This window comes from Schistocerca cancellata, chromosome 2, assembly GCF_023864275.1.
Source record: "Schistocerca cancellata isolate TAMUIC-IGC-003103 chromosome 2, iqSchCanc2.1, whole genome shotgun sequence".
NCBI classification, from domain to species: domain Eukaryota; kingdom Metazoa; phylum Arthropoda; class Insecta; order Orthoptera; family Acrididae; genus Schistocerca; species Schistocerca cancellata.
The window spans coordinates 655,081,964-655,154,052 of NC_064627.1; positions in this window are offsets into that span (position 1 = coordinate 655,081,964).

Genomic DNA, 72,089 nt, shown 5'->3' on the forward strand with positions numbered 1-72,089 from the left:
GCCGTGTCATCCTCACTGTATGCGTCAATGGATGCGGATACGGAGGGGCATGTGGTCGGCACAGCGCTCATCCGACCGTTGTCAATTTTCGTGACCGGTGTCGCTAATTCTCAGTCCAGTAGTTCCTCTATGGATCTCACAAGGACTGTGTGCACCCCACTTGCAAATTGCATTTGGCAGACCCGGACGGGCCGGCCCCGGTGGCCGAGCGGTTCTAGGCGCTGCAGTCCGGAACCGCGAGCGAATGCTACGGTCGCAGGTTCAAATTCTGCCTTGGGCGTGGATGGGCGTGATGTCCTTAGGTTAGTTAGATTTAAGTAGTTCTAAGTATAGGGGACTAATGACCTCCATGTTAAGTCCCATAATGCTCAGAGCCATTTGGGCCAAGACCCGGACGGTGTGCCATCCAAGTGTTAGACAAGTCCGCCAGCGCTTAACTTCGCTGCTATGACGGGTACCAGTGTTTCCACTATACGTATAAGCACATGAGAAATATATCGAAATCCACTGGCTGCTATTATGATACGTGGAGTTCAAACACATTACAGGCATGATACAGGACACATTGTTGTGCACCATGATCTATACTTCAAAAGTATGTATTTGTCAGACCGGTATTTGGGCATATCGCCCACCATCTGTGGCATGTACTGTGCACGTCTACATCAAACGACGTGTCTATCAAGTACACCACCAGTTACATGCTTTCCTATTATGACAGTAGTGTCATATACGTGTACCACACAAATCTACATAAATCTACACCATTTTAACCACGATAAAGATTTCTGTCTGTGTTTGACCGATGCGTCTTCATAAAAGTCAAAAAAATTACGAAAAGTAAATGTGCAACCCATTTTTTTAATTCAACCTCCGCTTCAACGACGAAAAAAGCACAGTTCTTCAGAAAATGTATCAAGTGACAGAAACACCTTAAGTAAATTGTATGCTGTTTACTATATTTAACCGCGCAGTCTGAGGCGCCTGGCCACGGTTCGTGCGGCTCCCCCCGTAGGAGGTTCGAGTATTCCCTTGGGCATGGGTCTGTGGGTCGTCCTTAGTGTAAGTTAGTTTAAGTAGTGTGTAAGCCTAGGGACCGATGACCTCAGCAGTTCGTGCCATGGAACTTACCACAAATTTCCAATTGTTTTGCTATTTTTACTATTTTTAATCTAAAAGAACTAAAATGTAGAGACATTATGTAAACAGTACATATTTCCAGAATGACCACAAAAGAGATTCACTAATAAAAGCAAAACGAATCTCGCGAAAAATACTCTTTTACCTGCAGTAGCTTAACACGGGCAACTCAATAATTTATTATAACAGCTGCTACGAAAGATGGCCATGCGAGCAGACATAACATTACTTGCATTTTATTTTTATAAGATATGTAACGTAGTAATTTAGAATGATCATGATATGTAAACCATCATGCAAGGGACATTCATGATCATCATCAACAGTAGAAGCAGCAACGCCTTCACTTTCAGGGATTAAGTATGACAACTGTTCTGTCTTCGTAGGTCAGCCTTATTCATGCCACCTTTTCTTCTGGCTTATAGTGGTAATTACTGATCCGACATTCTTTCCACACGATTCTTTCATGTAGCTTAATATTTGTCAAATATATCGTTAATTGGTTCAACTTTTAACCCTTCTCCAAAATCTACACTTTTATTTCATCTAATGTTGTACGTCCTTTTACAGATATTAGGAATCTTATTTCAGATGCTTGAATCTTATTTCTCTGTCGTTTGATAATTAAGTGACCAAGTCTTACTGCCTTAGAGAAATACAAGCATGGGCATCGTTCTTTAATTTATTTGTAGTGTCTTTGTTCTTTTCTTAAAATTTCGTTTACGGGTGCCACAAGTCTTTCATCTACATATTGGTCTTCTAAATAACTCATTTGATTTCCAAGATAGTGAAGATCTTTTGCTTGTTTTATAATCATGTCGTTATTGACAATTTTTAAATTCATAAGCTCGAGTATCTGTCATTACTTTTTCCCTCATCAATTAGGATTTATTTTGTAAACAAGTCACATAAGTCGCTAACAACTGACATCGGACAGGTTTATGCACTGTTGCTAACCTACATTTGGATGCCATTCACAAAGTATCAAAAATATTTCATATCTGCGTGGCCTACCAAACATCAGTTAACTGCCAAGTGACGCTTAGCGTTTACCCAAAACGTATGTAAAAACATATCTCTACTCACCAGTTTAGGGGATTTCCACAAGCCTGTCTGCCATCATGGCAAAATAAGTGCAAATTTATAAATTTTCAACCACTGAAATTTCATTTACAGAAGATTGTAAGAGCATAAGTCACGAGAAAAACCTGGCTTGTAAGAAAATTCTTGAGAAGTCGTATACGCATTTAGCGGTACGAAATTATCAAGATAAAAGTAAAGTAGAGAGGAAACAGCATCGGAAGAAGAAAAGCGAATGGGAAAGAAAGCAGACTGAAGAATTGGAGACAAATGGAAAAACAAATTATTTCAGAAAATTCTATCAGCGAATTAACAGTGAAAGAAGAATATTGAAGGCGCATTATTAATACATGTAAAAGTACAAATGGGGAATTACTAACTGAAGAGCATGAGATATTGGAACGTTAGATAGAATATGTTAGTGAACTGTTGGATGCTTCAGAGCCCCCTATTGAAAAGATCTCAATCCGGCCAGAAGAAGATGAATAGGCCATAGTCCCTCCCCTCTCTCAAGGAAAAGTAGACAAAGCAATTGCCCGACTGAAGAATAATAAAGCACGAGGGACGGATACTATAACATAAGAACTATTTAAAGCCGGAGGAATTGAATTAAATCACAGGGTATACGAGATTTTGCGCCGTATCTGGGAAAAGGAATAGTTACCAGAAGATTGGAATGTAGGGATAGTGCGTTTGATACACAAGAAAGGAGATATATTCAAATGCGACATCTACGGAGGCGTAACACTCCTAAATATTAATATAAGGTATTGTCACATATCTTGCGCAGTAGACTGTCATCCATATCAGAAATCTATGAAAGTTATCAATGTGGATTCAGTCCAGGAAAATCAACTGTGAACGAGATTTTTTTTTTTTTTCCTCTCGGGCCAATAGTACGAAAGACCAACGGATTTAATGTTCGTGTGCACCATATTTCCATTGATTTCAATTCGGCATATGACATAGTAAATCCGGCTAAACTTTATTAGGGAATGCTGGAATTTCGTGTGCCTGATAAGATGGCACGTTTGAGAGTGGTCACCCTAAGGCATCCCCAGTGTACTGTGCGAGTGCAGTCTAGCTATCACCCCAGTATCCCACACGAGCTGGGCTACGGCAAGAGAATGGGCTTTCCTGCCTGCACTTCTATTTTCCGCTCGAAAAAGTGGTGCGTGAATCGGGTATCCAGACAAGAAGTACTAAGGCCGTACAACTGTTGGGATTTGCAGATGATTTGGGACTAATGAGTAGAACATTTCAAGGTCTGCAAAGTGCCTGCCTAGCTCTAAAACTGATAGCAGAGAAGATGGGCTTGAAGATTAATGAAGGAAACACCAAGTATAAGGATAATCGTACTAATCAAGCCTTACAGCTCACAGTAACCCTTGATGGGAATACTTTTGAGCGACTGGAATGTTCCACTTATCTGGGCGCTAAGACAGAAGAAAACGGCAACACTTCGACTGAAATTATGGCCCGCGTAAGTGCTTCTAATCGATGTTATTTTTGAATGCTGCGACATTTTAAATCCAAGCCTGTGTCACGAGAGACTAAGTGCCGACTCTACAAAACTCTGATACGCCTAGTACTTACGTAAGGTTCAGAAACATGGACGATTACAAAGCAGGGTGAAAGTAGACTGAGATCACACGAAAGAAATATACTGAGAAGAATCTTTGGACCTGTGTATGATAATGAGAGTTGGAGGAGGCGAAGAAATGACGTGCTTTATGATTGCTATAAGAAGGATGACGTGGTCTTGCTCATAAAGTGTTGTAGATTGAGATGGGCTGGACATGTACGAGGGTGGTTTTTTAAGTAAGGGCCGTTTTTATTTTTAAAAAAAGATACAAATACTTTTGTAAAAAAAAACTTATTTTCTGATTCTACACACTTTTACTTATTTTTCTACATAGTTGCCTTGTTTATTTAAGCACTTGTCATACCGTACAACTAAGTTTTTAATTCCGTCTTCAAAGAATTCGGCCGCCTGCTCCGACAGCCAAGAGTTCACGGCCGCTTTCACTTCATCGTCGTCATTGAAGCGCTGCCCGCCAAGATGGTATTTCAGGTACCGGAAAAGGTGAAAATCGCTAGGAGCAAGGTCGGGGCTGTATGGTGCATGGTCCAAAACTTCCCAGCCAAAAGAATCAATCAAATCGCGAATCTTTTCAGAGGTGTGAGGCCTAGCGTTATCGTGCAGGAGCAAAACTCCTTTTGTCAGCATGCCGCGCCTTTTGTTTTGAATTGCTCTGCGGAGCTTCTTTAGAGTTGCACTAGCAAAACACCGCACCGGTCCCAGAACACAGTTGCCATAATCTCGCGCTTTGACAGCGTCTGTTTGGCTTTGACCTTGACGAGTGAGGTTGTGTGTCGCCATTCCATCGATTGTCGCTTGCTTTCGGGAGTGATACGGGATACCCATGTTTCATCTCCAGTGACAATTTGACTCAACATGTCATCCCCTTCTTCCTCGTAACGAATCAAAAAGTCCAATGAAGTGGTAAATCTCTTCCCTTTGTGGTCCTCTGTGAGGAGTCTGGATACCCACCGAGAACACAGTTTCTTAAAGTTTAGGTTTCCAGACACAATTTTGTACAAAACCGATCTTGAAAGATGTGGAAATTCCAAAGAAAGAGTGGAAATTGTGAATCTTCTGTCCTCACGAATCTTTGTTTCGACTGCAGCCACCAAATCATCAGTGATCACAGAGGGCCGGCCTGAGCGTTCTTCGTCATGGACGTTTTGACGGCCATTTTTAAACTCTCTAACCCATTGATGCACTTTACCTTCACTCATTGCATTCAAGCCATAAACTTCTGTTAACTGACGATGAATTTCTGCAGCTGATAGGCTTCTCGCGGTCAAAAAACGTATCACTGACCGTATCTCACACGCGGCGGGCGATTCAATAATCGTAAACATTATAAAGTAGCACAGCGATGCGTACACGTCAGCTACAGAGCTGCAACTTGCATCAGTGTGAACGGGAAGGATGCCGGCAACTGGTGCGGTGGCTTGTTGCGGCGTCTGCGCGAACTACGGGACTATACGCGCGATCGGCACTTACTTAAAAAAACAACCCTCGTAATACGACTCGATGAGACAGACCCTGCAAGGAAAGCCTGCTGCAGTGAACCTGGACGAAGAAGAGCAAGAGGACGTCCGAGGATGAGATGGAGTGATGAGGATGGAGAAGACGCTGCCCGAGTACGTTGCCGTAACTGGAGGTGTGCTGCGAAGTCCAGAGTGGAATGACGGAAAATTATCGAGGAGGCCAAGTGCCATCCTGGGATTTAGTACCAATGGAAGAAAAAGAAGAAGAAGTGTATTAATGTGGCAGCAACCATACTCGGGTCCACTATCATTTTCACAAGCCTGTCTGCCAGTATAACAAAATAGTTGCAAATTTACGAAATTCATAACCAGTGAAATTTTATGTACAGTATTTCTCATTTAACAGGAATTTTTTCGCTTGTTTCAAATCTTCTCTTATATATTGCTAGTCTGTAACTTTTGCGAAGCTATAAAGGACTTAATGTTCTGATCTCTATCTGAGCAATATTAATATTAATTCTGCTGTCGTGTCTCGATTACAGACTTATCTTTTGTCTTCTAGCATCAGCTGAATATGTGTTACTTTTAAAAATAGTATTCTAATCGACTTTGAATGCTTCACAACAGCTTCCTTTGTTAGAATGTGATACAATCTTGGTGATAGCCAAATGATTTGGCTCCCCATAACTCCTATAATCCTTTTATCGTCTTAAGGTACTACAGACACTCTACTCATTGTAACAGTATATGGGTTAACTCATTAGAGTGGTTATGGTTAAAGTATTAGAGTGGTTTCAACATTCAGTATATGGATTTCTTACATGAATCCTGAAATACAGTTTCGGAAGGCTTGTACGATATTTGGAATCAGCAAGCACAACAGCAATATTGTGCTGGTATCATAAATGTGTCTGATGTATAAAGAGTAAAATGGAATTTTGGTTAACTTCAAAAGATTTTGTTGTTTGGTGTCGCAAATGACTTTATCAAATTGTATCACAACCTCAGCCTACCCCACTGGTTTACTTAGATTTCATCGGCTATTTTTATCTTTATCTTGTTTATGCTTTTGTGATACAGTAACGACTAAAAGATGAATTGGGTGCTCTCCGCTTTCTGTTGTGCTGCCGGCGGCTCTGAATAATGGCGAGGGCTCGCCGGGCCAGGAGCCACTTCCGGAGCCCAGCGGTCGTCCCTTCAAAGGGCCAGAGCTCACGGCGCCAGAATAGCTTTCGTAGGGGCGGCCCTTTCTGTCGGCGGTCACCGCGGCCGGCAGCCGGCAGCCGCCAGCCGGCTGGTAATGTAATCCGAGAGGGCGCACCACCTGACGCAGCTCCCAGACCGCTGCAGGTCCGAGCCGTGCCGTGCCCTTCACCAAAAGAACCGTGACGACCGCGCACAAGAGCTGGACAGTTATACGTCCTCCGGATTAGCCGCTGCCCTGTGGAGGGGAGTGCGCGGCGTTCTTCACTTCCGAAGGGGTTAGCCTCTATCTAAAGAAGTGACTCCTGCAACACTCTGAATTAAACATGAGTTGTAGTCGATTCGCGTTACGCGTGCTTCTCGCTAAGGCGATACAATGCTGAAGCAGGCCTCCTTGGTGGAGCGCAGCAAGTTAAGTGATTCACACAGCAGTGGCAGCTATACAACACCTACGTGATTCTACTGAATTTGCCAGGTGCAATAATTGAGTACTGGTGGTATCTCAGTAAAGCTTTTATTTTTTGTGTAAAAAATTTAAAAAAAAACATGGCTTTTAGACTGAATAAACTGGTAAACCTGCTTAACATAGTGTAGGGCCCCCACCAGCACACAGAAGTGCTGCAACACGACGTGCCATGGACTCGACTAGTGTCTGAAGTAGTGCTGGAGGGAACAGAAACCATGAACCCTGCAGACCGGTCCATAAATCCGTAAGAGTACGAGGGGGTGGAGATCTCTTCTGAACAGCATGTTGCAAGGCATCAAAGATATGCTCAATAATGTCTATGTCTGGGAGTTTGGTGGCCAGTGGAAGTGTTTAAACTCAGAAGAGTGTTCCTGGAGCCATTATGTAGCCGTTCTGGACGTGTGCGGTGTTGCATTATCCTGTTGGAACTGTCGAAGTCCGTCGAAATGCACAATGGACTTGAATGGGTGCACGTGATCAGACAGGATGTTTAAGTACGTGTCTCCTGTCAGAGTCCTATTTAGACGTATCAGGGGTCCAATATCACTTCAACTGCACACGCCCCACGCCATTACAAAGCCTCCACCAACTTGAGCAGTCCGTTGCCTCCATATCTGTACACGTCAATCCGCTCGACACAATTTGTGAAGAGAGATTCGTCCGACCAGGCAACATGTTTCCAGTCATATTTTCCTGGAACGCTTTTGGATCTTGCGGGGTGATGTGCCCTCTGGAACAGATCTGGTGTTTACACAGTGAATTCCCGAAATCGGGAGAAAGCTATTTCTTGCGTTCAACGAAGTTTTTTTTTTTTTTTTTTTTTTAAAGATATCATATCCGCCGTTGGCTGTAGAAGTTATTCATTTCACAATAGCACTTTCGGACTTAGGAGCATTATCAGGTAGTACTGCAAAACCTAAAAGAATGCGAAACAAGAAACACACGGTGTGTATACATAATTCCACAAACGATTCTTGTAGAGAAAAATAAATATAAAAATGGTGAAAATAACAATTTGTTTCAGCACATACCGGACTTGAAAATCTCCGACATGTATACAAGTAATCGTGTGAATACAGTGGAAATGGAATAACATCAAACAAGGACGACGCTCTGGACGTAGTGAAATGATGTAAATTACGTCAGCTATTATCAATGTTAACATCTTTCACATAAATCGCTATGAATCGATATTCTAAAACACTGATTACATGTGAAGTGACGCCTTTGGTGCGAAAATGTATGCAGAAGTCCTACTTTCCGTACACTTATCAAAGATGGTGTATTCCAGCGATAACAATAGTAAGCTTCATATTATAATATTATTTTACATTTATTGACAACATACAGCTTTCTGTGTGATGTTACTGTCGTAAATAAAAGGGGACAGGGTAGGAAAATTTATTTATAACAGACTGGAGTAAAAATACAAAGGCTATGTTACAAGTCTTACACTTGCTTGGGTGCTGATATAGAACATGGCAACAGTATCTTACATATTTGTTTAACGGTGTATTGAAGTCATTTATTACATTAAGAGATTCCGAGAGTGTGTTCCCGTAGCGTGGGTTTCGCGTTAAACTATTCCCGTTTCTAGGCACCCGTTGCCGCTTTGTGAGTGTGCGGACGCTCTATTAGGCAGAGCTCGCGAATTAGGGGTGGAGTCAAACAGCTAGCTGGACAGTGATGTTTGGTGAACAAGACGGACTTGGGAATGTTTTCAGTGAAACTAATAAATTATACTCGTTTCTGCGGAAATCTGAGTGTGGTGTTTTTGTATCACTCTTTACCTATGGATTTAGAAGTGTATTCCTATATCGATTTTGTGGAGATCATCAAGAAAAGCTGCTAGGAGTGGAGGTGATGTATGGACTGCTAGCGATGTACATCTTCCCGTCCACTGGTCGGATCTCGGAGTCTTTCTGGATGTGGTTAGATAGCTTCAGGGCTCTTAATAATTGAATTTGAAGTTGTGAGAAGTTTAATCCTGCCTAAGCGGGAGTGGCGCCACTTATTTAGAGTAATTTTACATGTATAGCAATGCAGACAAGTAATCTGGGTCCGCTCTTAAAGGTTTCCGACTAAACCCGCGGGGCTGTACGTCGGGTAATTTGCCTGACGCGCCGCACTTCGCCAAGGGTGTGATGAATTTTGTGTGTGGTTTTGTGCGACATCGCGGAACTTTCGAGGAACGGCCGAAAGGGGTGTTTCACTACGTCTTCACCGAGCGAGGTGGCGCAGTGGTTAGCACACTGGACTCGCATTCAGGAGGACGACGGTTCAATCCCGTCTCCGGCCATCCTGATTTAGGTTTTCCGTGATTTCCCTAAATCGCTTCAGGCAAATGCCGGGATGGTTCCTTTGAAAGGGCACGGCCGATTTCCTTCCCCATCCTTCCCTCACCCGAGCTTGCGCTCCGTCTCTAATGACCTCGTTGTCGACGGGACGTTAAACATTAATATCCTCCTCCTCACTATGTCTTCATTCTCCATATAAGACAATGTTAGGCAGCTCTGAGAGAAGTTTGTGATATCCCTTGCATAGGAAGGATAGGAAGGAGAAATGTCTACCCGCACCATATTGCTGCTCGCGTTGATGGGGATCCCTGTCAGGTCGGATTTAAGGAAGACACCTAAGCGATTCAAAGTAGAGCCGCTAAACTTGTTACCGGTAGGTTCGACCAGTCTTCTGACTTGTTATATTCGGCCCGCCACGAATTCCTCTTCTGTGCCAACCTCTTCATCTCACAGTAGCACTTGCAACCAACGCCCGCAATTATTTGCTTCTCCTTATCAGTGTTTACCACAAATTCGTTTCCTCTCCCATTCTGTGCAGAACCACCTCATTCCTTACCTTATCAGTCCACCTAATTTTCAACATTCATCTGTAGCACCATATCTCACATACTTGGATTGTCTTCTGGTCCGGTTTTCCCACAAACCATATTTCACTACCATACAGTGCTGTGCTCCAAACGTACATCATCAGAAACTTCTTCCTCAATTTAAAGCCTATGTTTGATACTAGTAGACTCCTCTTGGCCATTAATGCTCTTTTTTCCATTGCTAGTCTGCTTTTGATGTCCTCCTTCCTCCGTCCGTCATTCGTTATTTTACTGCCTAGGTAGCAGAATTCCTTACCTTCATCTACTTTGTGCCCGTCAGTAGTGATGACAAATTCCTCGCAGTTCATTTCTGCTGCTTCTCATGACTTCCGCCTTTCATCGATTTACTCTCAATCCACATTCTGTACTCATTAGAGTGTTCATTCCATACAGCAGATCACGTCATTCTTCGTCACTTTCACTCAGGATAGCAATGTCATCAGCGAATCGTATCACTGATATCCTTTCACCGTGAATTTTAATTCCACTCCTGAACCCTTCCTTCATTTATACCATTGCTTCTTTGATGTGCAGATTGAACTGTAGGGGCGAAAGACTACAACGCTGTCTTACACCCTTTTTAATCGGAGCACTTCGTTCTTGGCCCTCCACTCTTCCCTCTTCGCTCTTGTAGATATATTACCCGTCTCTCCCTATAACTCACCCCTATCTTTCTCAGAATTTCGAACATCTTGCACCATTTTACATTGTCAAACGCTTTTTCCAGGTGGACAAATCTTATGAACGTATCTTGATTTTTCTTTAGTCTTGCTTCCATTATCATTGCCTCTCTCGTGCCTTTACCTTTCCTAAAGCCAAACTGATAGTCATCTAGCACGTCCGCAATTTTCTTTTCGTGTAGAAGATCGTATTCCTCACGCTTTGTTTTCGAGTGGAATAGGAAAGGAAACACCTTGTAGAGGTACAAGGTACTATCCGCCATACAGTGTACACTGGCTTGCAGAGTATGTATGTTGGGGTAGATGTTGCACCGTGCCTAGTACTGAGGCAGTGTGGTAGACACTACATGGAACGGTCTCACGTATTATGGAAAATGTTCATCTAATAGGACGTTGGTACCTCCACTGTTTATCAGAGCACCTTAAATTGTTCCACAAAGAATGACTTGTAGCCCGGAAGTACTTATCACACGGTTGGTATCAGTGATACGAAAAAGTGAATGGAAGTAGTTCTGCTACCACTTCTTCTTTACTCGAAACCCGCCACTAGAGAGCGCCGTCTACGGATCTTGAAAATGATGGATGGATACGCAGACTGCGCAGTGTGGGAAACACGACCGCGACGCAAGCAAGACGCAGTGAGAGGTGAGCGCGGTAAGAAATGACGCCCCCGCCGCAACCGCAGCGAGAGCCTCCTGGATCGATACGGCCGCCACGCCACCGTAGCTCGTACAATGACACCTGCAGCAGCGCAGGAAGCGTCCTGCGTGCCGAGCTCCGGTGACCGTCTCGCGCAAGGTAAGCGCTGCAAGGAGAGGCGCGCCAACATCTCCAGCCGCCTGGCAGTCACAAACTTTATAGCTGGTATGCGTACAGTGCTGCTACCTCGAAACTACAGCACACTGTAATTGCTTTTTGTTTGTTATAACCATTATTTTACGTCATTTGGTTACTCTTTGAAGCCGGCCGGTTTTCTTTTTTTTTTTTTTTTTTTTTTTTTGAAAGAGGTAAAAGTTACCAGGTCATATATTTCACTTAGAGAACATTACCTGTCAATCAAATTTATTCACTCAAAAACTAAAACTAAACCAAACTTTGCCCGAACAGGCTTCAGAAGGCCCAAAGGTACCGAGCGACCACCGTATCATCCTCAGCCGATAGGCGTCACTGGACGGGGACATGGATTGGCATGTCGTCAGCACACCGCTCTCCCAGCCGATGTCTGTTTTCGTAACCGGAGCCGCTGCTTCTCTGACATGAAACTTATTCATAGTTCCGAATATGGACAACCGTCAGCTGTGTAATCGAATGACGACAATTAAAATTTATGCCGGACTGGGACTCGAACCCGGTTTTCCCGTTTTTAAAATTTTTTTTAATCGTTGTGTTTGGTCGTTGCGGACGTCACATGACATCCGGTCAAGTTCGTTTGTTGATCCTTCCACTAAGTTTTTTTTAAATTTTTTTTTTTATTACAGAGGCCAACCAGCTCTCTGACCGAACACGTTTGAGCTACAGTGCCGGCGATGTGCGATCGCCTTACCATTAGGTTATCCGAGCACGACTCACGGTCAGACACAAACTTCCACATGTTGTCAACCATGTACCGTCAACTTGCATCGTATTTCTGAACAAAACAGGCACTGCAATATTGTATCGCACTCAATCTAGTAGCTCCTCAACTGACCTCACAAGGGCTGACTGCAACCCGCTTGGTAACAGCACTCGGCAGACCCGGACGGCCACTCATCCAAGCGCTAGCCAATCCCGACAGCGCTTAACTTCGATGATCTAACGGGAACCGGTGTTACACAGGCGGCAGGGTTGTCGACCATATCATCAACGTACATATTAGAAATTAAGATCCTTCCTAACTGCACTTCCCTTCAAAATGAAATATTTCTTCTTATTTTCCCTGCTCCTAGCAACTACAGCGATAACCTCCACAAAACGATCACAGTACTGGTAAAGAATAATGAAAGAGTCACACAAAAACAACCACACAAATTTCTACAGAAATAAATGTAGTTAACAGGCTTCAGTTAAAACTAATCAGGCTCGCTTCGTTCATGGAACACACATCCAGGTAAGTCAAGGCCCCACTCTTTTGTACGAAAACTTGTCCGCTAACTGGGCCGCAACAGGCCAGAAAAAAAACAACGTCCAATTAGGCATTATTCCAAGCCTGTGATCAGGATACGCTCTCGCAAACTCTTTCCGAGCTTTCAGTACTGGCCGAAAAGACAATATCCATCTGCGGCCCCGGCGGGTTTGCCCGTGCGGTTCTAGGCGCGTCGGTCTCGAACCGCGTGACCGCTACGGTCGCAAGTTCGAATCCTGCCTCGGGCATGGATGTGTGTGATGTCCTTAGGTTAGTTAGATTTAAGTAGTTCTAAGTTCTAGGGGACTGATGACCACAGATGTTGAGTCCCATAGTGCTCAGAGCCATTTGAAGCAGCCATCTGCGGCAATCAGTCAATACCGATTTGGTGTACACGGTTATACTTTCGGGGATACAAAAGGTGACTGCGCCAAAACTACAATGAAGAGCCCTCGTGTGGACAGTTGAGGAGCTACTTGATTGAGAAGTGCGATACAATACTGCAGTGGCCGGCCGAAGTGGCCGTGCGGTTAAAAGCGCTGCAATCTGGAACCGCAAGACCGTTACGGTCGCAGGTTCGAATCCTGCCTCGGGCATGGATGTTTGTGATGTCCTTAGGTTAGTTAGGTTTAACTAGTTCTAAGTTCTAGGAGACTAATGACCTCAGAAGTTGAGTCCCATAGTGCTCAGAGCCATTTGAACCATTTTTTACTGCAGTGGCTGTTTTGTTCCGAAATACGACGCAAGTTGACGACATATGGTTGACAACATACGGAAGTTTGTGTTTGGCCGTGAGCCTAATGGTAAGGCGACCGCTCATAACAAGATGGAAAACCGGGTTCGAGTGGCAGGCCTGCAAAAATTAGGTACACACGCCTAATATCGTGTAGGGCCCCCGCGAGAATCAAGAAGTGCCGCACCACGACGTGACATGGACTCCACGAAAGTCTGAACTAGTGCTGGAGAGAAATGACAGCATGAATCCTGCAGGGATGTCCATAAATCCGTAAGAGGACGAGGGGGTGGAGACCTCTTCTGAACGGGACGTTGCAAGACATCCTACACTTGCTCAATAATGTTCATGTCTGAGGAGTCTGGTGGCCAGCGGAAGTGTTTAAACTTAGAAGATCCACTCTCTAGTAATTCTCGACGTGTGGGGTGTCGGATTGACCTGCTCGAATTGCCCAAGTCCGTCGTGATCCACAATGGACATGACTGGATGCAGGTGATCAGACAGCATCCTCACGTACATATCACCTGTCAGAGTCGTATCTAGACGTATCAGGGGTACCGTATCCCACTCGCACCAGTGGCACTACCCTGTAAAGCGCTGTTTCGTACCAGGATTTTCGTTATTTTTTTCCCCGACGTATGTTAGAAAATACCTGTTGCCCTAGGAAAGTCATAAGCCCTCAGGTTAGAGTCAAAGGCCTTGAGCACAGCCCAACTAGAACGATCTCAGGGAATTCAGCCCACCATCTGCGGGTTGAACGAAGGCCTCTGTCCCTCAGATATTGCACATCACTTCTAGCATCCACAGCAACGAGCAGGACATGCACACACACGATGCCAGGAAATTAAAAGGACAATATTCGCCGGCCGGGGTGGCCGAGCGGTTCTAGGCGCTACAGCGTGGAACCGCGCAACCGCTACGGTCGCAGGTTCGAATCCTGCCTCGGGCATGGATGTGTGTGATGTCCTTAGGTTAGTTAGGTTTAAGTAGTTCTAAGTTCTAGGGGACTGACGACCTCAGATGTTAGGTCCCATAGCGCTCAGAGCCATTTGAACCATTTTCGACAATATTCTCTCGATCTTCCAATCGCGCCAAGCTCTTAAAAACCCACGAGCTCTCGGCCAAGTACACATCGGCAATTGTCAAGTGGTGACTTGTCAGTGGCCGAGGAGTACTTGGCCGAAACACGTGAGTTCTTAACAACTTGGCTAAACTGAAAAATCGCCATAATATTATCCGTATATACGGTCATAAAACCACATATACAATATTATATGTTACTCTATTACTGCAAAGGGATTTCCATTTTTCATAAGTTGTTCTCCGGTGACTAAGTTGCTAGGACGATATGTCTAAAGTCTCGGTTTCGATCCCCAGTCAATGAAGACTGTTCAAGCTGGTGGAGGCTCTGTAATGGTGGGGGGCGTGTGCAGTTGGAGTGGTTTGGGACCTCTGATGTGTCCAGATAGACTCTGCAGAGACGCGTACGTAAGGTTCCAGTCTGATCACCTACGTCCATTCATGTCCACTGTGCATTCCGAAGGACTTGGGCAGTTCCAGCAGCACAATCCGACGCCCCACACATCCAGAATTGTTGCAGGAACACTCTTCTGAGTTTAAACACCTCCGCTGGCCATCAAACTCCCAGACATGAACATTATTGAGCATACCTTGGATGGCTTGCAACGTGCTGTTTAGGAAAGACCTCCACTCCCTCGTACTCTATGGATTTATGGACAGCCCAGCACAATTCATGGTGTCATTTTCCTCCAGCACTACTTCAGACATTAGCCGAGTACATGCCACGTCGTGTTGCGGCACTTCTGGATTTTCTAAGGGGCCCTGCACGATATTAGGCAGGTGTACAAGTTTCTTTGAGTCTTCAGTGTAAATATCGCACATAAATGGGTGCGAGAGAGAGTTTTATCTGCTTCAGTTACTTAGTTACTTGTCCCGATGTATTCACAATAAACCTTGTGATGTGGAACCTGTCAGTAGCGAGGTGTACTGTGGTGTTGAATCATCGGGTTGGGAACAGTGTAACCTTGTTGATGGTTGGGCGTACATTTGGACACGAATGGTTAGCGACCCCCTCGCAGTAACTGGATACTTGGCCGGCAGGTGAGTGCGCGGCGTGACAGCAGGGGGGGGGGGGGGGGCGCCGGTACCGCCGCCGTCGGCGCTTGCAGTCTCCAGAGGCCGGGCGCGGACGCGGCTCGTTAAGGTGTCGGCCCGCGCCGCAGCCCGGATGTGGCAGCTCCCTTAATCAGCCACTTAGGAGGGCTTTTAACGCTAATTGTCGATTACGGGGCAGGAGGCAGTGGGCGTGGCGGGCGCACAGCGACCACGGCAGCCGGTGGCTTCGGCGGCGCGTCCTACAGAGGGAGATGGTGGACTCTGTGAAAGCAGACGTGGCCGCGCAGCTCTTGGCACCCGGCTCCAGTCGCGGTTCAGTGACAAGCTCCTGTCTACTGCGGTTTGTACCCTCGCGAGATTGGGAAAAATCCGGATCACAGAGACAGCCAACGGCTGACCGCAAAGTCGACACTGCAGTCAGCAGCGGGGTCAGCATTACAGAGCCGCAACTGCCCTCTTCTCTAGTAACACCGTTACTATTAGCGGCGGCGTAAGAGGGAAGCAAAGACTCTATACTTTACAGATTAAAACTGTGTGCCCGACCGAGACTCGAACTCGAGACCTTAGCCTTTTGCGGTCAAGTGCTCTACCAACCGACCCACCCAAGCACGACTCGTCCTCAGAGCTTCAATTCCGCCAGTACCTTGTCTCCTACCTTCCAAACGTCGCAGCAGCTCTCTTGCATACTTTGCAGCACTAGCTCTCTTACAAGAAAGGATACTGTGGAGACATAGCCTAGCCACAGCCTGGGGGATGTTTGAAGAATGTGATTTTCACTCATATCATGTGATTTTCGCTCATATCATCAGCGCACACTCCGCTGCAGAGTGGAAAATTTCATTCTGGACTCTATATTTTATTCGAAAGTGCTTTAGAATTGGCATAGGACTGACACTTCGGCAACAGCACCTGGAGGCGCGGAGCAGGGTTCCCTCACTCCGCAAGCGACACCTTGCGTAATCTTACATTTCATTCAGCTAACTCAAACCCGTGAACTGTTCATTGCACAAGGAAGGAATTGACATCAACGTGTTCCGTAAGAGATTTGCTATGGTTTTCTTTTTATTTACGGTAGTTTTAATTTGATGTTCAGAAAAGGTTACGAACAATTTTTCCCTGCTGACGTCAGAGAATTTTTCTGCTGAAGTTGCGTGTACACACAAGATTTGATTTTGTGTAAGCTAGGCCTTGATCAAACCCAAGCTACTTTTCTGCCCAGATATGTTTCGATGAAGTTACAGCATCATCAGTTTCTTTTTAATTTTCTCTCTAATGAACAGAAAGAAAAACTGCGTTTTACTATATGCGCATACAGAAGTTCAATTTTTAAATGGATTATTCACAAATTTGAAAACAGACAAAAATTTGTATATATACCTTGTTACCACATACTCTTTCTTCTTATCATTAAAGTTTTTTTTTCAGTTTGTCATTTGCAACTAAAAAAAATATAGAAAATTCTATTACCTCGAAAATTTACCATTGGGCTGTTGTCACTGACATTATTCTGTTCTGTGTAATATATATATATATATATATATATATATATATATATATATATATATATATATATATATATATATATATATAAACTAGATGGCTATAAACTGCATGTGTTCTTGGTGAGAGTTAGGTGTACATATTGTGCCAAGGTAATATTTTCATCTGTATCACATCAGAACGTGATGACAGAGCTCTAGTTGGAGCTACTCTGCGTTTAGTGTGACGCGTAATGCTTCTCTCTCTCGCGTCGAGAGCTAAATGGTGAGGAATAATCGCTGGGTTTATAATTAACCTCATAGTAGGGTTTATGATTAGCCACGCAGTTATGTCTTCTCTCTCCACCACTAGCGTATGGACAAGGAATGCCTACAGTGAGCGATCACAATAGCTCTGAGCACTTTGGGACTTAACTTCTGAGGTCATCAGTCCCATAGAACTTAGAACTACTTAAACCTTTCTAACGTAAGGACATCACACACATCCATGCCCGAGGCAGGATTCGAACCTGCGACCGTAGCGGTCGCGCGGTTCCATACTGAAGCGCCTAGAACCGCTCGGCCATAGTGGCCGGCAGGGAGTGATCAGGTTCTGGAGAACTGTAAGTAAATACGAGTATTTGGAGTGCCATAAGAGAGTCCTGTTTTCTCAAAGGCAGTCAACAATTTACTAAATGACGAATGATCCCTTTAGCAATATAATGATAAGTATGATGTACTGCGCTCTCAACATATGAATCTTTTTCTAGTAATCCGCATATTTACGCAATATTCTTCCGAAGAGTTTTCACATTCGGTTTTTTTGACACTTTCTCTTCTGTCTTACATTTCCATCAAATTTTTACCATTTTGTTTTCATTTATATTCAAATCTGCAGTAGTATGTTTCGATCCCATTGTTAACGGGAAACGGGCGAACTTGAAAACAAATCAAATCAGAGTGAGCAACGGACGATCACACAGAACAGGAAGCTGTGTGCATCTGAAGCGTAGAGTACTACCAACCGCAGGTGGGTGCTGCATATAAAGGCCTCTTGAGATTGACTGAATGCGTGCTGTGCTTCCGCTTCCTCCCCAACTTTCTGTGTAGGTGTCAACAGCAAAGTAATTTTGAACGGAGTGTACATCTTCAAACCTGTTTCACACCGGCAGGACCGCGAGAAGGCGGAAATAGTAATAGAACGTAGGCAACTGGCCATAGACTGTAGACATTACGTATATTCCACGGCAACAAACCCCGGCAGCTCATCTGCGATGAAGCCTTAATCCAGATCCCCTGCTATTCGGAATTCTTTATTTTCTCTTACTATCTCTTAGTTAAACTTTTTTCAATTTTTCTTATTTTATTTATTTAGCGTATGGCTAATACAGACATATCATGAAATTAAATTACATATACATATGTAGATATTGACACACAAGAAATTTAAGTTTGTCTTTACAGCTGAATATCCAGTCCTTCAATCCAGCGCACTGCATCTGGAGCTGCTAGCAGGAAGTCCTCTTTTGCGCCGTGATAGGCTCGAGTCCTGCATTCACTGACAATGTGGTGAACAGTCTGGTATGGAGCCCTGCAGTCACAGGCTGGATCAGGCAGCTTCTTACACTTAAAGAGAGCATCTCTGCATCGGCCACGGCCGGTGCGGATTCCGTTGAGAGTAGTCCAAGTCTTGCGTGGTAGGTCGAATCCACTTGGAAAGTTAGCACCTGAGAAGATGTTACGCAGGTGCACATCTGTCACTGCTTCCCACCGACCTTTCCAATCTTCAAGAGGTTTGAAATCCTTAGCAACCATGTTAGCAGCATCGCACAGAGTTGGATGGCGCTATTTCAGTCTCTTACGATTTAAAAGTGGCAGGTCGCTATGCACGGGTAGGTTAGAATTCCTGGAGATCTTGTGGAATTCTCTCATATGAGCAGTACATCTGCGTAAATCTGGAGGCATTATACCGGTTAACAGTGGAAGCCAATAAACTGGAGGTAACGTTGCACACGTCCGTAGGTTTAACCTTAAAATACCCTACACGTGCCTCCTGGGTGGTGCTAATTGAGCAACAGTGATTACAGGCAGCCAGACTATCCATAGGGTCTCCTGGCAATGACATATCAACTAAATAGCAATTTTTCTTATAATTTATATACACTCTAAGACAAGAAAATGAAGCACCACGAAACAATAATCCGAATTTAATGAAAATCGGTAGATGTGATGTACATGTACAGACAAACAAATGATTAAAATTTCAGAAAATTTCGATGATTTATTGAATAGAAAGAGCTTCACAAATTGAGAAAGTCAGCAGTAGGTTGGCCCCCCTCTGGCCTTCTCCGAGCATTTATTAAGCTTGACACTGATCGATGGAGTTGTTGAATATCCTGAGGGATATCGTGCCCAATCCTGTCCAACAGGCGCATTACATCGTCAAAATCCTCAGCTGGTTGGAGGACTGTGTTCATAATGATCCAAACGTTTTGAGTGGGAAGAGATCCGGCGACCTTGTTGGCCAAGGTAGGGTTTGGCAAACACGAAGACAAGCACTGTGTGGTGAGCATTATCTTGCTGAAACGTTAAGTCCAGAATGGCTTGCGATGAAGGGAAACAAAAGGCGGTGTAGAATATCTTCGACATACCGCTCTGCTAAGACTGCCTTGGATGAACAACTAAAGGGGTTTGCTATGAAATGAAATGGTATTCCAGGCCACCACTCACGTTTGTCGGGTCGTTTGGTGGGCGGCAGTCAGGTTAGTCTCTCAGCACTGTTCGGGGCGTCTCCAGACACATCACCGCTAGTCACTGGCGCTCAGTTCGAAGCGGGGCTCATCACTGAAGACAATTCTGCTCCAGACAATGAGATTCCAGGCCGAAGACTTGTCGATTCAGCGCCGGCGTACTTAGCTATCCGGGCGGATATCTCAACATGTGTGATTGATCATTATTTTTTATTACCACCGGAAGAAGTCTGTTGTTTCGCCTCAGTTATATAGCTGACGCTTGTATAGCCATTTTTCTTTTAATCTTTCTTTTCTACCTCACGAAATACGTTACTACTCCATATGCACGTAAGTGTTTGGAGTACATGCGTTGTAGGTAGTCCATATGACATAACGTTGCTTATTGTCCCTACTGAAAACACGCACGTGGATGGATACCGATCCGGTGTAAAGGAATTTTAAAATAAATCCTATGCAGCCGATGTTGACGTTGATTATCATGAAGTTTTTGAGAGTAGTGCGAGCTACAGAGCACCGTGTGTATGAAACAGCCACGACGCTCATTGAAGAAAAAAAAAAAAATCAGTTTAAGTTGGGTACGCAACATGCAGCAGTTTGGTGATAGTCAGATACCCAAGTATATGCCAGAAGTGGAAGACACTGTGTATGTAAGGAACAAATCCAACAACCGAGTTGTGTTTGAACCCCAAAACTTTTAGACTAGGCAGTGCCTACTAACCATTTAATGGGCCTCACAGTAAAAGGCAGCAGTGACAGACGGCGGCCAGGCACATTTTCTGCGAGTAACAGTCACTAACGTCGCCGCGCGACGCAAAATGCTGGTGTGAATAGAGATGACGTCACTCCGCATTCCTGAAATCGCCGGGGGGCGTGCATAAATTTCAAAGTGCGGCCCGAGCCGCAGCTGCGCAGCTGAGAGCGAAACATTCCGGACCAAAGAGGGCCGGCAATTTTATCCGCCAACTGCATTTTATCTGGTGCTTACCAGCTGCAGCAGCATAGTCCTTTTTTCTTTCCATTTTCTTCTACAATGCATTTTGTCTACTTTTGAGGGTGTTAGGGCGGCGGGGGATGGAATTAGGCAGCGTGGCACTTAGCTATCACATATAACTTTTCTTTTAGTTTATGTCAAGTCTTAACCCGGTATCTTACAGTCCAACCACACGAAGAGAATAAACGAAGAAAAAAAAAATGAAATGATCGTATGGCATTGTTGGCCGGGAGCACACATCCGGCGAAGTTCAGGTGCCGGGTGCAAGTTTTATTTCAGGTGACGCAAGAATGGGCGACTTGTGTATCTGTGATGATGATGATGATAAGACAACATCCAGTCCATGAGCAGAGAAAATCTCCGACCCGGCCGGGAATCGAACCGGGCCCGCTGCATGGTAGGTAAACATGTTACCACTCAGCTAAGCAGGCGGACGTGGAGCATAAATGATTTCGTATCGGATAGTGTAAGAAAAGTAGGCAAAACCACTAAAATTGCAGATTAGATCGAGCTATAAAGGTTTCAAAAAACCACAAAACGAAACAGACGCTCTGCACCACGGCACATTATTATTTTCGAAAGCAAAACTAGGTGTCCTTCTATTCCTGCTCAGTGTACTTGAATAAAAATGTAAATATGCAGTGCTGAAGTACTTGCAACGAACTTTCTGAGGACTCTCTATATATCAACTACAAAGGTGACACAAATTAACCACAAGATGATAAGGTTCCATACTCCGAGGAACGTAGGGGGACGATGCGGGAGACCCGCACCGCCGACTAGGCAAGGTGGTTGCCATTGCCTTCCTCCGACCGTAATGGGGATGAATGATGATGATGATGAAGGCGACACAACAACACCCAGTCATCTCGAGGCAGGGAAAATCCCTAACCCCGCCGAGAATCCAACCAGGGACCCCGTGCGCGGGAAGCGAGGACGCTACCGCAAGAACACGAGCTGCGGGCAACCAGAAGATAATGAGTGTTAATACTTGTCAATACTACGAGACAACCCAGGGAAATGTGTAGGCGTCAAAGTGAAATGGCAGGTTTTGGTCGCTTAAACAATCATTTAAGAATCCATCTCAGAAATATAATCACTTCGTTTGAGAGCGAAAATTGACTATCCTAAAATCAGTACGGGTTTTGAATATACAGCACATGAGATACACTGTTATTTGTTTCATTATACTGCTATGGTGTTAGTTAACCAATACGAGGGTCCATTTCGTACTCTTAGGCTTCTCTATTACTTTATAGTTCCTTACCGCTGGGTAATAGCATAAATATTGTCTTACAGGGTATCTTCCGAGAGATGGGAATGAATCTCTTTATCTGGTATCCTATGAATACGTTGTACACATTATGACTCCTCTTCCGAAAGCAAGTAGCGTCGAATGTTCCACAAGATGGCGTAAGCAAATCGGTTTCGTTGTACTATCAAATAGAGTGAACGGGTGTTTCGTGAGGCCCTGCAAAAATGTTTCATGCACACAAGCAGCTGTGCTGCAAGAATTAATCAATAACAGAAAGAAGTTTATATAATTTCTAGTGAAAGAGAGAGAAAAGAAAAAAAAGGAACAAAGAAAGATTAAGGATTTACAGCCAATCTACGATGAAGCCATTAGGGATGGAGCATAGGCTCGAATGGGAAGAAAATCAGCAGTGTTCTTTCCAAAGGAGCCATCCCGGCGTTATCTCAAGCGCTTTAGGAAAACCACGGAAAATCTGAGTCAGATAGGCGATTCAGGGATCTGAACCCTACTCCTCCTTAATTGAAGTCCGGTGCTTTTATCAGTGTCCTATTCTGCTCGGTCTTGGCGTTGTAAATTGTGGCACGTTTCAAATGAGGGGAAAAAAGCAAATCAAACAACGGTGTTACAGGACAACTTGCCTGAAGTTTGGAATACTATGGCAGAGGCTGTGGACACTCAGAAATCTGAGAAGGAATTTAAACTGCAAGAAATAAAGACTTCAAGGTTGCCTTGTGACATTGTAATTCTGACAAAGACGTCGACTGACTTGGAAGATCAACTGAACACAATGTATACTCTCTCAAAAAGACGTTATAACATCAGCAAAAGTAAATGAAGAGTAATTAAATAATTAAATCAGTCGATGCCGAAGGAGCTGCAAAATACTGGAGATGAGCTATGATATACGAGCGGCAAAATAACTGAACATGAACTAAGAAAAGAGGATTTAAATGCAAATTGGCAAAAACAAGAAGAGCATAATTGTGAAAGAAAAATTTGTTAACATAGAATACAAATTTAAGGGCTCGGATGTCTTTACTGAAATTATTTACCTGGAGTGTAGCCTCGTACGAAACTGAAACTTGGACGATGAAAGTAGAGACAAGAGAAGAACAGAAGCTTTTAAAATGAAATGATACAGGAATGTGCTGAATATTAGATCAGGTAATGAAAAAGAGTTACTGGACCGAATAGGCGAGGAAAGAAATTTAAGACAAGGATGAAATAAGGGATACTTGTTAGGACACATCCGGTGGCATCAACGAAAGGTGAATTTCGTAAAGGATGTACGTGTGGGGAGTAGTAACTGTAGAATGAAGCAAAGGCATGATTACAGAAAAGAGGTTCGAATGGATGTAGTTGCACTAGTTACACTGAAGAGCCAAAGAAACTGGTGCGCCTGTCTAATATTGTGTAGAACCCCCAAGAGCACGCACACATGCCACGACATGGCGTGGCATGGACTCGACTAATGTCTGAAGTAGTGCTGGAGGGAACTGGTACCATGAATCCTGCGGGGCTATCCATAAATTTGTAAAGGTACGAGAGGGTGAAGATCTCTTCTGAAGAGCACGTTGCAAGGCATCCCATATACGCTCAATAATGTTCGTGTCTGATGAGTTTGGTGGCCAGCGGAAGTGTTTAAACTTAGAAGGGCCACTGTGCATAATGGACATCAATGGATGTAGGTGATCAGTCATGATGCTTGTGAACATGTCACCTGTCAGTCGTATGTAGATGAATCAGGGGTTCCACATCACTCCAATTGCACACGCTCCACACCATTACAGAGCCTCCACCAGCTTGAACAGTCCCTGCTGACATGCTGGGTCGATGGATTCATGAGGTTGTCTCCGCGCCCGTACACGTCCATCTGCTCTATACAATTTCAAATGAGACACGTCCGACCAAGCAATATGTTTCCAGTCATGAAAAGTCCAATGTCGGTGTTGACGAGCCCAGGCAAGGCGTAAAGCTTTGTGTCGTGCAGTCACCAAGGGTACACGAGTGGGTCTTCGATCCGAAAGGCCATATCGATGATGCTTCGTTGAATGGTTCGTACGCTGACAGACCCAGCATTGAAATCTGCAGCAATTTGAGGAAGGGTTGCACTTCTGTCACACTGAACGATTCACTTCAGTCGTCGTTGGTCCCGTTCTTGCAGGATTTTTCTCCGGCCGCAGCGAGGTGCGGAGATTTGATGCTTTCCCGGATTCCTGACATTCAGGGTGCACTCGTGAAAAGGTCATACGTGAAAATTCCCACTTCATCACTACCTCGGAGATGCTGTGTCCCATCGCTCGTGTACCGACTATAACATCACGTTAAAACTCTCTTTTATCGTGATAAACTGCCATTTTAGCAGCAGTAACCGATCTAACAACTGTGCCAGACACTAGTTGTCTTATATAGGCATTGCCGACCGCAGCGCCGTATTCTGCCTGTTTACATATCTCTGTATTTAAATACGCATGCCTAAACCAGTTTGTTTGGAGCTTCGGTGTAGAAGCAGAAAATTGTACAGGACAGTCTAGCGTAGAGGGCTGCATCAAACTGTCCTTCGGACAGATGGCCGCAGTAACAACATATGCTTAGATTTCAGGTGTAAATACCACAGTTGGTGTCAGTTGGCATATGAAGCGACCACCTCAATCACTGGCGCTGAGAGATGCAGGTAGCTCCGCAGGGGCGACCGCGGTGCACCTGGCCTGCACGCCTCGCACTGAACGGCCCCCATGGGTACAGAGGTCGTGGGGAGGGGCCAGAGTTCCGAGAAGGCAGACACGGGCCGCGCTGTGGGGACAAGGGCGGCCGCATACCGTTCCTGGTAGGGCGCCTTCCTGGAGCGCGACGGATCGCGTTGAGTGGGCCGCTGCTCGTTTTGTGGACCTTTAATGTGTCTGGCGGTCAGATACCGTGGTGTGAAGAAATCCTTACGAAGCACCACGTGAAATACAAATTCAATTTCTTAGACACTTTATTCGAAGTTTATTTAACATACACATACGAGGGGCGTTTGAAAAGTCTGCGCAAAAATAAACTACTTCCGTGTTTGGGGTAAACCTTTCTTATTTTTCAACATGGTCACCTTTTAGACTTACACACTTCGTCCAACGCTGTTCTGATTTGTTGATCCCTTCCGAATAATAGGAATTATCCAAGGCTGCAAAATAGCTATTAGTTGCTGCAAACACCTCCTCGTTTCAATAAAATCTTTGTCCCACCAGCCATTTCTTCAAATTGCGGAACAAATACTAGTCCGAGGGAGTCAAATCTGGAGAATAGGGGTGATGTTTAACGAGTTGGAATCGTATTTCCATTAATTTCGCGACCACAACTGCTGATGATGGTGGTGCATTGTCGTGATGGAAAAGGCCTTTTTTGCGGTCCAATCGCCGGCGTTTTTCTTGCAGCTCGGTTTTCAAACGGTCCAATGACGATGAATAATATGCACCTGTAATAGTTTTACCCTTTTCCAGATAGTCGATGACGATTATACCTTGTGAATCCCACAAGACAGTCGCCATAACCTTTCGGGCCGAAGGAACGGTCTTCGCCTTTTGTGGTGCAAATTCTTCCTTGGTAACGCATTTTTTAGATTGTTGTTTGGTCTCAGGAGCATAGTAATGTTTCCATGTTTCATCCACAGTGACGAAACGACGCTTAAACTCCTGCAGATTCTTTCTGAACATCTACAAACCATCCTTGTAACACTTCACACGATTCCGTTTTTGGTCGAACTTGAGTAATCGCGGACCCCATCATGCGGATAGCTTTCTCATGTCCAAATGTTTATGCAAAATATTATGTACCCGTTTATTCGAGATGCCCACACCACTTGCAATCTCACGCACCTTCACTCTTCAGTCATCCGTCACCATATCATGGATTTTATCAATGATTTCTGGACTCATAACCTCCACAGGGCGTCAAGAACGTTCAGAATCACTTGTGCCCAAGCCGGCCGTGGTGGCCGAGCGGTTCTAGGCGCTTCAGTCTGGAACCGCGTGACCGCTACGGTCGCAGGTTCGAATCCTGCCTCGGGCATGGATGTGTGTGATGTCCTTAGGTTAGTTAGGTTTACGTAGTTCTAAGTTCTAGGGGACTGATGACCTCAGATGTTAAGTCCCATAGTGCTCAGAGCCATTTGATCCATTTTTTGAACTTGTGCCCATATGGCCACACCGAAAATTTTGAAACCACTTATAAACTGTTCTAATCGAAGGTGCAGAGTCACCGTAATGTTTATCAAGCTTCTCTTTAGTCTCCTGAGACGTTTTGCCTTTCATGAAGTAATGCTTAATCACCACAGGAAATTCTTTTTCGTCCAGTTTTTGACAATCACTCTCGACTTCCTTGATTCACACCAATGCCAAACACAAAGAAATAGACCAGTATGGCTGAAACTTGGGGTGTGTTCTTTCCAAAGATGCTACTAACTAAACATGACCTCGATACACGCCGGTGGTGCCACCTCTCGGTCTTAGCACGGACAGGACTTTCAAAACGCCCCTCGCAATAACGGTCCCGTAACGCTCTCGGACTTTGCACGGACTTTTCAAACACCACTCGTACTTTTCTTTGGCAAGTCACAAAGAAACAAAAAAGTAGTTATGTGATTAAGAAAACTATACACTTGCGTCAGAAGTCTTTCGCACAGCTGAAACCAGTTACGATCAAGTACGAGCCCTCTTTCAATGTGCATTTATTTTGTTGTTTTTTTTCTCCGTGTTCCATCACGTATTATGCTATGCAGTCCGTTATGTTTTCCATTTCTTACTAAAGTTGTTGACAGTATATCAGCCTCTTTGCCTTAATCGTTCTTTTGATTTTGACCTTCGTGTGGTACACATACATCTTTTCGGGCATACTGGAATGCGCCGTTCTGTACAAATGATTTATACATTTACGAGGACGTGCTGAAATGGAATACCTCCGAATTATTTATGTGAAAGCTCTCTTTTTTAAATACAACAAACGTTATTACCATTCCATATATTTATTCTTCATATCTGTGTAGAGTAACTCGCTCGACTAACCCATTTCTCCCAACGAGGGAACAGTTTCTTGACACCGTCACTGTAGAATCCTTGACTTTGTTGACGGAGCCACAACCTCACCTCTATTTACACCGCTTCACCGCTATCAGAGTGAAGTCCTCGGACGTGTTCGTTAAGTTTTGAAAACAGATGAAAATCGGATGGGATCAAGTCGGGTCTGTATGGAGGATGATCTATAATAGCAAACCCAAGGCGTCACATTACCGCAGATGTCGCAGCGCTAGTGTGTGGTCTGGCACTGTCGAGCTGAATGAGAGGATGCTGCAAGAGGAGGCACATTTTCTGCGGTTAGTTACTCGATAACAGCATTTGTTTTTTACGCTCTTACTAACTTGCTTACATATCGCCACATTACACCATTCGGAGCTCTGTAATGGCAGAGGGTGCAACAAGTGCCAACATAGCAGGGAAGTTGACCGAGTGGTATGCATGACACATAATATCTGAACCGATAGTGAGAACAGAATAAAAAAAATTCGGGGGAATTACTTTCCAGCAAGCCCTCGTTTTTGTATAGTCCTTTAAGAAACAAAGTAGAGGACTAATTCGTATTTCTGACCTTATCTTTATATTTATTTTTCTGTCGATTCTACTAAGTTTTTGTATTTCCTTAGTTATACCTCCTCCCCACACTATACAGATGCAATATCCGTCGTATTTTAAAACTTGCATTGCATGTGATTTTCTTATTTTACTGTCGGTGTCTGCTTCTTCCTCGAATAAGTCGTTTATTCTTCAGTGTTGAATGAATTTATGCTTAATTTTCATTTATTACGTTCTATGTAATATACTTTTATTCATCTACTTCTGCTACCACTTAGTGTTAATACCGTTTTTAGTATGGGGCCGTTGTACTCAAATTTTTACAAATTTATTTTATTTAAAATTGCTGCCCCGTGCCTTTCTTGTCGCCGCAGTCGTCAGTTATCGAAGGTAGGGAAGTCGTGTGTGCCAACTGTTTGTAAGTTGTATAAATTTTTCTGTATTTTTAACTGTTTGTGTACGAGAGGTGATCAGAAACTAAGACTGCAGTGAAACGTCCACATTCTATTTCATACAGTCAATGCAGCCAACTGGTAGTATACACATTAGGTTATTTTTCGACATTGTCCCCATATCGGTTTAGGCAGTTGTCGCTTCGTTGAATGAGTTTCAACATAGCCGCCTGGTAAAAATACTGTCTTTACGTGCTCAGCCACGTCGGAAACGACAGTCCCAGTTCTAATGTCAAATACCGTAGTGCGAGCCTTCAGTCTACCTGAATCAGTTTCACCGCGTGAGCTGTGTTCAGATTTGTTGATGCCGTGCTGGATCGGCCACTGAGACCTTCGACGGTGACGTTTTCTCTGTCGGCAGCAAACTTTCGACACCATTCTGCGACATACTCATGAGACATTCCAGCCCGTCCGTAAACGACTAACAGCTAGCGGAGAATATTAGACGCGGTCATATGTTGCGCCCACAGAAATCGAATAACTGACCGGATTTCTATGCGAGATCTGTTTCCCAAATGAGTATCCATTTGCGCTTACCTTAAATTAGCGCTGTAGGTGGCGGATGGCTAAAACTCTGCACAGTTGCCAATCTCATGCATCAGAATTATTACATACGACTAATTTTAATTTAACAGGTTAAACTGTAGAAATACCGGCCTTGTAACCTTATTTTGTGATCAGCTCACGTATCGTATTTCCTGATACGAAATTTGGGGACCATTCCGGAATTTGCCTAAACGAGCGCGGAAAACAGCCTAAAACATTTGTCCGGTATAAAAGCCACGGTCGTAAATTCGCCTAACGGATGCCATCCTCGTACGGCTCACCTTCCTGTTTTGCAAGCCAGTGTGCTGCGCTTCACGCTACACGAGCTCCTCATATGCATGTATTCCCTTACGGGAGAGACATTTAATCGAAATGTCCGAAGGAGCAAGGCATCGTACTTCCTAGAAACACAGGTACTGCAATATCGTATTTAATTTACTCATTATTACATGTTATTTGGCACAATATAGCTACAACTTGCCGGCCGTAGTGGCCGAGCGGTTCTAGGCGCTGCAGTCTGGAACCGCGCGACCGCTACGGTCGCAGGTTCGAATCCTGCCTCGGGCATGGATGTGTGTGATGTCCTTAGGTTGGTTAGGTTTAAGTAGTTCTAAGTTCTAGGGGACTGATGACCTCAGCAGTTATAGTGCTCAGAGCCAATATAGCTACAGCAAACCAAGTCCCTTCGTGAGAGTCAGCAAATGAGATGTTTGCTTCGCGCTGTGCTTGCCGCCTGGCACGGACCGGGCGAGTCGTGCGCTAGTAACTGGCCAGGCACGCGCGTGTGTGTCACGCGAGCACCCAGAGAGGCCGTTCATTAGAGAGCCTGATTCACTCGGCGAGTGCCCCACTGCCGGCGGGCCGCCACCCACTGCACCCAGTCCCACTGCTGCCAGTTATCCAGACTCCTGATGGACGATCGGCTCTAGCGATGATGGAGGTCAAGAAACTGTTGCGTGTCTTTATTATCTTTGTTGCTCTTTTTCAGTCCCAAGTAATCTCATGCGTTTCCTTATCATCCGCCGGACGTTTAAGCTTTCTGCAGAATCGGCAGAAAAGCTGCCAGTGGCTCAGAAGAGAGTTCAATATGAGTCAACAAACAATTTTGATCATTTTCCTAATAATATAAAAGTCTGAGGGTAGTAACGCAAATTACGAAATTGTGAACCTCGTCCGAATATTTTTGACGTCCGCTGGTTTAGTATCGTAGTTTTGGCCGTCTAGGCTGAAATAATTACTATTACAATGTCTTTTCCTTTAGACACGCATGCGTGTTTGAAGGGTCAAAAATTGTAATAAAAAGTAAAACACGTTTTAAATCTAAACCTAAAATATATCATTCGCAGTTACATACAATATTTAATGGTGACTGGTTACGGACGAGTGCATTCATGTTCAGGTCATTGTTTGAATCTGTAATATTTGGGCCCGCATCTCGTGGTCGTGCGGTAGCGTTCTCGCTTCCCACGCCCGGGTTCCCGGGTTCGATTCCCGGCGGGATCAGGGATTTTCTCTGCCTCGTGATGGCTGGGTGTTGTGTGCTGTCCTTAGGTTAGTTAGGTTTAAGTAGTTCTAAGTTCTAGGGGACTGATGACCATAGCTGTTAAGGCCCATAGTGCTCGGAGCCATTTGAACCATTTTTGTAATATTTGGCTGTTAACATGATTTCAACGGAACATTCGAAGGAATTGTTCATATAATAGGTCGACATAACGAATGATTTGTTAGGCCAGTGTGTCATTCATGAACTTTTAAATGGCCGTCATGTAACCATCCACTGAAACTAATCACGTATAAATATCTTGTACTCTGTCTCGTTCCAAATCATGTCAATAGAAAAAATCATTATATGATGTATGGAACACGTAACTAGCAATCTGTTTAAGTAATTATCCATAATGCAACATTAAAATTGTGGTGTAGACGTCGAGGTGTTATAGATCATCGAGGCATCACGCCCAAGTCCACGTGACAGTGTCTACGGTGTTGCATTACCTGTTGGCTATTTACATATCGTCCTACGTTTTATTTGGACGGAATTCTTGAAGAACTGTCTGGAAACGTTACCGTGCAGTCATACCGCGTATTTTTAATCGAAAACGTCTAAAGCGACAAGCCAAGGGAGAGGCAATGTATGATGTGCAGTAAAGCGGAGCTGCATATTCAGCCCACTGCGTGATGGAACAAAAAATAAAATAACAAAGGTTCGGAAATAACAAAAAGAAACCTGTGATACTATACTTATTAAGTTAGGAGATAAACATTATAAAAAAAACCTTGCTCCCGTTTTTCTGTCCGTTCCAGAGAAGAGAGTGAAACGAAAGTTACATATTATCATTCACTCTGTACAGGAAGAATTTTGGGCCAGGCTGACCTTAACGCAACGACAGTCAAAATGTAATTTTTAGTAGTCACCAAGAGGGCAGAAACCGACAGAGCAACTCCTTCGTTTGAGAAAGAACGCCAGGACCGCGAGGATATCTTCCTAGCAGGTAGTTGGCCGACAAGATCAACCAGCTAACGGCAGACTATCAGATCGGAAGAATGGAGACATCCCTCAAAAATCTCTTGTAAGACAGGTAGAGCTTTTCGTAGGAGCGGCCGAATAGTGTGGCAGTACAAAATAGTTACGATTTTTTAAATAGGTCCCACTAAGATCAGCATGCCCTTTTTCTGTCGGTGTCCTGGAAAAATTAATACGTAACGTCCGTGTAGTCAGTGTTCTTCACAGAGAATCGCCTGATAAGTGCCATGTTCGCGAAAATCTGATCTAAGGACTCGCGAGTAGTGAGAGTCTTTGAAAAGAGAACGTGACGTTTACAATTCACGAGTCCTAAATGGGCTACGTGATTCACGCGATCTGAAGACAGTTGCAAGCCGCCGTCTGCACAACACGGCGAGATGTTTCAGGCTAGGTAACACGCCGTCCTGCTCCGGTGCTGCTCCTCATTGTTAGTACTCCTCACTCCTGCTCTCCTGAAACCCTTAGTGCCGCGCTGGTTAGCCGCGTGGTCTTAGGCGCCTTGCCACGGTTCGCGCAGTCTGCGGCGCCTTGCCACGGTTCACGCGGCTCCCCCCGTCGGAAGTTCGAGTCCCTACTCGGGCAGGAGTGTGTTTGTTGTCCTTAGCGTAAGTTAGTTTAAGTTAACTTAAGTAGTATGAAGCCTAGGGACCCATGACCTCAGCAGTTTGGTCCCTTAGGAACTTACTACCACCACGCAAACTCTTAGTAACTCCCTTGATACCATTGTGCAACTTTTATTTTAACTGATTATTGATCACAAGTAGAATAGGGTATTGAATTAGAATACTATTACACTCTTTCCTCTCGATTACGATCTTTAATATTACTTTTCCTGGTTGTTTATTTTTGTACATATTTATTTATTGTTTTTTTTATTTTAAATAACGAGAAATTTAGGCTCCTAACATTGTTATGGTTACGGTACAGCCCGCATCTCGTGGTCTTGCGGTAGCGTTCTCGCTTCCCACGCCCGGGTTCCCGGGTTCGATTCCCGGCGGGGTCAGGGATTTTCTCTGCCTCGTGATGGCTGGGTGTTGTGTGCTGTCCTTAGGTTAGTTTGGTTTAAGTAGTTCTAAGTTCTAGGGGACTGATGACCATAGATGTTAAGTCCCATAGTGCTCAGAGCCGTTTTGTTACGGTATAGATCTTCCCGTTCAACTGAAACCTCATGGTAAGTTTTGATTAACAGATGTTCAAACTGACGGTTTTATTGACTCTTGTAAGATTGAGTCAGATGCTTCCATGGCCACGCGATACGGCATCACCTCCACTTGGCCGCACTTGTTGGAGCAAACTGGAAGCAGGCAAGGTGTACCATCACGAACTTTTCGAATTATGAGATTCTAACAAAGCTACAACAACAGAAGAAATTGTAAATTACGAATTTTTGAATGGAGCAAAGGGAAAGAACGTATTAGAGCAATAATTTCGCAGATAGCTGTGTCTAGTATCAATTTCATTAAGGCGCTAGCGGTTTCGTAGCTTACAGCCACATCATCGGTTGTATACCTAAGCAATAAGAAATAAACCATGACACTGACTGCACCGTTATACATCAAAGTAATACCAGAGCCCTAAACACCTAATTATGAGAACAGATAGAAACGCTTGTGTACTTACAAAAACTAAAACTTGGTAAATGCAGAATATACGAGTAGAAGGCCCAATCCTCATAGTTGAAACTACAATGTCCGTAGGGTGGATATTCATCGAATAAATCGTTGGTTACCGTGTTTATATTTCAAGATTTCCCTTCACAATTACAAGGCCATTTTTGGTATCTATGGGAAACTTTCCACAATCGATGTAGTTATTCATTGCAGCTGTAACCATCCGCTACCACACAAGATGGTGGCTTTCCGGTCCCTGCTATACAGATTCCATAAAGCGATCCTGTCACGTGAGGCTTTTGATACGGACTTCATATTGCTCATGTCATTGTTCACGACAGAAATTTTGTGACCGGTATTAATAAGAGAATACTTCGCAAGAAAGACAGGTTTGGTAACGGACAGGGAGCGGGGCAGGGAGTGGCGTTTCCCTACAGACCTGCTTTCTTTATCCCTGGTAAACAGAGAGCAGGCGTCTTGTCGAAAATATCGGGTCACAAGTGTTCATTGAATCCTGTGTGACGATTCCCCTAAGCGTTATGTGAGGCGGACTGGTTGATAGTTCGATATGAGGTTCAGGGACCACGCAAATTGAAACGTCCCCTTAGAACGTTTATACACGACTGTGCTTAAACTGACACACAATATTTTTTAGCGCAACGCAGTCTGACTTTCAGAAATCCCTACAAAGGAATGGCCCTGACTAACATTAACCTGTATCTTTCACAAATCACTTACCTCACCAAAAATCTTCGTTACTCGAACTACTGCAATACAGCGTGCGCCACTACTGCCAGCTAAATAAAAGATTCAAACTACTGAAGGCACTAACTACTGATAGGCATAGTTAGCAAATGAAAGATTTTGATAGAGAACAAACAATGTATTTACCTTAATAGTGTTGAAAAGTCATAATATACATAGCAGTTCATGACATCCAGTCTTACAAATTTCAAAACTCCGCCATCTCTCTCCCCACGTCCACCACTGCTGGCGGCTCACCTCCAACTGCGCAACGCTACGCGCTGTTCACATCTAGCTGCCGCTGCCCAACACTACAATGGCAGACAACAATGCAAACTAGCCACAGACTGCACACAGCACAGCCAGTGATTTTCATAACGAGCGCTACGTAACGTTGCCGATAAGAAAACATAAACAGCCTACTTACAAAATTTGTAAAGTTCAAGGTCTGTCCTCAGTACCCACTTTCCAGAGTATGGTGTCTCCGTGGTGAGAATGCCCAAAACTTTTAGAATTTTGCGTAGGGAGGGAAAGAGCCACAACCTTAATATTTCAGAAGGGCCGGACATTTTGCGTAGCATGAAATTACATCCGCTGCTGACGGTGAACAACCAGACTGACTCTACTGCGACTCCCTTGTTTACCCTGGCTTTTGGTATCTTTTCCTTACGGTGTATTCGGTTGTGGCACCACTTTATGCATCGTGTAGTTTTCTCTTGCGTCTGGCTCCATCCTCTAGATACGCGCTATCTGCTTGATTTGTTACTCTTATTTTATCAAAATTGATGTAACAAAGTCTCAACTTTCACAGTGCGCTTCGAATATAGGGGATGTGGTTTTGGTTTCTCCCAAACCTAAATACCTAGGAATTACAATTACGAATAACTTAAATTGGAAGGAACACATACAAAATGTTGTGAGGAAGGCTAACCAAAGACTGGGTTTTATTGGTAGGACACTTAGAAAATGTAACAGATCTATTAAAGAGACTGCTAACACAACGCTTGTCCGTCCCCTTTTAGAATACTGCTACGCGGTGTGAGATCCTTGCCAGATAGGATTGACGGAGTACATCGTGAAAGTTCAAAGAAGGGTAGCACGGTTTGCATTATCGCGAAATAGGGGAGAGAGTGTCACTGAAATGATATAGGATTTGGGGTGGACATCATGCGTTTTTCACTGGGGCAGAATGTTCTCAAGAAATTTCAATCACCAATTTGTTCCTCCGAATGCGAAAATACGAGGGTCGTTCAATAAGTAATGCCCCACATTTTTTAAAAAAGCTGTTAATATACACAGACAAACTCTCTTGTTGGTGCTTCACATTTGATGTTTCTTCTGTGTGCCGGTGAAGTTTCGAACCGTTCTGTCAGATGGCAGAACCGTAGTACAGCGTCAAAATGGCGTCTGCATACAACTCACATTACAAGCAGCGTGTTGTTATTGAATTCTTGTGTGCAGGAAAAGAAACCGTGGTGAACATCTATAATCGTTTGTGTGTGTTGGATAGCGATACTGCAGTTGATAGGAGTACAGTTGGGCGAAGGGTAAAGAAAGTTACTGCCTCAGAAAATGCAGCAACAGAGCTCCATGATCAGCCACGCTCCAGACGTCCTGTCCAGCCACTGCTCCAGACATGCTGAATCGTGCGGATGCCATTATTCGTGCCGACCGGGGCATCACAACTCGACAAGTGGCTCTACAATTGGCGGTCAGCATTGGAAGTGCGTCTCCAATGATCGAGACTCTGATATTGAAAGAGGTGCTCGCAATGGGATCCACGAATGCTCACAACGGATCACAAGATTTTTTTTTTAATGACCATTTCATCTGAATTGTTGGAGCGTTTTGAGACCGACGGAGAGGCCTTTCTGTCACGGATCGTTACAGTGGACGACAGCTGGGTGCACCACTATGCGCCAGAAACAAAAGGGCAGTTAATGGAGTGGCATCATCCTCATTCACCGCAAAAGAAGAAATTCAAGACAACACCGTCTGCCGGGAAAGTCATGGTGCCAGTCTTCTGGGAGTGTGACGGCATCATTCTCGTGGATCTGATGCCAAGAGGCTCAACCATCAATTCAGAGGCTGTAACGCCGGAAATGCATAGCCTCCTATTTCCATCTATTGTACTATTTTTTTTCCTTGCTTTGTTACCTCAAGATATGACATTTCTGTCTCTTTGTATATTGTAATTGTTTTACTGTTTGTATATATATATTTATACATTTATGTCGATGTATAATTGGTTTGTTTCGTAAATATTATTTGTATTTTTACGCTGGGTCTTGCCTAGGGAAGACTGCTATCGAACGATTACGTCGAGCCCGCATCTCGTGGTCGTGCGGTAGCGTTCTCGCTTCCCACGCCCGGGTTCCCGGGTTCGATTCCCGGCGGGGTCAGGGATTTTCTCTGCCTCGTGATGGCTGGGTGTTGTGTGCTGTCCTTAGGTTAGTTAGGTTTAAGTAGTTCTAAGTTCTAGGGGACTGATGACCATAGATGTTAAGTCCCATAGTGCTCAGAGCCATTTGAACCATTTTTGATTACGTCGATAGGTCGTCTGAAGAATCAAAGTGTGTAGGATCTTTGGTAGTGTTAACTCTGCCGCGTGGAGCGCGGGCTGAGCAGAAGGGGTCTGGCTGGAGTAGCGAGTGGAGCAGGTGTGTTGTGTGACGCTCCCGCGAGTTGCCGCGCTTTCGGGGTTTGGCAGCATGTAATTGCGATCGACTTGCGATGATAGTTTCTGACATGGTGTCGCGGACGGGAAACATTAACTAGCGCACATCAAGAGCCCGTTTCGTCTGGTGACCGTGTCGAGAAGAAGGCGCGCCAACATCCAGCTTCTGCAACAGCGACGGCCGACAATGAGTGACTGTCGCCACCTCCTCGACCGACGGCTTCAAACCTTCAATCAACCGACGAGGAAGACTGGACGCACGTAAAGTTTTAGAACTGTATGGCAGACCTCAGCTTTTCAAACTGTTCCATTTTCGTCACCATAATTACAGCAACTTAGCATGAACGTTTGTTGCTCATTGTCCCAATTGCATTACCAAGCAGAGTCCCTTCCTTTTCCGAAATGAACCCGAGTGTCGTTGAAATTCAAACGCCAGCATTAAAGTAATATAGCTAACTCGTTTTCACTGCTTTAATTTCAAAGTTCAATTATGTCATTAATAGCTGGCTACAATATTCAGATTACACAAGCACGAATTAAGAGTGCGAGCTTTGTTACCGTATTTTAGCTTACCTGTGACTGCAGCTCAGCTTGGTACGTACTAAATTTCACTATTGTTAATTGTTCAGAATCATTTAATTCAAGTTCAAAGTTAAATCTCTTCTTTCTAAATTGCGTAGATTCAAGTAGCTTTTGAAATGATTGTTGAGGTAGTCCAAGACTAACCGTATTTTACTGAATTTCGATGTGCTTCAGAAAGAAAGCTCACTATTAACTTCAGTCACTAAATTAACTTTCGATTTTCCGGTTTTATTAATTCTTTTGCTAAATTAAGTCAGGGTGTAGCGAAATTTATTACTTCTGACAAACTTTAAGTTTTCACACTACGCGTGTCAACCTTCAGTTGCCACGCTTATAGTGCTAATTATATGTGTAATAACCTTTCTTTTTCAGTTACTATAGTAATTGTCCTTAGGACTGGCGACCGTGATTTCCCCCAAATCTCAAATACCTAATTACCGCTAGTTAATTGTTAACGTAACGGCTGCACATTTACTTTCTTTATTAACTTTACCCCTTTTCAAAATTAATTTCCACCAGTTTCATTAGCACATTTCCTTTCATCTAGATGTAACCCTTTCCTCCCTCTTTACCGACAGGTTAACTTCGGTGACGATTGCTTTTCCAAAACTCCCATTAGGTACACGCGGTTTCATTTTTCACTGTCATTAAGGTCAGTAAGTGAGGGGGAGGTTACAAGGCATACGTGAAGACTTTGAATAAACTCAAGAACCGTTTCCGACGTGTTAGATCGGACAAGAATCAAATGGTTCAAATGGCCCTGAGCACTATGGGACTTAACTGCTGAGGTCATCAGTCCCCTACAACTTAGAACTACTTAAACCTAACTAACCTATGAACAACACACACATCCATGCCCGAGGCAGGATTCGAACCTGCGACCGTAGCGGTCGCGTGGTACCAGGACAAGAATCCAACAGAAATCTTGCACCAACGCGATAATGCAAGGCCACTCATAAGTCTGAGAACGCGGGAACACTTCGTAAAACTGGGTTGGACATCATTGCCTCCTCCACTCTACAGTCCAGACCTGGCACACTCGGACATCCATCTCATGGGGCCGCTTAAAGATTCTCTGCGGGCAGCACACTTCGAAGATGAAGAGGGTGACAGTCACGCAGTGAAAATGTGGCTACGCCTACAGAACATCGTATATCGTCACCACATTTTGACTCTTATCAATAAATATGTTCTGAGAAAAAAGTGAGGCATTACCTATTGAACAACCCTCGTATTTTGTTGACGCCAGCCTAGGTAGGGAGAAACGATCATCATAATACAATATAGGAAATCAGAGCTCGCACGGGAAGATATGGGTGTTCGCTTTTTCCTCGCGCTGTACGAGACTGGAATAATCAGAGATATATTGTGAATGTGAGTTGCAGAGTATCCATGCAGATGTAGATGCCACTTCATGGTGGAGCTCTTAGCGCCGGCGACTCGTGCACCGTAACCTTCATCGGCTCTTTCTGCTCCTGGAAGGGTTGCTGCGCTTCCCGCCTCGACGATATATTGCTTTTAGTTCAGTGTGTCACTTTAGCTCTTTGGATATAGTCACATCCTTGTAGGATGTTTTATGTCGTCCGGGTATTTATTCACTGACTGTTCACCCTACAAACATTTTTTTTTAGCTATGAAGGCTGGGTCTTCTAGATTCTCTACGTTTACTACGCTTTAATTTCTCTAAATACACTTGTGTTTTTATAAGAAGCGGCCAGGTTAGCCGAGCGCACTAATGCGCTGCTTCCTGGACTCGGGTGGGCGCGCCGGCCCCGGATCGAATCCGCCCGACGGATGAACGACGTGAGCCGGTGTGTCGGCCAGCCGGGAGGAGGTTTTTAGGCGATTTTCCACATCCCACTAGGTGAGTACCGGGCTGGTTCCCACATCCCGCCTCAGTTACACGACACGCAGACATTTGTAACACTTCCGCACGGTTTCATGGTTTCCACTAGACGCAGACAGCTGGGGTACACTGATTCCATTCTGGGGGGTATGGATTGGTGGCAGGAAGGGCATCTGGCCAACCCTTTCAATTAACCTTGCCAAATTCCGATGTAACCACGCCGACGCTGCAACCATTGCGGAACAAAGGCGCAAGTGAAAGAAAGAACACTTGTGTTTTTATCTGTTCTCATAATTAGGTGCTTTTGGGCTCTGGTATTACTTTGATGTATAGGGTTTCAGACACTGTCATTGTTTATTTCATGTTGTTTAGATATGCTCCTGATGATGTGGCTAGAAGTCACGAAATTAGTAGTTCCTTATTAAGATTGATTCAAGATACAACTGTCTGCGGAGTTCTTGCTACAAAATGTACTACCACTGCTGTGGATGCCGCGACCAAAGAGTCATTTGACAGCAAAGAGCAGTGAGGGGAGAAGTGTAAGGAGAAATGCAGAAATGGAAACGACGAACAAAAGAATTACAGTTTTTACATAATCTCAGTGGGTCAATGCGGAAACAGCGAACTGTTCATTTGGAGAAGGGCAGATGAAAGTGTGCTGCAGCGCAACACCGGATACGTGGCTAGCGGTCGTCGCCACACCCGCTGCATTCAGCGCCGCCGCGACTGACGGGCGAAATCGGCGCGACGTCCCCGAGGAAGGCGAGCTCCGCGGACAGCCAGCAGCCGACAGCCTGGGACGCGCATTTTAATGACACACGTAATTTGGGGCGCCTCTTAATGAAGCTCGTTTCTGCTCGTTAAAAACGGCAACAGCAGCGAGCGCTAAATGTCGAAGCGCCGCCGCAGATCCATTCATTAGCGCTCCTTCCGGCCGCGGCGCCCAAACAGAGCAACCGCGCGCGGCACGCACAGTGGATTCCGCGCCGCGGCGGATCTCTGCGGTGAGGTGGCAGGGCGTGCCGCGGCAGCGGCGACGGCTGCGTCCGGTATTCAGCGGCGCGCGGGTTCAGGCTCCTGGGGACGGATAGTCTTGCGGAAGTAATGAGTCGCCGAACGAATGAGGACGCGTCACGGCAATGAGATCACACAGAATACTTAACTGCAAACATTTCTGGATTCCGCGATGAGTTCGCGACCCGGGCCTTTGAATAATGCAGCTGCTCCCAGAGAAATCACGTACATTTTCTGGTCTAGTTTGAGAGAGATGAAGATTTTTTTTTGCAGCAATTTGTTAGAAACTCGCACAGTTAATTACTTACAAGTCTTTCTAGATTACTCCTCTCGGGCAGCTTGCATAAAAGGTTTTTTAACTGTAACTGTCCCATGTAGTAAAATGAAATGTCATACTTCCGTCTAGACTGTCTTATTTCAATGAAATGTTTTATTCTTCGCTACTACATACGAGGGTTTATACAAGAGCGGTGTGCTTGAGGACAATATTATGGAAATGGAAGAGGATGTAGATGAAGACGAAATGGGAGATAAGATACTGCGTGAACAGTTTGACAGAGCACTGAAAGACCTGAGTCGAAACAAGGCCCCGGGAGTAGACAACATTCCATTAGAACTACTGATGGCCTTGGGAGAGCCAGTCATGACAAAACTCTACCATCTGGTGAGCAAGATATATGAGACAGGCGAAATACCCTCAGACTTCAAGAAGAATATAATAATTCCAATCCCGAAGAAACCAGGTGTTGACAGATGTGAAAACTACCGAACAATCAGTTTAATAAGCCACAGCTGCAAAATACTAACGCGAATTCTTTACAGACGAACGGAAAAACTGGTAGATGCGAACCTCGGGAAAGATCAGTTTGCATTCCGTAGAAATCAAAACTAGACATAGTTGTCTCACTGGGAACACGTGAGGCAATTCTAACCTTACGACTTATCTTAGAAGAAAGATTAAGAAAAGGCAAACCTACGTTTCTAGCATTTGTAGACTTAGAGAAAGCTTTTGACAATGTTAACTGGAATACTCTCTTTCAAATTCTGAAGGTGGCAGGGGTAAAATATAAGGAGCGAAAGGCTATTTACAATTTGTACAGAAAGCAGATGGTAGTTATAAGAGTCGAGGGACATGAAAGGGAAGCAGTGGTTGGGAAAGGAGTGAGACAGGGTTGTAGCCTCTCCCCGATGTTATTCAATCTGTATATTGAGCAAGCAGTAAAGGAAACAAAAGAATAATTCGGAGTAGGTATTAAAATTCACGGAGAAGAAATAAAAACTTTGAGGTTCGCCGATGACATTGTAATTCTGTCAGAGACAGCAAAGGACTTGGAAGAGCAGTTGAACGGAATGGACAGTGTCTTGAAAGGAGGATATAAGATGAACATCAACAAAAGCAAAACGAGGATAACGGAATGTAGTCAAATTAAATCGGGTGATGCTGAGGGAATTAGATTAGGAAATGAGACACTTAAAGTAGTAAAGGAGTTTTGCTATTTAGGGAGTAAAATAACTGATGATGGTCGAAGTAGAGAGGATATAAAATGTAGACTGGCAATGGCAAGGAAATCGTTTCTGAAGAAGAGAAGTTTGTTAACGTCGAGTATAGATTTAAGTGTCAGGAAGTCGTTTCCGAAAGTATTTGTATGGAGTGTAGCCATGTATGGAAGTGACACATGGACGATAACTAGTTTGGACAAGAAGAGAATAGAAGCTTTCGAAATGTGGTGCTACAGAAGAATGCTGAAGATAAGGTGGGTAGATCACGTAACTAATGAGGAGGTATTGAATAGGATTGGGGAGAAGAGAAGTCTGTGGCACAACTTGACTAGAAGAAGGGATCGGTTGGTAGGACATGTTTTGAGGCATCAAGGGATCACAAATTTAGCATTGGAGGGCAGCGTGGAGGGTAAAAATCGTAGAGGGAGACCAACAGATAAATACACTAAGCAAGGATGTAGGTTGCAGTAGGTACTGGGAGATGAAGAAGCTTGCACAGGATAGAGCAGCATGGAGAGCTGCATCAAACCAGTCTCAGGACTGAAGACCACAACAACAACAACAACAACAACATACGAGGTGCGACAATAAAGCAATGAGACTTATTTTCTTTGCAAGATGTGGCAACCCTGCAGGCTTGCGTAGGCGCAATATCTTTGACCTTGGTCTATAAGCTGCTTCTAGTCCAAGCAGGACATCGATGCAACTGCTCAGTCGTGATTTGTGCTGTAATAAGGTAGCACGTGTTTATGTCTCTCGTCACGGAAATGGAACCGCGTAATATTGCGCAACGGTATGCCATTTCTTTTTGCGTTAAATTGGGTGAAAACGCGACAACTTATGGTACGCTTCAGAAGGCTTTTGTAGAGGTGTTTATGTCAAGAGCTCAAGGTTTTCGTTGGCATAAAATGTTTAGTGAAGAGAGAACGAATGATGAAGATGAATACCACAGTGGACGACCATCAACCTCACGGACGGATGTCAACTTGGCCAGGGTGCGTGAAATCGAGAAACGGTTCGTCTAATAATAACTGAAGATCTTTGTATGAGAAAGATTTGTGCAAAAATGGTCTCCAAAAATCTCACACCACAACAGCGAGAAATACTAGGAAAATGTGGCAGTCGATCTGTTAGAGCAAACGGAAATCAATCCTGAATTGTCGAGCCGTGTTATCACTGGTGATGAAAGTTGGTTTTATCAGTACGTTCCAGAGACAAAACGCCAGAGTTCGCAATGGTGCTCAAAGGAATCACCCAGTCCAAAAAAAGCGGGGCTTTGCCCTGTTTTGTGGAGTAAAACCCTGCAATTTTTCTTTTAGCTAAATTGTAAATGTATCTGTGATTAATAATCAGACGGAGCTAGAATTTGGATGGGTTACAGGTAACAAGCAAACCTATGACTTAAATTTGAATTCGCGGGCTAAATCTACCCCTCATTAACCACAATATAAGCAGAACTTAAAAAATTGCGGCGCTTTATCCCCACCTACACTGTACGATACTGAAGACAAAATGGTTCCAGTAAACATGGGTCCGCAGACAAGCCCTTTAAGAGATAAATGCGAATGTGTGGTTACGAGCAACCAATAACTTCACTACGAAATATTGTCCGGTTAATACAAACGTACTGTGTGTGAAATGTATAACTTAAGTTTAAGTCCCCAACTGAAAGGCCTCAAATTTCACCCGGATCCTATTTTAACAAGAAATGCAATACTGCCTCAGCAAGTTGCTTATTACAATTTACTGTGTGGTAGTATCAGTAAAAATGAGGTGTTCCTCATGTCGACCTCGCATTCGGAAGCAATTTTGCGCTCGTCTCTGCACTGACTTACGGATTGTTACGAACATCATCGATTCATCTCGCAAATCTTAACAAAAATGTACAGTACGCTCCTCCAGTTCTTCAACGGTATCAACGAGAGTGCTGTACGAGTCACTTTTGAGATGACGACAGACAGCAAAGGCTCAGGATTGAGGATGGGTGATGTCGCAGACGTAGGCACAGGCAGTGACTGACCTAGCCATCTCGGACCACGTTGGCGCGTTACATATAGTCTTAAAACAGCAGCGAACTATATCAATGCTGATCATGTAAGTGCCACACCTACCGTAATATGAGGTTGCAGATATTCCGATCTCATTTCCCCTAGAAATTATCCATCCTTGCGTAGATTGGGCCGAAACGACCTCCTCAATTATAAAATCACCGACTTTCGATTTTAAGCTTTCTTCCTCAGTACTGCCGTTCTTTTCACCGTCTCACCACCACTAAATTTAACAGAGAAAGTAAAAAGCCGTGGTGGGTTCCATGATACGACAATGGTCATTTCTTATGCTTGGACTATGAAGAATTATAGGGGATGGACAAAATATGGAAACAGCAAAAACGCAACATATAAGCTTTCTTAATACGGTTTTCGAGGGTGTCTTATACAATTATGGTAAAATAGTGCTAAGTTCTGTTGACGATGATGGAGATGGATAGAGATCATCCACTCCCTTCTCCAAAGCAGGCAACAGAGGCTCAGTACGAGGTGCATTCAAGTTCTAAGGCCTCCGATTTTTTTTCTAATTAACTACTCACCCGAAATCGATGAAACTGGCGTTACTTCTCGACGTAATCGCCCTGCAGACGTACACATTTTTCACAACGCTGACGCCATGATTCCATGGCAGCGGCGAATGCTTCTTTAGGAGTCTGTTTTGACCACTGGAAAATCGCTGAGGAAATAGCAGCACGGCTGGTGAATGTGCGGCCACGGAGAGTGTCTTTCATTGTTGGAAAAAGCCAAAAGTCACTAGGAGCCAGGTCAGGTGAGTAGGGAGCATGAGGAATCACTTCAAAGTTGTTATCACGAAGAAACTGTTGCGTAACGTTAGCTCGATGTGCGGGTGCGTTGTCTTGGTGAAACAGCACACGCGCAGCCCTTCCCGGACGTTTTTGTTGCAGTGCAGGAAGGAATTTGTTCTTCAAAACATTTTTGTAGGATGCACCTGTTACCGTAGTGCCCTTTGGAACGCAATGGGTAAGGATTATGCCCTCGGTGTTCCAGAACATGGACACCATCATTTTTACAGCACTGCCGGTTACCCGAAATTTTTTTGGTGGCGGTGAATCTGTGTGCTCCCATTGAGCTGACTGGCGCTTTGTTTCTGGATTGAAAAATGGCATCCACGTCTCATCCATTGTCACAACCGACGAAAAGAAAGTCCCATTCATGCTGTCGTTGCGCGTCAACATTGCTTAGCAACATGCCACACGGGCAGCCATGTGGTCGTCCGTCAGCATTCGTGGCACCCACCTGGATGACACTTTTCGCATTTTCAGGTCGTCATGCAGGATTGTGTGCACAGAACCCACAGAAATGCCAACTCTGGAGGCGATTTGTTCAACAGTCATTCGGCGATCCCCCAAAACAATTCTCTCCACTTTCTCGATCATGTCGTCAGACCAGCTTGTGCGAGCCCGAGGTTGTTTCGGTTTGTTGTCACACGATGTTCCGCCTTCATTAAACTGTCGCACCCACGAACACACTTTCGACACATCCATAACTCCATCACCACATGTCTCCTTCAACTGTCGATGAATTTCAATTGGTTTCACACCACGTAAATTCAGAAAACGAATGATTGCACGCTGTTCAAGTAAGGAAAACGTCGCCATTTTAAGTATTTAAAACAGTTCTCATTCTCGCCGCTGGTGGTAAAATTCCATCTGCCGTACGGTGCTGCCATCTCTGGGACGTATTGACAATGGACGCGGCCTCATTTTAAAACAATGCGCATGTTTCTATCTCTTTCCAGTCCGGAGAAAAAATCGGAGGCCTTAGAACTTGAATGCACCTCGTAGTACTGAGTCTGGTGGCTGCGGTTGGCAAGGAAAATGCGACAATTCATCCTCGTGCTCATAAAACCACTGTGACACAGATATCCTGGAGCGCAGCGCGACCAATGGTGAACGAACACTGTACCATTTTATAGGCCTGATCAGCCAAAATGGCTACATAATCCTTTGCAGTAATGTGACCTTGAAGAGTAAACTAGGGGCTCATGGAATAATGCGGTATAGCTGCCCAAATCATCACCTAACCTCGCCCATGTTTCCCTCTTGGGACGTAAACTCGACCAGAAGTTGGAAACACTGTGCAGCAAGACTCATCCGACTACATTATTTTCTTCCATTGCTTCATAGTCCAGATTTTGTAGCTCTGTAACCACGTTCTTGTGGAACGAGCATTTGCATCACTAACGCGTGGTTTTGAAATTCCAGATAGCCCTGCAATTCCCAGCTGATGGAGCTTCCGTTGCATTGTTTTGGTGCTGGCAGGGTTCGTGAGTGCGAATTCGGTTCTGCAGTGACTTTTGCAGCTGTCGACCTCTATTTTTCGTCACAGACCTCTTCAGTGAGCGTCCATCACGTACACACATTTCCATTTGCGTTGTGACTTAGCAGATGACGTTTTTCTGGTTCCCCATTATGCAGTATAAATCTTCGATATGGAGCCTCTTGGAATGCCAAACATTTCTGTAATTTCCGAGAATGATTGCGGGGTCCAAACGATATATATCGAACGTGCGATCGTAAGTCGATCACGCGACTCTTGTGGCTGGCGTTATGAGTATATTTACGTTGGTCACTACTGTAACGACAAAAGGAGAGCGTTACAAAAATACTTGTCATTGCAAAGGAGACGACTTACCTTACTCGTCGGTGTTGTCGTCATGTGAAAGTCCATTACGGTGGTCTGGATGGATAATTTGGAAGAGTGGAACCATGTATTCTTCTTGATATTCGTTCGTTTTCCGCACTGTCCGCAATGAAAGTGTAACGGTATTTCAGTATCTTAACTGTTCTTACGAAGTTTTACACACTTCGCACCACCACAGTCTACACAGTCCCTTCTATCCTCGTCCAGTCGACAAAATGTCGAACAATTTTCTATGCTGGATAAACATGGAATTAGATTCTTCCATGTGAGAGAATCCGCTGAAGAAACGTCAAGTACACCAGACATCCCACTCGTCGTCTGGGTTTCCCTACCAACTCGCTAATAATTCGCGGAGACACGTAATTTAGAGCAACTAAGGGCACGATGGAAAACAGATAAAAATGACGATCACAAAACAACTCATCACATCGCCCGCCAGCGGAGTCGCATGATCGACTTACGATCGCACGTTCGATATGTATTGTTTGGATCCAGCGACTTCGATAGGCAATCATGTTTGGAAATTACCAACATTTCGGCTCCATTTTTTACGGAAGCACCCACAATACGAGCACCAACTGTTTGTCCACCTTGGAATTCGCGTAGCTCCGACATAATGCACAGAACTGCATGCTAACGACGACTAAAGCTAGCAACGTACTGAGGATATTGCTCAGGTGCTGTTCGTGGACAAGTACAACAGCAAAACCTGCAGGTTTCGCTAGCACCTTCATTTATGTTCAAGCACGCGTTTACCGCGGTATTTGGCTATTTTTGTCCTCCGCTTGTACATTGTACTGGACCTGATTGTGTTTACCTAAGCACGAGATGAAGTTAGTTCTCAGTAAGGCCGCGAAGTCAGTATGGTTTTCGAGAGTAATTGTTTAACCACGCTAAAAAGCCCCATAAATGCGTTCAAATGTACTAAGAATTATCTGTAGGCCTACAGAAACCTCCAACGTTTATATAAATGCTTCTAATAGCAATGACAATTATTTTGATGATTATACGAGATCCATGAAATCGAGAGATAATAAAATAATTTACTTGTTACGCAGTGTGCAGACTCGGCGCTATTCCTGTGTATGACAGAAACAGGAGCAGTCAGTTTCCGACGGCGGATGTGGAGCCGCCGCAACTCAGCAGCCAACGTTCCGCCCAAGTCAGCAGCTACGCGTGTGCTTAGCTGCCGTTTTCCTTACCTGCAACACAAACAAGAGAAAGAAACAATAACATTAGAATTTGCCACAAGAGAACTCATGAAAATATACAAAACTGTAGTAGCACAATCGTTGAAACAACACAACTAGTCAACCCTATCTTGCAGTCCACAGCCAAATTCCGACTTCCCAGAACTTAGTATGCAAATTAAAAATGAAAATGTCTCATAATTTGCTTGCGTTCGCTTGTCACGCTTAAAGAAACAACGGTGTCTGGCATCTTAGAGGTGCGTCGCTTAGCAACGAAGCAGCAATCAGTCTAAATCAGAAAGACACAAGAAGGCGACCACCCACCCCCTACAAAATCGCAGCTACGCGTGAGATGCGAAACCAACGAGCCAGGGCGGAGGTAAAATTCCGATATCTGGAGCTCTATCGGTCGGCGTGATGTCGTGCCGGGATAAATTTGATTTACGTTGACGACGTGGGAGTGGATTCAAACTTAACCCAACGAACCTGCGCCCCTCTCCCTTATCTCGCGATAAATCTAAATCCTTGCCGCTGGGCTGAAAGCGAAGTCGTCTGCTTTATAGATGGCAAAAAGAGAAAAGGAGATACAGTCTGCGAAAATATGAATAGACTGCGGGGGAAAATGAAGGACGACCAATAAAGAGCTTGCGTTCCCTCCCATTTCGTTTCGCCGGTGTACTTCTGCTGCACGACTATATATATATTTTTTTACTTTTTCGCGACGACTCCTTGTCGTGTTTGAAGTTGTTCTGCGCTGCTACGCTAACAAGATGTTCTCGCAACATGTTTCCAATCAACACGACAGACGAAATTTCTGAGCGAGCAGGAATAATACCGATTCTTTCCAACCTACACCGCATTTTCAACAGTAAGCAAACATCGCCACGGTAGGTTCACAGTTTTTCTCAGATTACCAACGACAACGATTGTGCAACGCGTAGTTAACGCTAAATTACATCATTCTTACGTATCCTCTCGCCTGTTCTCATGAACAGTTGAAACGTCCCCTTTGGAAAATTATAAACGACTGTGCTGATAAACCTCTTACGTTATCTGATTTTCGAACAGCTGAGCAAAACTGAACGTACTCACAATTTTCTCTCTTTACTTATTCTGATCTACACTAAACTGACACACAACATTTTTAGCGCAGCGCAATCTGACTTTCAATAATCCATACAAAAGAATGACCCTGACTAACAATAACTTATACCTTTCATGAATCACTTACCTCACAAAAATCTTCGTTACTCGAACTACTGCAATACAGCGAGCGCCAATACCGCCAGCTAAATAAAAGATTCTAACTACGGAAGGCACTAACTACTGATAGGCATAGTTAGCAAATGAAAGATTTTGGCAGAGACCAATAATGTTCATAAGTCATAATATATATCAGTTCATGACATCCAGTCTCACAAATTTCCTTTTTCTGACGGACACACGTCCAGACCGACCGCTCTAAAAATTCTGCCATCTCTCTCCCCACATCCACCTCTGCTGGCGGCTCACCTCCAACTGCGAAACGCTACGCGCTGTTCGCATCCAAGTGCCCAACACTACAATAGCGAATATTCCAACAATGCCAACCAGCCACAGACTGCACACAACACAGTGATTTTCATACAGAGCGCTACGTGGCGTTACCAACATAAAAACCTAAACAGCCTACTTACACAGTAGTTGTTTCCGCAGTGGAGCTCTGAAACGCTTCAGCCATTTCTTTAGCTCTTTGTCACATTACTAGTTTTCTGCAATGCTAAGGGTCCTTTGTGACTCCATTTACGACCGTCCATGGCTTCCTTCTTAACGCCGCTGTGTGTGTTGGCGTCCGCTACATCATTCGCGACCTGAAATCCCTCCTCTCTCACCTCTTCTTCCGTTCCAGATAATCTTCTGACACTATTTTTATGAATCAGCCCTTCTTTGTTAAAAAGTCCTGTTCAGATTCATTTCCTTCTTTTTACTACATACAGCGAGTGTATTTGCAGTCCATTTTTTTCATTATTATCTCATATTTCCCCCTACCCATACACCTTACTTTTACGGTTCTCCGCCATTCACATCTCAAAACCTTCCAGTCTCGCACTATCTTCCTACCTCATTATTCACGTTTCAGGCTTAAACAGCAGGCGACTCAGTGAGAAAAACCACATATTCGTGGATATTCTTTGTCTCATTTCTTTCTTGTAATTTCTCGTCTGCCTGGTTTAGCTTTGCTGTCGGATGGCAACTTTGGAAATAATCCAGGAATCAAGAAAGTAACGTCTAATTCCTATTACGATTCTTTACAGAAAAACCACGCGACCTCTATGGTTTACTAGTACGTTGAGTTTGCTAATAATTATGACGACTGACTAAAAATAAAAATATTATTGAAAATGACTGAGAAAGAACGGGGAAGGCTGCACGATGGACAGTGCAGGGAGACGCTGACATCCAGCTGTGACAGTTAGAAAGTGACGTTATACTGATAGAAGTGGCCGAGGAAAGGAAAAGTCCATCACTTCACCAAAAACTTGTACCGTTACAGCGAATTACGTTCCTTCGGAAAGGAATAATAATACAGATAATCATTATGATACATTAGTAGCATAGTATAACTGAGGTATAAAAGGCGATCGTGAAGGAATGAACCTTTACTCATCGATGCATTCATGCGTTTATTGCAGACAATAGGTACATAATACTGTAACTTCATTCGTTACGTGCATATACAGTGTACATCTTTATATATAAAAATTCAGCCTGCGTATGTTTGTGCTAACAAAATTCGAAAAGTAGCCGATAGATTAACTTAAAATTTTGACACAAACTTGCATTCAAATACTCGCATGTATTCTATACATATACTTGTAATATGTGTAATATACAAATAACATATTTGTTAACATCGAGCTTAGATTTGTGTGTCAGGAAGTCTTTTCTTAAAGTATTTGTGTGAAGTGTAGCCATGTATGGAAGTGAAAATGGCTCTGAGCACTATGCGACTTAACTTCTGAGGTCATCAGTCGCCTGGAACTTAGAACTAATTAAACCTAACTAACCTAAGGACATCACACACATCCATGCCCGAGGCAGGATTCGAACCTGCGACCGTAGCGGTCACGCGGTTCCAGACTGAAGCGCCTTTAACCGCACGGCCACACCGGCCGGCTGTATGGAAGTGAAACATGGACGATAAATAGTTTAGACACGAAGAGGATAGAAGCTTTCGAAATGTGGTGCGACACAAGAATGCTAAAGATTAGATGGATAGATCACGTAACTAATGAGGAGGTACTGAACAGAATTGGGGAGAAGAGGAATTTGTGACATAACTTGACTAGAAGGACGGATCGGTTGGTATGGCACGTTCTGAGACATCAAGGGATCATCAATTTAGTATTGGAGGGAAGCGCGGAGGGTAAAAATTGTAGAGTGAGACCAAGACATGAATACACTAAACAGATTCAGAATGGCGTAGGTTGCAATAGTTACTCGGAGATGAAGAGGCTTGCACAGGATAGAGCAGCATCGAGAGTTGCATCAAACCAGTCTCTGGACTCAAGACCACAACAACAACAACAAATAACATGTGTAATATAAAATGGGAAACGTTATTACCAAATAATCTCGAAAAGTTACTTCATAATTTTACACGTTACTGTATATATACACACACACTGAAGCGTCGAGGAAACTCTTACAGCCATGCGTATTCAAATACAGAGATATGTAAACAGGCAGAATACGGCGCCGCGGTCAGCAACGCCTATATAAGACAACTAGTGTCTGGCGCAGTTGTTAGATCGGTTACTGCTGCTCAAATCGCAATTTATCACGATTTAAGTGAGTTTGAACGTGTTGTTCTAGTCTGTCCACGAGCGATGGGACAAAGCATCTCCGAGGTAGCGATAAAGTGGGAATTTTCATGTACGAGCATTTCACGCGTGCACCGTGAATGTCAGAAATCCGGGAAAACATCGAATCCCGGGCATCACTGCGGCCGAAGAAAGATCCTGCAAGAACGGGACCAACGACGACTGAAATGAATCATTCAATGTACACAAGTGCAACCCTTCCGCAAACTGCTGCAGATTTCAGTGCTGGGTCTGTCAGCGTGCGAATCATTCAACGAAACGTCATCGATATGGGCTTTCGGAGACAAAGGCCCACTCTTGTAGCCTTGATGACTGCATGACTCGCCTGGTCCCATCATCACAGAAACTGGGCTGGGTCCCGGCAGAGGTTCGAGTCCTCCCTCGGGCATGGGTGTGTGTGTTTGTCCTTAGGATAATTTAGGTTAAGTAGTGTATAAACTTAGGGACTGATTACTTTAGCAGTTAAGTCCCATAAGACTTCCCACACATTTGAACATTTTGAACAAGCTGGGCTGTTAATGACAGGAAACAGGTTAACTAGTCGGACGAATGTCGTTTCAAATTGTATCGAGCGGACGGACGTGTACGGGTACAGAGACAATCTCACGAAACCATGGACCCTGCATGTCAGCAGGGGACTGTTCAAGATGGTGGAGGATCTGTAATGGTGTGGGGCGTGTGCAGTTGGAGTGATACCAGACCCCTGATAACGCCTAGATACGACTGTGACAGGTGACACGTATGTAAGCATCCTGTCTTTTCACCTGCACGCAGTCATGTCCATTGTGCATTTCGAGGGAGTTTGGCAGTCCACGCAGGACAATGCGACACGTCACACGTCCAGAACTGCTACAAAGCGGTTCCAGGAACACTCTTCTGAGTTTAAACACTTCCGCTGGCCACCAAACTCCCCAGACATGAACATTATTGAGCATATCTGGGATGAGTTGCAATGTGCTGTACAGAATAGATCTCGACCCCCTCATACTCTTACAGATTTATGGACAGCACTGGAGGATTCACGGTGCCAGTTCCCTCAAGCACTACTTCAGACATTAGTAGAGTCCATTTCAAAACGGAAATGTTGTATTTATGGCTTATCGAAGTATGATTAAATACTGCTACAGAGTCTGAATTTGCAATAACAGTAGACAAGCCTTAAGGTCTGAGAGGCGGGTGATGAGGAAATGGACAGAGGGTGGGAGGAAACGTACATGTAGAGCGGAAAGGAGAAGATGGACAAAGCTTGGGCAGGTGGAGATCGATAGGAAGGAGGGAAGATGGGCAGAGAAAGGGAGGAGGAGATAATGGATAAGGTGAGGGAAAAGGAGGAGGAGATGGACAAGGAAAGGGGGAGGAAGAAATGGACACAGACGGGGGGAAATGGAGATGAGGACGTATAGCCACTTCCCAGACATATTTAGCAATTTTCAATTCAACCAGACTTAGCCACAGCAACGCAAGGCCGGCTGCAGCTGGTTACAATAGTAATGAATCGTGATTAAATGAACATTTGTCTATCGATACAGCCAAGCCCGAAAAGAAAACAGAGTGTACATTATTCAGAGCATGGAATGACTTCTCTGACATTTGTATGAATGTGTCGATAAATGGTTATTCATTTCATTGCGATTCCATAATGTACCTCGACTTATGCCTTCCCACAAATAAGCCACAATGATTGTCATCTTTATTACTATCATCCTTTTCCAAGAATCATGGTACGTTGTAGAGAAATGCGTCTTTGTCCGAAGGTTAGGAGAAAAAGTAGCGAGACTCGAACGCAGTACGGGAGACTTTTGAACGGCCATCATAGCCGGTTGCACTAACACCGCTGCTCGGCGGCTGGCGCTCTCGTATGGTAAATGTTCAAATGTGTGTGAAATCTTATGGGACTTAACTGCTAAGGTCATCAGTCCCTAAGCTTACACCCTACTTAACCTAAATTATCCTAAGGACACACACACACACACACACACACACACACACACACACACACACACGCTCGAGGGAGGACTCGAACCTCCGCCGGGACCAGCCGCACAGTCCATGACTGCAGTCTCGTAATAGTCTGAACCTTAATTTCTCAAACTACGCTTGAGAACTGAATTGTACTAGAGTTACATTTATTACGTCTAACTATATTCTACAATTTTGCGTGGGACGAACATAATTGGTGACCCTCTGGTTGTATGCTCCCCCTGCTAGAGATCCAGTTACGCTACCGGGAAAATAGCCCCTTTTTCCGTACTTTTCCTTCTCTGGGCGCAGAGCTCCGGTTTAGGAGAGGACAAATTTCGAGAGACGACTGCGCCATTGTGGAGCACAAGAAAGGCCGGCCATCTGACCAAGGCGGATGCGCCCGCGGCGTCCGCAGCCGTGACGTCATCGGAGCGGCGAAAAGCGGAGCTGGGCCGGCGTCGCGCTGCTGTGGCGTAACTAACCGGGAGGCGCCCCGGCCTTGGCTCCGAGTCACGGGGACGCTGAGCGGGCAGCGCTCACGTAACGCCCGCGGCTGCACCGCGCCGCTCACACGTCGCCTCCGCCGGGTGTATAGCATCAGATGGGCACCGAGTAAGAGAACAAGCCAGCGGCACCCGGCGTACAGCCCGTTTCATACGGACGACTTTCTGGTCGAAAGCGACTACTCGTTGTGGTTTTGCGCCACGTGCTGACGTGTAAATCAGCAGCCAACAACAACGCGAGTGTATCAGTGTCATCAATTACCAATTGACTGTGCCAAAAGCGGAGTTATAACACACGGTGTATCAAAAAGAATCATCCTATTTGACACGTCTATAGTTCTGAAAGTAATAAATATGTTGTTGTTGTTGTTGTTGTTGTTGTTGTGGTCTTCAGTCCTGAGACTGGTTTGATGCAGCTCTCCATGCTACTCTATCCTGTGCAAGCTGCTTCATCTCCCAGTATGTACTGCAGCCTACATCCTTCTGAATCTGCTTAGTGTATTCATCTCTTGGTCTCCCTCTACGATTTTTACCCTTCACGCTGCCCTCCAGTACTAAATTGGTGATCCCTTGATGCCTCAGAACTTGTCCTACCAACCGATCCCTTCTTCTAGTCAAGTCGTGCCACAAACTCCTCTTCTCCCCAATTCTATTCAATACCTCCTCATTAGTTATGTGATCTCTCCATCTAATCTTCAGCGTTCTTCTGTAGCACCACATTTCCAAAGCTTCTATTCTCTTCTTGTCCTAACTATTTATCGTCCATGTTTCACTTCCATACATGGCTACACTCCATACAAATACTTTCAGAAACGACTTCCTGACACTTAAATCTATACTTGATGTTAACAAATTTCTCTTCTTCAGAAACGCTTTCCTTGCCATTGCCAGTCTACATTTTATATCCTCTCTACTTCGACCATCATCAGTTATTTTGCTCCCCAAATAGCAAAACTCCTTTACTACTCTAAGTGTCTCATTTCCTAATCTAATTCCCGCAGCATCACCCGACTTAATTCGACTACATTCCATTATCCTCGTTTTGTTTTTGTTGATGTTCATCTTATATCCTCCTTTCAAGACACTGTCCATTGCGGTCCAACTGCTGTTCCAGGTCCTTTGTTGTCTTTGACAGAATTACAATGTCATCGGCGAACCTCAAAGTTTTTATTTCTTCTCCGTGGATTTTAATACCTACTCCGAATTTTTCTTTTGTTTTCTTTATTGCTTGTTCAATATACAGATTGAATAACATCGGGGAGAGGCTGCAACCCTGTCTCACTCCCTTCCCAACCACTGCTTCCCTTTCATGTCCCTCGGCTCTTATAACTGCCATCTGGTTTCTGTACAATTTGTAAATAGCCTTTCTCTTCCTGTATTTTACCCCTGTCACCAAATATACAATGAATTTTGTTTTTTGATGAACAGGAAATTCAAAAGCTTTTTTTCATACCTTTTCATGTGGCCCCTTTCGAGTTGCACTGCATATGTCAGTGCGGAATTCAAATTGTTCCCACAATGCAGCGAGCATGTATTGAGTTACAGCTTCCACAGCTGCTGTTATGCGACGTCTCAGTCATTCATTGTTGTTGGCAACGGAGGCACATAAACAGTCTTTTATATACCCGCCACAAGAAAAAAATCACATACAGTCATATCCGGTGATCTTGGAGCCCAGTAATGTAAGACAATCATTTGGTTCAGTGCGACCGATCCGTCGTTCAGTAATCCTTTGATTTTAAAATTCCCGCATTTCCAGGGTGGCGGTGCTCCATACTGTTGGTAAATGAAGACGTTCGAATCAGTCTCCAACTGTGAGAAAAGAAAGTTCTCAAGAACATCGAGATTTGTGCTTCCTGTAACAGCGTTCTCGGTCAAGAAAAATAGACCATACGCCTTTCCCCGTGAAACTGCACAAAATATATTAAATTTTGGAGAGTCCCTCTCATGTTGTACAACTTCATGTTGTTGTTCCGTACTCCGTATTCTCACATTATGACGGCTCACCTAACCAAACATTAAGCGTAGAAGGAAACAGTCATCTTCCATCTTGCCAAGAACGAAATTACGGAACTCCACACGTTGTTGTTTGTCACCGGCACTAAGATCTTGCATTAGCTGAATTTTGCATGGTTACATGTGTAAACGTCAACGGAACAACAACCAGACGGACATGGGGGGCATACTGAGCTATCGAGCTGCACGGCGAACTTATTTCCGCGGACTCCTTTGTGAAACTATGGGGGATGCGTTCGACGTCTGTATCAGACACTCGGGGAGGGCCCGGCGATTTGCCTTTCCACAAACAACCTGTTTCTCGGAATTGTTCCTACCATCGTCTAATGCGCTGTACTGTAGAAGGAATCACACCATACCTGGTACGAAAGTCACGCTGAACAGTTGTTACTGACCCGCACTGCGCAAAACGTAGAACGCAAAACGCTGTCTGTTGTGCCGACACTATTTTTACTAGAACTGAAGTGGGCGCACAATGCTGCTCCCTAGCGGCAACCAAATAAAACTCGAAAGTCTACTCTTTCGGACAGTGTTCACGCACGTATCTCAAATAACACAAGAGTTATGATTTTTTAAAAGTAGGATGACTTTTTTTATTCACCATCTATCTTGAATATGTTGCAGACTGCGCTTGTGGAGAAACAGGGGACAGTGTCAGCGTGTGCTGACACCGGAAGTTAGCTCATTCTCGCCGAGCTTACTCCTATTTGTGCATTCGAATCCTCTTAATCTTTACCGTGTCGTTTACCTTTTTTTATGTGACACAATCGAAAGGTTGCACGAGTCCTGGTATTTCTGCTACTAGTGTTCTGAGAGACAAAGTACCTCAAGGCAAAAAGATATACCTGCACAAAGGAAAAGTATAGACTACGCATAAATAAGAGTATGAGAAGTGTTTTAATGAAATTTATTTCAACAGTGAAGCAATTAGAATTATTTGAAGAGATAAGTAACCTTCGATGTTACTTGGCACTTAGCAAGAATCCAAGGTATGAAGTAAAGAGGCGCTATTTAGCGCATTATGGATACTGTCTGTAAGTTTGGAAGTACTTATTTTCTCGAGCAATATATGCTTTGAAATTTTTTTGCTGTATCCTCCAGAGATCGCGGTGCCACAGCAAAGTCGGCAGTGCGAATCGATGACACATACATTACCGTTGGTTCACTGCAATCCGCAACAGCCAACGGAAGGTACTTCAGAAGACCACGCCTCCGTCTCAGCATGGCAGCGCCCTCATGCTGAGGTCAATATAGTGTCGAGCATGCAAGAACTTAGCCCCAGTTCGCAACCTCATCGCCATGAGTCAACGTCATCAAGTACGGCCAACGAGTTGTTAACGTTTCAAGTGGACTTGTACTTTCTCTAAATGTGGAACACAGTACTTCAAGAGAACAGTTTGTTAATTAGCTCATCAAGTGATGCTCTGCTAATCAATTACAGTTGTAAATTATACTAAAGTGGCAAAGAAGTGTGTCACAGTTAACTAATATTTCAGGTGTTCTAATTTGATGAGACTTCTCCCAGAACAGTCAAAGAATCCACAGTTACGATCGGACAAAAGCAGTTTCGTCTCTTCACATCTGTTTTCACGACACTATTCCTAATCCTTCAGTTCTCAACAGTGCAGAGAATTTATAATACTTATTCCAGTCTACTGTGGGGCAGTGGTACAGCAACCTCATATTGTGATTAATATTAAAGAACTGTCCAATCTGCATAATATCCTTTATTGGTTTTTGATCCAATAAAGAACGCTCTGAAACCTAGGACTGTCTTAATATTAATGTAGAGAATTTGCCATACGGCCTTTGACCAGATTTATGACTGTGAGTTTTGCTTTGGTCGTTAATAAACTATTATCATTGCCCGTTGCTGCATTTGTTAATCTATTTCGATTTTTTCGTAACAAGGATGGTTCCTCATAACCTCGCCGTTCAGGCTCCAAAGCGAACCGCAGCCGCCTCTCACAACACAAGCAGTTTTGGCGCTCACGTGTAAACGAAGACGGCCGCCACTGACAGGTGGTGTCAGTACGTTTACAAGTAAAACGCCAGAGGTGCTGCAGTAGATTTTCTTGCCACGAGCAGTCGAATGAGACAAAAAAGTTCCTCGTCTAAAGCGGTTTTACGAATTCATGCGTCATTACGGAACGAAATCGTTTGACGCTCGGACACCTCGTTAATATTCAGACGGATCCAAGTGTATGTGTGAGTGTGTGCGTGCGTGCGTGTGTGTGTGTGTGTTTGTTTGTTTGACTCTCTGAGATCACGAGGAAAACCAAAGGAAATGTATTCTTCCTTGCCGGCCGGGGTGGCCGTGCGGTTCTAGGCGCTACAGTCTGGAGCCGCGTGACCGCTACGGTCGCAGGTTCGAATCCTGCCTCGAGCATGGATGTGTGTGATGTCCTTAAGTTAGTTAGGTTTAAGTAGTTCTAAGTTCTAGGGGACCGATGGCCATAGAAGTTAAGTCCCATAGTGCTCAGAGCCATTTGAACCATTTTTTTGTATTCTTCCTTGTATCAGTTTACAAAGTCCTCAACTAACTTTTTGGGGGAGACTAAACAGACAGAAGAAGGGCAGACAGACTATATGAAGCCGAATAATGGATGGCAGAAATGGATAGATCCTCCAGTAAGAGGAAAGACTGAAAGAACCAGCATTCTCCTCACTTACACTTTCGTACAACCATGTACAACCATAGTTTTTACACTCCACATGTGCTTACAACTGTGTTCCTTAGTTAAATACTGATAATGCTGTATGAACACCTAGAGTTCATGAAGCGTGAATCTGTATGTTGTCAAAGTTGTAACAGCATGTTACTATTATAGTTCTGTACTTCTTTAATTTGCGAACAAATGGTCTTCAAAAGCTGTAATTCTCTGAATAGCATTTTGTTGGAACTTATGCTAAAACGATATACTAATCACCGATGTAATCAAATTTTTGTTATTAATTTTCTCGTTTTAAAAAATTATATATTTGATTATTATGATCTTCGTCAACTGTAGCATGCTGAACTGTGGTGACTCTAAGTCTGAATGGAACTCTGGATCCGCGCCAGTTAGTGTTAATGTATCCATGGTGAACTTCCAAATCCCTGACTGTTGTCGTGTTAAAGATTGTTGAAGTAGATCGCAGTGAGACTTACGTCTTTTACTTTAGCGTCATGACTCATTCTGAGCAGCTGTGTTCTTATTAGATGGTTACATTCTCGTTTCTCACGGAGAAAACGTCTTCGTTGATATTCCATCTGCTTCTGCGCTATATTGGAAATACTTATCCGGTTAGTGTCACTTCAGAAATTTTCAGAAGACAAGAAAAGTAAACGGAGTAAGCCGATTTACATACGTTTTGGTGTTACATTTTTCAAAATCTCCTAATGAAACGATTCCGTGAAAACATGTAGCTTAATTGCGGCGATAAATTTCCACTTGCACTTACGTAGCTTTTGTGATGTTTGAAGGAACGCCTCTTAATTTTTTCCCACAGTGTTCAAAACGTCACAAATGTGCTTAATAACAAATGCTTTATTCAGAATGAATGTTTCACTTCTTACGGTAATGTGTCCTCTTTTAAAACCTCCTCGCAGATTAAAGACAAGTTTCTGGGTTCAAGTTCTGGTTCAGCGCACATTCTTAATCTGCTAGAATGTTTCAAGTAATGCTTGATTTATAGGGATTGACTTCCTGTAAAGCAATGATATCACGAGTGCGGATATAAGTGCAAAGTAGATTCTGATGTAAGTCGTTACAAGAAAATTATACAAAAATCCTGAAAAATGTGATGTCTCTACAGGTCGGTGAATTGTACTCAGGAGCAATAATGTCTTTTCTTACCTTTTCAACTTCCATAATTTTTAACCAGTATTACTGACTGCATGCAATGACGGAACGATCATAAAAGAAATCCGTGGCAAACTGGAAATTTTTCATTATATTTGAGCAATCACCCAATTACCGGGAATGCATCCCAATAACTTATAATGGTTATTTCAAAACTTTCACCCTACTAGTGCCCATTAGCTAGGTTCAAGTAATCTCAAGGTCCCGAGTATAATCGGAAGTATATCAGGAAAGTAGATTCGGCAATTTCCCTTCCAGAGATTGCGTCACAATCCTCATATGCGTGGTAAGATTAGTGAGCAAGCAAAGAAACCAAATATTTAAATTAATCTCACCTGAAGCAACGAATTATGAGAAGAAGAATAAAAATAGTCTGGACAGCATTGCTCATATACAGCACAAAAGCATTAGCAGTTTCGTAGTCGTACTTTAAAACATTACAAAGCAAAGACATTTATGGCTGGTGAACAACGCAACCATCCTAAAAAAATTTTAAATGGCTTTACTTCAATGCCGTGCCCCTCTGCAGATGGCTAACAATTCTGATTATATTAATGTTTTCGTATGCAGCCCACGGAAACATTAATCGTCTGAAGATTGGCATGATAGTCCGAAACCGATCATGAGACTGAAGCAAAACACTATTATTGGGCTGGTTTCGTTCTTCACCAACAATAATTATTGGCTACGGGTTTCACGAGATCCAACATGGATTTTAAGTATGGTGATTATTACCTAGGCAGTTTGCAATTTTGTTTGCTAACCGTGTTGTTTTGTTGCTACTCGGTAATAATTTGTTAAGACGGTATGGTAACATGAAATAACCTAGCCGGTTGATACACTGAGTACAATCACAGCGTTGCAGCACTCAATTAGAAAATAACAAAAGGCGAGAGAACAAATGGACAACAATTCTAAATGCCGTTTAAACAGAACAGTAACTAATGGGCAGTGAATGCAAGAGAGCTAAAACCCAGCTGACGATAAGCACTCAGAGAAATCAGAGGAACTTTAATCTAACATCAAAGTGCCGCTGCGTGCTCCTTCATCGTTATTTGACTCTGGGTGGCATGGTGTCATTTCAGAGTTGTCACGATGAAATATGATGGTTGCATGTGAGATAGCATCCGAAAAATTTTACTGCACAGCACGCACAGCGCATGTTAAAAACTTTCGGAGATAGGCTGTAAAAAGGCGAAAGAATTTACGAGCTTTTAATATCGGCGGTGGTAAACGGCTCAACGAAACTGGCGATCGGGAACCATAACACACAAATGCTACGGCCCCGTGCGTCACAATATGTCTGTTTCCTGACGCACGAACGCAAGCGTAAGCTGCTATTAAAAGTCGGTCGTGACATCACGTTAAATGGCGGACATATTACATGAACGAAGAAGGGAAAACCATGACGAGACAGGAGAGAAATCAATATAGGGCGACATCTTATGGATGCCGAATGTACTTACAGCTTTGATACTGCTATTATGGACGCTGTGGAAGAAGTTAAGTCATTTGGTGTTCGGCAACTCAACTTTATTTACGCGTTTCGAGTAAACTGTTCTTCAGAATACCAAATGGGATAAAGGGGCTTCAAGTACACGGAACAGTGTCAGTTTCATAGTATTCTGAAACTGGCTGTTTGCACATGACACCGTACCGTGTGCTGTTCTGAAGTTTACTCGAAATGTGTAAATAAATTTGAGCTTCTGAACACCAAGTAACTAAATTTTTCATCAGCGGCCAAAATAGCAGTGTAAAAAAAAATTTATAAAATGGTCGCATGTTTTCCAGTGATGTTAATTTCACTGCACTTCACACACTTAGCCACAGGTAAGATGTTCCACTTGCTTTACAAAACTGAAATAAAAGTCATACTCTTTGGTTAATGCCTATAAAAAGAGAAAGAAACTGATAGTATTCGATGATGATGGTGATGATGATGATGATTGGTTTGTGGGGCACTCAACTGCGCGGTCATCATCGCCCGTACAAACTCACAATTTTTACACAGTCCAGTTTTTTTCACAGTCCAATCTAGCCACTGTCACGAATGATGATGATGATGCTGAAATGATGAGGCCAACACAAACACCCAGTCCCCGGGCAGACAAAATCCCCAATCCAGGGCCCCGTGATAATATCCGAGCACAGGATAAATTGTGCACATCTTGAACAAATCACCTCGTTTAAGGTTTTATGGGTAATGCTAACAAGGAAGTGCCTGACCTCGAACGCTCGTAACTGCATGAAAATGTACTTAGAATATAAATTGCTCATCGAAAAACTAGTGGTATAAGCCATTCGCATGCAAAACTGCATGTCTTACTACGAGAGACGTTTGAATGATCACGTGTTCAAGTTCTAAGAGAGGATCTTTGGTAACACGAAGAAACACGCAATCGATGTAATAGGATCGAAACACGCATACTTCAATGCCGCCACTAACTGCTATATTTCCCTCCGCTTAAAATTATTGCGCTTTCGGAACAACAAACTTTTTCTACTGACCTGATAGCGTTGCACAGCTATTCAAAGTGCAGGTGTGGGAGTTCAGTGAAAGGGTCGAAGAAAAATGGACTAGAACTATGTTCACATCTGTCTAAAGCCTCTTTTCCATATTGACCATTACTTCTGCATTCAAGCAGAGCAATGTCAAACGCGACACTAAATTTTTTAACTATTATATTTTTATGTCAGTGTCATAACTGTAGCCAAACACATTGTGCTTCATACTGAAACGTCCCCTTAGAAAAATTTATGAATTACTGTGCTGGTAAACCCCTTACGTTATTTGATTTTCAAACAGCCGAGTAAAACTGAATGTACTCAGACATTCCTCTCTTTGCTTATTCTGATCATCACTAAACTGACACACAATATTTTTAGCGCAACGCAATCTGACTTTCAGTAATCCCTACAAAAGAATGGCCCTGACTAACAATAACATATACCTTTCATGAATCACTTACCTCACAAAAATCTTCGTTACTCGAACTACTGCAATACAGCGAGCGCCAATACTGCCAGCTAAATAAAAGATTCTGACTACTGAAGACACTAACTACTGATAGGCATAGTTAGCAAATGAAAGATTTTGATAGAGAACAAACAATGTATTTACCTTAAAAGTGTTCAAAAGTCATAATAAATATATCAGTTCATGACATCCAGTCTTACAAATTTACTCTCTCTTATGGACACACGTCCAGATCACCCACTCTCAAAACTCTGCCATCTCTCTCACACATTCACCACTGCTCGCGGCTCACCTCCAACTGCCCAACGCCACGCGCTGTTAACAGCCAACTGCCCAACACTACAATAGCGACTATTCCAACAATGCAAACCAGCTACATGGCAGTACTAACTTAAAAACCTAAACAGCCTACTTACAATACGCCCATATTGTTCTGTTTCTCACTGCTTTGATCACTTCACTTAAATCAAACGCCTGCACTTTGAAGAATGGACAGCCTTGCAACACCGCAAGGTCAGTAGAAATAATTTGCTGCTCAAACAGCTTAATTATTTTAATCAGAGGGAAATATAGCTGTTACGTCACGACATTCAAATATGTGTTTTCGGTCTTATTACGTCGATAGTTTTTCATTTGCGTTACCAAAGTTCCTTTAAAAGGTAATCATTCAAAGGTCTTTTGTGGTAAGACGTGGAGTTTTGAATGCAAATGGCTCATAGCACTGTTTTTGGGACGAGAGATTCATGCTCTAAGCACATTTTCTCGCGGTTATGGGAGTTTGAGGTTACGCACTCCCCTTGTAAGAAGCAATATGGTGGCCCAGATAAAAGTAGCCCGTCTAAGTGTAAAGGAAATACAGTGAAATTACAGAATCGAAGAGCTGAAATGGACCTATCATGTATTTACAATGAAAATTACAGTGAAACATCAGTACACAGCTGTGCACGTTTAAGTATATTCAGATATCTTATACATATATTTTAACAACGCGTTTCAAGAGACAATGCTCTCATCATCAGGTTGTAAAGTCTGTCATGAAATTAAACGAACTAAAAAAAAAAATCCATCACAAATAGTTGGGAAGTCCATAGAGTAAAACAGAATTAAAAGTATATTGGACTGTGGGTCCTCGTCTTACATTGAAGTTGTCACAAGTCGATGGCCGTCCCATAGCTACCAAATATGCTGTCGCACTGTGCCGGCTCGGGAGCTGTTGTGGACTGACGTGCCTAGGTGTTGTGGCGTGGTTACAGCCATGTGGTTGACGGTAACGCTATGCTATTGGGCGCCTTATTTCCTTATTGCATTGGTCTGCCATCGTTAGCCTCTCGCAACTCCGTCAGTGACATGCTACAAGTTTGAAGTCGCGTACCTACCCTAAAATAATTCTAAAAACCCGCTAAAAATTTCATTTCTTTAAAATTATCTTGTGCATTTAGAATATTTCTGTTTCTTTTCATGGATAGCTATCTCGAATTCCTCTAGTAAATCAAGTTTCCTCCCTTTCTTTTCTACATGCAATATTTCTACATTGTCTTCTATGCTATTAAGGGGATGGCCTGTTTCATATATATGGTTCGCGACAGCTGATTTGTCATAATTTCCTAACATGAACGCATCTTTATGTTCTTTATACTGGATAGCGAATGATTTTCCTGTCTGCCCTATATATTTTGCATCACAAGTTCTGCACTGAATCTTATAAACTCCCGATCTTTCAAACTTATTTCTCTTCTCGCCAATATCGCGCTTAAGGCTATACCTCACTAGGTTATTAGTATGAAAAGCTATTTTAACATGGTATGGCTTAGAAATATTTGCTATCTTTTGTGAGACTGTTCCGTAGTATGGCATCATGATAATTTTCACTTTCTCTCCATCACGTTTTTTTCTTTTTGCGCTTATTACTTTTCCGTAACAGTTTTTTAACCATATCTATTCTGTAACCGTTATTCATCGCTATTCTCTTAACGGTATTAATTTCAGTCTCCCCATCTTTTTCACTCATAGGTATATTGACTGCCCTATGCACGAGACTACGGAAAGCAGCTTATTTATAGGCCTGCGAATGGCATGAATCATTCGGGATCACGGCATCAGTCGTAGTTTGTTTTCTATAAACGGAGAACGCATGTTTGTTGCATGTATTCAGATACATCCAGCGTAAATTTCATGGGTGATTTTGTCTTCCAGTTCCCTCATAGTGTTTGGGTTTGTTTCATAGACATTACTCTACAACTGTCCCCAAAGGGAAAAATCACGAGTAGTTAGATCCGCGATGTTTGCTGACAGTTCGTTCCTCAGTGAAGACGCCATGGACGCTTATACATGTAACATGTTGCCCTATCTTGCTGGAATAAGCAGTATTATCTTTCATATTCAGTGAATTGAGCACAAAATGCATCAAAAATTTCCATATATGCAACCGTGTTGATGGCAGTATAAGATGGCTATTTTTTGATGATGTTATTGGATGTGTTAATATTTGTAAAGGAAAATGATATATTTGATGAATTGTGGTCAGAGAAACACTTGTTAGGCAACAGTAACTGTGCCTGAGATTGTGGAGTCCTAGAATCTCTGACAGTCAGTAATGTATAACTGCGGTGTGCAGGAGGCGTGGTTTCGTTGAGCGTACAGTGTAACGCATGAACGCACTTTTGGAACTGTGTGAGTTTCAGATTTATTACGAGGAGGAATGATGACTCAGAACACTGGTAGGGTAGCATATGGACATAAAAAACGGTTTTGAAATGAAGAACAAGGTATTTTTTGATAAGGTAGAAAGTTTTTGTTTGTGTAGACTTGTGTCGTTGGTCCACGTCACCCTCGTCACAGTCGAGTTTTTGATAATTATTCTACTGATTGATCGTCTGAGTTAATTTACTGTACCATGGAAGTTATTAGATTAAATGAATTTTCATACCAGAGTCTATAATTGGGTTTTTGATAAGTTCCTTCCTAACTGAAATTTAAGGACTTAAAGGTTGAGTCATGTGTTTCTTTGGCATTCTTTGTCAAGATTATGAACCCGGTTTGCCTGGACCAACTGTAGTTACTTCATTTTCAGATGAGATTCATAATACGTGAATGTTTCGTTTACTTTGCGCAATGTAGTTCCTGTCAGTTTCTTTATTTTACCTGGGCCATATGTCACTGCCGAAATTTTAATGTGTTTCGGGTTACATTCTTATACAGGCCGACATTATAGTTTTTGTATGCAGTTACGTTTTTTTCTTCTAACAGTTCACACTGGCCAAGCGTACTGAGCGTGAAATTATTACTTTGCTTACTTATTTGCTTATGAATAAGATCGGTTTTCACACCCATAGGATTCTTTTCAATTTCATATAAATGATGTGGCTTTGAGCTCAATAGCACACCATCACACGATACGGCTTCAAATTAAGACTTTTCAATATCTGATGGCAACTCCTCCTACTGACATGGGTCTGTTGGGGCAATATACGTGTAGACTCTTTGGGTTCTGAATAATTCTTCGGCGATTGTCTGCAATAACTTCTGGTGTGCGAAGGAATTCTTTGACGTTTTACATTTTGCACAGATCCGTAAGTGTGCCAATTTTATTGCAGACTCCATGTTGGTCTCTTTGCTAGCAGTCCACTATTCGGACACTTAACCACGAAAATTTCACGGTTTTCCTTAGCAGAACCCGTTTTCACATATTCTTCCACAATGTCAATTTTTTATTCTATCGTAAAATTCATTTTCCAGACCGCAAAGAGAAACGTCTAACTTCATTGATGAAATGAACTGTAGTGCTGACAGGAGAATGCTAACAACGATTATTGTATAAAACTGTCTGGTGTTGTAGCTGTTTACTCTCTTTCAGAAGTCGAAATATTGCATTCGTATTCAAAGGGCAGGCAGGCTACTTTTAACTCCACCATCCTGTATATGAAGTTCAGCTGTCACTTAAAATTACTGTTGGAGAAGGCCAATAGAGAGACGTAGTTTCTTTGGAATGGTTCTGGGAAAGTGCAGTACATTACATCGCATACACGACGCTGGTGGACTCAAAATAGAATGTTCGGGGTCCTTATCAAGTAGGCATGGCAACAGACACGGAACGGATTGAGAGAACGCTGTAGGGTCCTAACAGTGTAACAAAAATACTCGGTTAACTTAAATAAGAATCCTCCGAAGAAAGACAACATGGTACTCACTAAATTTATTCAGTAATTCATCAAATGATAAAAAAAAAAGCATTGTCCGTACTGAACCGTACAGTTTACGAATTTGTTTGATGCTTGCCAGTTCAGACTTTCTAGTTATTATCAAGCAACATTCAGATAACCTCCACAGCTGGGCTGCTGGATTAATCTGCACGCTACATGTGTTGGGAAATGTCACATAGATATTATCTGAATGCTGCTTGATAATGACTAAAACGTCGAAACTGGCCAACAGGAAATAAATCTGTAAACTGCACAGACCATGGCGGACAATGTTTTCTTTTAAAAAACACAAGAAGGCAGTGAACCCATGTGCAGAGTTACCTTATTGGATAAACTTAGAGAACAGATAACCCAAGAGCAATGTACAACCATCATGCTGGCACCGCCTTACAGTGGTTGGACAAAAAGAAGTAAACAACGGGAGATAATCATGCTTCAACATAAATGCAGACGCTAACCAAGCCTGCATGTTGCTCTGTTGTATTTGACCACCAATCGAACCTGCGCAATGTCCTCAATGTCAGTAAAAAAAAAAAAAATGGTTCAAATGGCTCTGATCACTATGGGACTCAACTTAGAACTAGTTAAACCTAACTAACCTAAGGACATCACAAACATCCATGCCCGAGGCAGGATTCGAACCTGCGACATAGCGGTCTTGCGGTTCCAGACTGCAGCGCCTTTAACCGCACGGCCACTTCGGCCGGCCAATGTCAGTCGTTATCGTAAGAGTGTTCTTTGTAGCTGTGAGTACATTATGTCGGAACCAAGAGAATTCGAATGTGAGTAAACTATTGGTGCTTGTACGGTGGAAGCTTCCATAACCAAGGTAGCCGAAGTGTTTGGTGTTTCAAGAAGCACCGTATCGAAGTCTCGTATTACATACGAGAAAATCGAAAAAAAAAAACATTATTTGGTGAACCACAACACGGATAAAAATGTATGTTAAGTGATCGTGACTGACAGCCATTGAGGAGGACTGTGACGAATAATACAGAGCACGACGGCTGTAAAAGTCACTGCAGCAATGAATGTCGCGAACCCTGTCAGCAACAAAAGAACAAAGGAAGCTCCATAAGCAGGGCTGGAATTCCAAAACCACACTTTGGTGATGCAAATGCCCGTAACAGGAAAACGTCATGCCGAAGCCATAAAATCTCGGCTTTAGAGCAACGGAAGAAAGTCATTTGGTGGGATGAGTCTTGTTTCACACTGTTTCTAGATTGTGGTCGAGTTTACGTCCCAAGATTAAAGCATGGTGGTGTTTAGATGATGATTTGGGCAGTCATGTCGTAGTATTCCATATTCCCGTTGGTTACTCTCAAGGTCCCATTACTGCCAAATGTGACCATTTTAGTTGATCATGTCCTTCCCATAGTACAGTGTGTTTGTCAATGACGAAGCTATGTTCCAAGATGACACAACCCCTGCTCACATAGCTCGCATCGCCCACGAGTGGTTTCGTAAGCACGAAGATCAACTATAGCATCTCCAATGCTGAACACGATCATCAGATATCAATATTATTGGTCCTTTGTCATGAAATTTGGAGATAAGGGTGCGTGATAGTTGTTCACCGGCATCACCGCTACACCAAACAGTCACTGTTTTGTCGGAAGCATGGTATAACGTACCACTGAAAACCATACAGGACCGTTATTTACCCATTCCGGGACGACTGTTAGCTGTTTTGAATGCCAACGGGTTTTCTATGCTGCATTATGTAGCGTTTGTGTTGTGTCTGTCGTGTTTCCATATTTTTGTCCACCACTATATGTCTCGCGTAGGGGTCATTAGAATCGGATGAGAGAGATTAGGGCGCGTACAGAGTGACATGAACAGAATTTTTTTCCTTGACCAGTTGCTTGCGGAGTGCTATGTAGATGTGGATAGGAATGTAGAACCTCAGTCTTCCTTCCTTATTCCTTCGACCTACAGACCCAAACAGCACGAAGGTTGCCAGCAGCCTCAGTCTCCCTTCATAGCTGCTGCTCTCCCCCCCCCCCCCCCCCACACACACACACACCTACCCCCCTCCTCCTCCACATACCTTCAGCCGCAGCTTCATAACTTCTGGAGACCGCTCCACTCAGTGTGTCACGGCGTCCCGCTTCTGTAAACAGACCTTGAACTGGTAGCGCTGCGTGGGCGTAGCCTCTTGTGCCGACCGCCAGGAGCGCGGCAAGCGCCCGGCGAGTGAATCAAGACTCGTCGGCGGAAGCGCCAGTTTACTGTCGTTAGCAAACGCTTTTACGGTTTAACAGAGTCTAAACAATACCGGCGCCGTAGGGAAAGTTTCACGTCGTACTAGGACCCAGAGCGGCATGAGTACATCAGAGGAACTGTATACAAATCAAGCCTGAAATGAGTACCTTCATTGCCGAGATTCTTGCAGTAAGAGAGGAGCTCAGATGGGCACTGCATAATATCAACTATGTTCTAATAACACGAGAACTTTTATTTATTTATGTTTTTTCAAGTGTCGATAGATCGTGAAATTGAAACCACAATGAAAATCCGCACAGATGCCTCGCACAGTGTTTCTAGTAGATCTGTCAACCACTTCACGTCGGACTTTCCAGTTTTGAGCGCAAAGTGAGCACTTAAACATGCTTAGGACAATAGAGTCTCTCAACAAGTATGAAGCGTGTGCTGTCATTCGATTTCTTCATCCTTAAAGTTTATTTCTAATTTTTTGCAGCGTGCAAAACGTAACTATCATGTGTGACAGCAAACTGCGCCAATGGTGCAAGAACTTTGAAGCAGGACGTACAGACGTACATGATGCACGCAGTCAGAGAAGGAAAAAGAGTTTTAGCCGATGATCTTGCTCAGTGAGAGGATCAGGTGATTTTAGAAAATTATCTCTGAAGGGCAATTCAGAACAAGCGAACAGGCATGTTGCCATCAGGCACATTGCTTCATGTGACTGGGTGTTGTGTGATGTCCTTAGGTTAGTTAGGTTTAAGTAGTTCTAAGTTCTAGGGGACTGATGACCATAGATGTTAAGTCCCATAGTGCTCAGAGCCATTTGAACCATTTGAACCCTGCTTCATGATAATACCTGGCCACACACCGCAGCTGCAACAAAGACGTTTTAGCTGCGTTTTCGATGCGAAGTGTTTGATCACCCACCACACAACCGAGACAACTGACGTTCCTCTCTTAGCTCACATGAATCGCTGGCGATGCCAACAGAATTTTGGCATCGACAACGAGCAGCAAAGAAATCTAGAGAACTGGCGGAAAACACAAATAGCTATATTCTATGATGAGGATACTGAAAAGTTGCTACAGCGCTACGACAGATGACCTTGGAGAGAGGAAGAACAAAAAAAGGAAAGATAAAGGAAAGAGCCCTCGTTGCAGATTCTCGAAGCGCCCTCGAAAAACTAGAAATTTGAAAATGAAGTATTATCTCTTTTGTATACGGAATTAATTTGCCAGCATATCTAACAGTATAAAAGACTGAAACCTCACTGGGTCAAAGAGTATTCGGAAATCAAATACAATGAAATATCCCACCAACTAGGAAAGAGTAGTATCACAGAAGAGAAACTTTTCTTTGTACGCCAGCACTACAGAGACTGTAGCAGCTAAAACGACAAGGATATTTGATGAATTCTACTTATTCTGCGAAACCTTTTATATGTAAGAACAAATGTCTGCAACGATTCACTGACTCGTTTCTAAAAGAACATTGTGTTTAGAGTACAAACTTTCGCGATGTAATACAGTCTACAATGAGGTTGCTAAATGGACATGGGCGTTACCCTGCACGTCTCTACAAAATCAAAGTTTTAAACTTCCTGCAATGCAAAGACCATCCTTAATCACTTGCTCAGGTACTGGCGTGACGCCAGTCAGCAGTCCACACTCTATAAGACAATCGACAAACTGGGAATCCGCCTAACTACAAGTGTTACGAATCTTGCTCGACAGCCAAAAGTCTATATCTAAATCGGAAGATATTTTGCCTCGGCGGAAGTTGATCTCTGAACTGCAAGGTGTGAAGGTACTGAGCCACAGCAACCGCACTATTTGATTCTCTTCACAGGAGCGCAACAGTGCTAGAAAAAGGATTAGTTATTTATCTACAATGACTAACTCCATAAAGATAATACGAGTTATTAACATCCTCAAAACTAGACGGCTTTTTATCTACGTACATATTTGCGTTTTTTGGAGTGACAGTATGTAATTAATGACGGCAGAGCGCCGCAGTGGAACTTAATTGTAAACATATCAAGTAATTTGGAACCATATTAAATATATGTAGTTGGCTAAATGGATGGGCAGCCAGAGGCAAAATGAATACAGTAATACCCGATACTTTCCGGTTTTTATACAGTAAGTCCCAGAAAAGCTGCAACAAACTTCGAGGGGCTGTAGAGGATCACTTGAGGAACAAATCGAGTATGGGAACCTGTAGTCGGAAGCGTCGTCCAACGGTGTTACAAAGCATCGATGTTGCATGCGCCGATGCGTGCCACTTGTCCATCCCTTCGGCAGCAAACGTCAGTTTCTTCGTTGACGGACTGTAGGCGGAACGTATGGCTATGTTGTTTACTATTTAGTGTTCGCGACTGATTGCCACGATCTTCAGTAGAGAAGATGGAGCTAGCTGCTGCGTAGAAAGGCCTGCTCCTCTACGATGATGATGATGATGATTGGTTTGTGGGGCGCTCAACTGCAAGGTTATCAGCGCCCGTACAAATTCCCAACCATTGCTCAGTCCAATCTCGCCACTTTCATGAATGATGATGAAATGATGAGGACTACACAAACACCCAGTCATCTCGAGGCAGGTGAAAATCCCACACCCCGCAGGGAATCGAACGTGGGACCCCCTCCCCTACGAATTTAATGCTCTGTGGCCTCAGTGGATGACGCTATCGGGCGCAGGTTTTCATCCGCGGTTTCTTTTCCTTGTGTAACCCTTTAAAATTCCCAGTGTTTTACGGTATATGGGTCAAAAATTAAGGGCAACACTGAAACCCGTGTTCGGAACCATCATCCACCGAGACAATAGAGCATCGCATTCATATGAGGCAAGGCCTCTCTACCGACCAGCTAGTTCTATCTTCTCCAATGGCGATAGTGGAAATCAGTCCGCGATCACTGTATAACAAACAACACTGAGAGACGTTCCGCCTATAGAAAGTCACCTTTGCTGCCGAAGGGGTAGGCTAGTGGCAGGAGGTGGCGTCTATGACTTCGACACTCTGTAGTGTCGAAGGACGATGCTTTCGGACACGGGTTCCTATCCTCGATTTGTTCGTCAAGACACCCTCTACAACTTCTCGAAGTCTGTTGCGAGATATCTGGGACACCCTGCATATTTTCTTCTTTTTGATGTGCTGATTCAAACAATGCTGCATCATGTCAACATTGCAATAACAACGACCGTAGCACCCTAACAATAATTGCACTAAAGCTCTTCGGCTTAGTTTGCATGATAAAGGAAAATTGACGTAACTCAAGAATTCGCGGTAAAATCTCGTTAATCTCCCGCTCTCAGTAAAATATGATGTAGGTAAAGATAGAATAACAACTGTTGGAATGACTGCAAACACCGAATCATCCTCGAAACTGAAATCAAAGCTAGGCCAGCTCAGTAGCAACTACTAAAACGACAAAGTCCTAACACAGACGGTTTTTGTTATTGCTTTATTGATCTTTAAATGGCCACTACCAAGTTGTTTGATAAAACAGACCATCTGCTTCCATGCACGTTTCTTTGCCTTCAGAAATGGAACACCGT